Source organism: Phodopus roborovskii, unplaced genomic scaffold, assembly GCF_943737965.1.
Source record: "Phodopus roborovskii unplaced genomic scaffold, PHOROB, whole genome shotgun sequence".
In the NCBI taxonomy this organism is placed as follows: domain Eukaryota; kingdom Metazoa; phylum Chordata; class Mammalia; order Rodentia; family Cricetidae; genus Phodopus; species Phodopus roborovskii.
This window is the reverse complement of record NW_026126482.1, coordinates 29,705,752-29,777,840: the sequence shown is the minus strand read 5'-3', so window position 1 is coordinate 29,777,840 and position 72,089 is coordinate 29,705,752. Positions and strand designations below refer to the sequence as shown.

The following is a 72,089-nucleotide window of genomic DNA, read 5'->3' as shown; positions in this document are numbered from 1 at the left end:
AGTTTGGATGCACATGAGTCAGAGTGTAAGTTATTTTACTTTCTATAGTTGCCCTGGCATCATTTGTGAAAGAAAGTATTTTCTTCCCATTGAATGAGACTCACACTTATGTCAAAAGCAATTAGCCATAGATGGTGGATTTAATTGGGATCCTTAATTCTAATTTGCAAGTCCATATGTTTATTCCTATGTTAGTACAGCCTTGTTTTGCTTATTACATCTTTGTTGGAAGTTTTGAATAGGAAGTATGACTCCTCTGTTATGGCTTGAATGTGAAATGTTCCTCACAGGTTCATGTGTTGGAATACTTAATCCCCAGGTGGCAGTGCTGTTTTAGGAAGTCATGGGTCCTTTGAGATGGGAGACATTGGCAGGTGGGCCATGCTGATGAGCTTTGAAGGTGATACCCACTTCTGCTTTCCACCCAAGCTCTCTGTATCTTAGTTCTTGACATTAGTTTCTATGGCTCTGTGGGATGAGCCCATGACTTGGTAGACTTGAAGTTCCTCAAACCAAAAGATAAAATAAATGTTTTCCTTTTAAGGTAAAATAGTTTTTTTTTTCCAATATTATTTTGGATATGGTGGACCACTTGAAAATCACTTTAAGTTTCAGTATCAGCTTTCCTGTGCTCTCTGAAGAGGCTGTGATGGAATACTGAAAGGAATGGCATGAACTTGGGTGGGTATTAACATCTTAGCTAGACATCTTTGGTACAAAGATGTCTTTGTACTTTTTCCAAAAAAAAAGTTTGTCATTTTCATACAAGTCTTTTATTTCTTTTTATTTAAATTTATTGGCAGACAATTGCATTGCAATGATATGTCCGTAAATTGAATTGTTTTTAAAAAATGTGGTGGTTTTTGCTGTTTGCATATTGATCTTACAAACTCCAATTATGCCTCCACAAAGGACATGTGAAAGTTGATACTGAAAATTATAATTTTAAGTGGCCCACAGTTACCGAAATAATCTTGAAAAAGAAAAGTATTCTAGTAGATTACTCAGAACTTTAACTGTATGTGTCACCTTTTGATTTCTTTTTTTTTTTTTCCTTGTCTGATTTCTCTGGCTAGAGTCTATGATGCTTAATTGAAAGGTGAAAGCAGACATCCTTGTCTTGAAGGGAAACTGGTAAATCTAGAAAGGAAATGCTTTCAGCATTTTACTATTGAACTTGATGTCATCTTCATTTTCAACACATGGCGCTTAACATACTCAAGAAGGTCTACACAAACTCTAGCTTGCTGGGTTATTTTTAATCTTGAAACATGTTGAATTTTACCAAATTACCTTTTGCATCAAATTAGATGATCATGTATTCTTCTTCCTTTGTCTATTAATTTTAGTTTTTTAGTGAACATACATAGCAATGGTCTAATTGTGACATTTCCTTTTTAAATTAATTTTTATTTAAATGAAAGAAATATTATTTTACATAACCAATCCAAGTTCCCTTTCCCTCCCACCCTCCCATCCTCCCCACCATCTCCTCATCCCACTCGCCCATCCACTCCTCAGGGAGGGTGAGGCCTCCCTTGGAAGATCATCAAAGTCTGTCACATCATTTGGGGAAAGACCTAGGCTCTCCCCCATGTATTTAGGCTGAGAGAGTATCCCTCCATAGGGAATGGGCTCCGAAAGCCCATTCATGCACTAGGAGTAAATGCTGGTTCCACTGCCAGAGGCTCCATAGACTGCCCAGGCCTCACAATTGACACCCACATTTAGGGAGCCTGTCCATTCCGTCTTATGCTGGTTTCCCAGCTATCAGTCTGGAGTCCTTGAGCTCCCCCTCATTCAGGTCAGCTGTCCTTGGGTTTCTCCAGCCTTGTCTTGACCCCTTTGCTCATCACCCCTTTTTCTCTACCACTGGATTCCAGAAGTTCGGCTCAGTGCTTAGCTGTGATATTTTCATACATACATCTCATTAAGCTGTTCCTATTACCCCATACTCCCCTTCCCCTCCACTGCCTCCTTGATGCTCTACTAACTCAATAAATTTAATATAGTAATTACTTTAAATATTTTTTCAACCACCTTCACCCTTGTCAGATAATTTTGATATGTTGTATGATTTCATTTGTTAACATTAGGCTGAAGTTGTTGTAGCTGCATTTTTGAGAGCTATATGTGTTTTCTTAGCTTCACTATTCAGCTAATGCTGGATTCTTACAGACAATTAAGAATGGATTTCCTCCTCCTTCATTGTCTCCTCCTCTTCTCCCTCCTCCTTTCCCCTTCTTCCTTCTTTTGTAAGGGTCTGTAATGACTTGGTATTGAGTCTTCTTAAACATGTGATGGAATTCTCTAATGAAGCTGTGTGGTTTTGCATACTTTATTGAGAGGTTTTCACCATTGATTCAGTTTCTAGTGACAAATTTGTAGAGATTTTCTATTTGTTTGTATGTCAGTTTGGATAATTTGGATACGTCATTTAGTTAACTTACCTGATTTGTTGGCACACACTGTTTCTACTATTCATAGGTAATATTTCATTACTGTAAAACTGCTACTAGTTTTTCTACTCTCGTTTCTGACTTCATTCATTTGTGTCTTCGATTTTCCCTTTCTGTCTCAATAGACACTAATTTTGCTAAAAAGTCAACAAACTATAGTTTATTGACTCTGTTTTTCTGTTCTCAGTTTCACTTATTGCTACTCTAACCTTTGCTACTTCCTTCCTCCTTAGTCTAGCTTTGCAGACAAAAACAAAGTTCTCTCTCTCTCTCTCTCTCTATATATATATATATATATTAATATACATATTAATATATATATATATTTGGAACAAGCTTGTTTTACATGTCAATCCCAGTTCCTGTACCCTCCCATCCTCCCCTGTTCCCCCACCAACACATCTCCTTTCGGCTCCCTAGGGAGGGTGAGGTCTTCCATGGGGAGTCTTCAAAGTCTGTCATATCATCTGGAGCAAGACCTAGGCCCTCCCCCATGTGCCTAGGCTGAAGGAGTATCCCTCTATGTGGAATGGGCTCCCAAAGTCCATTCGTATACTAGAGATAAATACTGATCCACTACCAGAGGCCCCATAGACTGCCCAGTCCTGTAGTTTTCTCTTCTTGTGTTGTATATCCTCAAGATGTAAAGATGTTTTGTTCATTGATATTTTAACAGACACTTGGAGCTATGGAGTTGCCTGTAAGCTTTGCCTTTGCTGAATTCTTAAATTTGGTCTGTGGTTTCTGTTTTCAACTACTTTTGAGTATTTTCCCATTTCCCTTCTGATTTCTTCTTTGACTCTGTTGTAGTTTTTAAACAAATGGTTAATTTTCACATACTTGTGATTTTTCATTATTCCATCCTGCTCTGTGTTTCTAGCTTCATTCCACTGTGGTTGGAGTAGACATGGTCTATCTTGGAGAATGTTCCATGTGTACTTGAGAAGAAAGCATATTCTGTATTTGTTGGGTGCTTTGTATGACTGTTGCATTTAATGGGCTTATCATGTTATTGAAGTCCTCTATTTGCAAAGTCACCTTCTGTCTGTTTGGTACAGCCATCATTTTAATGATATTGAAGTCTATAACTCTTTCTTCCTTTGATTTATCAGTTTACTTTTTATATCTTTAATATATTTGTAATTGCTTTTTCATTAATTAACTCATATGTTTGAGCCAACACAAAGGTCACTATTGAATTTTCCATCTGTTCCAATGTTCTTGAAGATTGCTCATCGTGAAACTAAAAATTAAATGCTTTTCTTCTCCATAGCCTCTCTGATCATCTTCTTAGCTTATTTTTCTGCCGTTTTAAAATTCCTACTTTGCATGACCTCTCAGTAGTCACCCAAGGATGTGAATTGGACAGGGTGCAGCAAGAAGGGAGGGATTTAAGGTTTGGAAAACTGGACTGGAGAAATGGCTCATCAGTTAAGAGCACTTGCCACTCTTTGAGAGGACTCAGGGTTTAGTTCCCAGCACCCACATGGCAGTTTGCAATCATCTATAACTCCAGTTCCAGAAGATCAAATGCCCTCTTCTGATCTTCATTGGCACCAGGAACACACACAGTAGCATAGATGCAGGCAAAATACTCATACACATAAAATAAATACATTAATAAAATAAAATGTAGCATGATGAAGCTGTTTTAAAAAAATGGCTCAGTGGTTAAGCGCGCATACTGTTCTTGCAGAAGATCTGTGTTTTGTTCCCAACAGCCATGTCATGCAGTTCACATGTAAGTTCAGCTTGGTGGGATTCAACGACCTCTCCTGGACTCTGTGGGCATATGTACTTATATGGGCAAATACAAACTCCCACATAGATATACACATATTAAGAAGAAACCTTTAAAGGTAAATGTCATGAGAAAAGTTGATAAATATACATATATTTCACTTTCAGGGGTGTAGAGATGGCTTCAGGAGTATACACATACACCCATAGGTACAAACATATGTCAAAATGGAAAATTATACCTTTTAGGTATTTGTAGGTTATTGTGAACCAGTTATACCTATATCCAAGAAGTGGATAATAATAGACTGAGGAATAGCCTTTTAAAATAGACTCACAAGTTAACGTTCTGCAGTGGGGGAAGTTGTGGAAACCTCTGGCAGAAAAGTTGATGCTCGTGGTGCTATTTTGACAGCACCACAAGTAAATATCAGAGAAACCCAAATTGAGGAACTATCTGAAATACCTGATAAGCATGTCTTTTAATTATCAAGGTTGCCACAAATGAAGCCTGAAGATCTCTCATTGATGCTTTGCCTTCTGGGATATGCAATTCTTCCTTCCTTTCTACTCCTTCTCCTCTGCAGACTGTGGGCTTTTATTCATGGCTGGCCTCCATTAAATAGTGTTTAGGAAAGAAGAGGGACAATATCACTGTGGGGAAACTGGAAAACACTGGTCTGTCCAGTTGTCAAGTTCAACATCATCAGTGATGAGTCATGTTTAAAAAAGTACTCCCAGCATGATACAATGAGAATGACACTTCATCCCCATGTCCTCCTCAAATTCTATAAACCCAATATAACCACAAGTAAATATCAGAGAAACCCAAATTGAGGAACAGTGTACAAAATACCTGACCAATAGATCTCCCAATTGTCAAGGTTATCAAAACAAAGTCTGAAATTTTCTCACAGACCAGAAGAGGCTAAAAGTGATGGTAGTATTGTTCATATGATCATGGAACCAGAAAAAAAAGACATCCATGAAAAACCTGATAAAACCTAAATAAAGTATGACATTCATTTAGTAGTGATAGACCAATGGTAGGCTTTAAGTTTTGGAAGCATATCATTGTATTAGTTATTTGTATTGTTTCTAAATTCAGATGTCTGATAAGCAACTTAACAGAATGTAGACTTACTTTGGGTTTGAGCGTGAATTCCATCATGATGATAAAGGCAGGAGTGGTTCTAAGCTATTATGCTAGTGTTTGAGGCTCATATCTGGGTGAATCAGCAAGCAGAAATCAGACAATAAATAGGGCAGATGTGTAGACTCCAAGCCCCCATCCCCATCCCTGTAACCCAGTTCCTCCAACCTAAAGGTCAGCACTACAACCGAAAGGTTCCAAAACTCAAAACATCTCTAGCTGGACACCACAGTTCTCATGATGGGAAAGGTGTAACAGCAGGAAAGTGAAGTACCCAGTCACCTTGGGCCTGCAGTCAGGATGTGGAGAAGCTTGAATGCTGGTGTCCAACTTGCTTTCCCCTTTGCATTCAGTCTTGCACCATAGCCCACAGAATGGTGCCACCCACATGTAGGGTGGGTCTTCCCAATTAACCCAACTGCAAAACTTCCTCATAGACATGCCCAGATGTTTGTCTCCTGGATCCTTTCACGTTGACAAACAATATTAGCAACATTCTAATTTCTTTACCTTCTGAGAGATTTTTATCTCAAATCTCCCTGCTGTATGTACTCTATGTCCTTGTTGTTTCATTTGCTTGTTTGTTTGTTTTATTGATGACTTGATAAAAGCTAGAGTTATCTAGGGTGACCCTCAATTAAAAAAAAAAAAAAAAAACAAAAATGCCTCCTTAGACTGCCTGTGGACAAGTCTGAGGGTAATTTTCTTGACTGATGACTGATGGGGGAGGGCCCAGCCAACTAGGAGTGGTACCACCCCTGGGCAGATGGTCCTGGGTTGTATAAGAAAGTAGGCTGAGCAATCCAGTAAGCAGAATTTTCCCACGGCTTCTGCTCCAGTTCCTGCCACCAGGATTCTGCCTTGAGTTCCTTCTATGACTTCCCTCGGTGATGAACTGTTACCTACTAAGTGTGAGATGAAATAAAATGTTTCCTCCTCAAGTTCCTTTTGGTCATTTTTTATTATAGCATTAGAAACTCTAACTTATACATTCTATTTTTATGAAATTAGGGAACAGTAGACCTATTATTCATTTCTTTTTCAAGATCTTTAAGCTCTCTTGGGACTCTGATAATGTCACATGAATTTTAGGAAGTAGCTTTGTATTTCTGAAAAAAAATATTATAATTTCGTAGGGTTAGCATTCACTCTGTGGATCACTTTTGGGTAATACTGATATGTGTATTAGCCAGTCTTTTGTCTCTCTAACAAAATACCTGAAGCTAACAATAACAAGAAAAACATAAAGGAGTGAAGATTTGTTTTGGTTCATGGTTTTAGAAATTTTAACCCATGGTCACATGGTCCAATTGTTATAGGCTTGTCATGAGATTGAACATCATTGTGAAGAGAGCATGGCAGAACAAAGTTGTTCACCTTATGTGTCCAGAAAGCAGAGAGAAACAGAAAGAAGGAGTTGGTAACAAGGAGTTTGTAACAAGAGAAACATTCAAAGGCAGGGCCCAGTGATCTCCCCAAAGTCTATGTCCTAACAATGAATTCATCAACAGATTAACTCATTGATGGATGAAGTTAGCACCTTCAATGTACAAACAATTCTCAGCAGCACCACCAGTTGGTGCTTAAGTCTTTAACACAGGCCTCTTGGAAGGGCACAAAAATCTCTTAACAATATTAAGTCATGGTCCATAAGCATGGGGTGTTTTACATTTATTTAGTGTTTTATTTTTTTTTTACAAGTCTCATCTTCTTGGTTAAGTTATTATTTTCTGCCTTTCAATATTATCATTAATGAAATTATTCACTTGATTTCTATTTTAAATCACTAATTTTAGTGTAAAAATCTTTGTTATGTGTACTTAAAAAGATTTATGTATGAGTGCACCCTATTCATGCCTGCTGTCTAAGGAGGAGAGAAGAAGGAGCTGAATCCACAGAAGCAGGAGTTATAGGTGGTTGTGAGCTACTATGTGAGAGTTGGGAACAAAACCCTGGCTCTCTGTAAGAGCAGCAAGTACTCTTAACCACTGAGCAATCTCTCCAGCCTGTGTATGTTGACTTTCATATTGCAGTTTATATGGTAGCTCTAACTCTGTTAGATCCTACTTAGTCATGGTGTGTAATCCTTTAGCAGTGCTATTTAATTTGTTTGGATAGAACTTTGTTGAGGCTATCTGTATCTGTCTTTACAATAGATATTATATAGTTTTCTTATAGTGTTGTAGTCTGGCTTTGAAATTCATATAATAGTGGCATCCTGAAATGAATTCCAATATTCTAGATGGGTTAGAGGACAATTGGTGCTGTTTCTTTAAATATTTGGTAAAATATGTCAATGAAGCCACCTTATGTTTTTTTCTTCCATGGGAGATATTTGAATGCTGGTTCAATCTTATTGAAAGTTATAGAGTTTCATCATGATTCATTCTTGGAAGACTTTGTGTCTGTGGCTGTTTGTCCATTCATCTAGGTTATCCAACTTGGTGTCTTGTTCACAGTTCCCTTTTATAATCTTTAATCTTTCTGCAGAATTGGCACTAATGACCCTTTTATCATATCTGATTTTAGTAATCTGAGTCTACTTTCTTTTGTTCTTAGTCAATCTAGTTAAAGTCTTATTGTTTTTTGTTGATCTTTTTGAAGAGCCAACTTTTGGCTTCCTTGATTTTCTCTATTGTTTTTTCTATTCTCTATTTTGTTTATCTCTACTGTAATCTTTATTATTTCCTTCCTTTTGCTGGCTTTGGGATTAGTTTGTTCTTCTTTTTCTAGTTCCTTAAAGTATAAATTTAGGTTGTTGATTTAAGATCTTCTTAATGTAAGCATTTATACCTATAAATTTCCTATTCAGCAGTATTTTCACTGCATCCAGTAAACTTAAATGCTATATTTTAATTGCTCTTGTCATTTCTTCCCTGATTCATTGTTTTGGTTTTTTTCAGAGTGTGCAGTTTAATTTGCACATATTTGTGAAGTTTTCGGTTTTTCTTTTGTTTCTGATGAAATGGGGAACAGGGCTTGAGGTCAAACCAGGGCCTCTCATAAGCTAGGCAAAAATGGTGCCATTGAGCTATACCCTCCGCACTCCTTTTACTGATTTATAACCTCTAGTGTGTCCAGAGGAGACATTTTGTCTGATACAAATATTTTTAAATATACAGAAATTATTTTGGTAACATAACATACAACCTATCTTAGAAAATACCATGCATGCCTTTGAGAGATATATGTACTTTATTGTTGTGAGGTAAAGTAGTTTATATGTCAGCTGTTGGATCTAGTAGATTCACCGTGATCCTTGAACCTTCAGTATGGATTTACTATCTTTGTTAGTGAAGTGTATTATTACTTATTATATTTTTCTCTTTCAGAGGCTCATGTTTGCATCACATATTTGGAGATCCTGGAAAACTTTAAGATTGTTGCCCTATAAAAACTTCTATTAATATGGAATTCTCCATTTGTCTCATATACTTCATTTTGTTTTTCGAGACAGGGCTGTCTGTAGCTTTGGAGCCTATCCTGGAACTTGCTGTGTAGACCAGGATGACCTCATAATTCACCTTTCTCTCTGCCTCCTGAATGCTAGGATTAATGGTGTGCACCACCACTGCTTGGCCATCTCATGAACTTCTAAAAGTCTGTTTTGTATGCTGTCAGTATACTTTCATTGGATATCTTTGGTTATTACTTACATGGAACATATATTTCATTATCAGTAATTTTGTTTCTTTAATCTAAAGTGTAGATAGGATATAATTGGATCCTATTTAAAATTGTATTACTATCTGTCTTGGCATTCTAAGCAAAGATTTAATTTAGCCTTTTATTTTCTATGGGGCTTATAATTTGGGTTTATTCCATGCCTTCTTTTTGGTTATTTGGTATTTCTGCTCTTATTTTGTATGTAAATGCTATTATATTTTGGAGCTACCATGGATCTTACATTCAGTGGCTTAGATTTCTAACTACTGGATTTGGATTAACACCTGTGAAAGCACAAAACTGTACACAATTTCTGTTTCTGGCTCCACCTTTAAGTTACTGATGTTACAAACTAAACATACTCAGGAACAAGTCTATGTAGTTTTTTCTGTGTGCTTGTCTACTGAGTTGAAAAGAAAATTGAAAAGGGAGTTTAAAAAGCAAATTAACTTATTCTTGCTTCTACAATTTTCCATGTAAATACATTATAGCAGAGATATAGCTTGGCTCTCTCATCCTCACTGACAAACTCCTAAAGCTGAGTTTAGAGTCTGAAGACTCTGGTGTGTCAGACATTGCCCCTTTAGTTGCTATAAACCCAGAAGAGGATTTCTCGAGGAGAGGCCAGGGATGGAGTGAGAACCTGGGACAGCAAACATTTCTATTTCTCCTTAATTTGTGTGGCCTGAAAAAAGCATCACTTCATTCTTCAATAGCCAAGTGGTTTAGACTAGAATGTGCTGATCTGTAAAGGTCTTCTATCTCTATAATTTGATTTCTGTTAGTGTCTGCAAAGGCAGATTTGGTAATTTAGCCCATTATTTCTAATCCCTAACCCCTAGAGCTGGGGTTTCCTCCATAAATGTAGGATAAAAAGTTTCCCTTCAAAAGGTTGAGTACTTCCAACTTACACCTGCATACTAAGCTGCTTTTACTGTCTAAGTCTGTGGTCTCTCTCTAAAATACAAATGTTTTTTATTATCATTATTAATGTACTTCTGAAAATCCCATGAAAGGGAAGGCAAATGGGTAAGAATGGGAACCCACAAATTCAGCTTTGACTTCTAAGCAAGAGCACATTCTATACAGCTCTTACTCTTCCTGGTGAAAGACACCTGCCTCACTCCCTTCTTTATAGTCCCCTTTGGAAAACATCATTTCTGGACCAAGATCTCCAGAAGACAACATGAGAATGTGTCAATCTCATATCTTTGGCTATAGTCACTCACCAAAGTTGTTGAACATGAAATACATATGACAGTGTATGTTTGAAAATTTCCTGCATAGAAAAAAAAGCTGTGAAAACAGTTTTAAAGCTTGTCAAACTCAAATAAACTAGACTATATAGAAATTAATTGTGTACATGTCCTTCTTTCCAGTAGACTTATCAATGGACGTGTACTAAGCGTGGGAGAAGTTTTGCTTTTATTTTTGTATATCCAGATTCTGACACAATGCCCAGAACATAGCAGGTTCTTGTTAAATATTGATTGAATGACTATAAAAGACCCCCCAGGTGCTTGAGATGGGAACTGTGCTTAGGACATCTGACACCAAGTCATGAGTGAGCTGTGGGCGGAAGACAGCAATGAAGTTTCAGTAAAGATGATTAATTGAGGCATTTATGTGCTAACCCACCACATGGTGGCTTCTTAAAGTCTATGAGGGGCTGTTAATATCCTTCTCAAGCTGTCCTTTTAAGCACCGTAATCTCAATTTGACTCCTGGGCTCTCTCGTGCTCTCTTGTGATGGTTCCTACAAAAAGCACTCACATAGACACAGACATGTTGACTTACGTTTATAGAGATCAAGATGTACTTCTCTCCATCAACAAACACTAGTACCCACTTTTCTAAGGCAGTCAGTATTTCCTTTCCTGAAAGCAGAAAGGTTCTCGGCACCTGCTCCAGGCCAGAATTGCCTGTGTTATGCAGTGATTGAAGGCAGCCATTCTCTTCCCACATTTTACAGGCGAGATTTTATGTGAATGAAAAAGAAAGTGCTGAAATGAAAATTTTCTTTCTCATTTAAAATACCAAAACACACCAGGGATATAAGGGGACCAGCTGTCCTGTATTGCTCAGGACCAAAGTGGTTCCTGGGACATTTGGTTTTCAGTTTGAAAAACCAGGAAAATATTTGTCAAGACAGAACAAATAATCCATCTCTCATGTCAGAGATCCTATAACAAATCAAAGAGTCAAATTATTTCTTCTTTGTAAACATCAAGAAATGTTACTAAAAGAATAGAGAGAAATCTTGCAAACAAAAACCACATTTATGTACACATAAATATGATCTATAACACATGTATTTTATATCTTTAAAGAAATAAAAAAAGAGTGATAAGGGATCTATTTATATGCCCACCACTTCATTAGACATTTGCTTCTGTTTCTCTATGGTTCTCAGACACACCGTTGCAGACTTGGAAATCAGCATCCCTACTGGCCTCCAAATGCTAGAATTGCTGTCAATCAAGGGAAAGCTAAACTTCCTTTTGTAGCAAGAAGCAGCTGCCTGCCACGGTATGAGGAAAATAACAGCAATGCCAAGAGCTTGCAGCTGCTTGCTTAGTAGTTACGAACACAACAAAACAGCAAGTGTTCATCTCACATTATGCTTATTTGTAAAAACACTGTGATGGGGCAAGATGCAGCAAATTACATTATATACCAGGCCATCTTCCTGCCACCCCCTTTATACATGTATACCTGCCATCGGACTGCCCTTCGACCCCTTGAAATGCAGAAAGGGGAACGGGTACTTCAAAGTCACAGGTTTGTGTTTGAGAGGCAGATACCACCTTGGAGACAGAATGTACCTTCATTTCATTTAAGAAAAATCACCACCAGAGACCCTTTCATAACATACAGGAGGAAAGGAATAGTCTCATGTATTTTTGAGTGAAGTAGAAGAGGAGTTTATGCTACTACTAAGCCAAATATAAATGTCCCAGTCTGTCCAGTGACACAACATGTGAAAGCCAAATCAGGCACTCTTTGCCATAGTCTTCTAGGGTCCTCATGGAGGTATAAGAAAAATTAATAAGAATCTTGTGTGCCTCAGACATTTCTCAGGCCTCACTTATTAATTCTCTGTGCGATAGCTTTTGTTGTGCTGGTTGGTATTTGGAGAAAGGTTATGAATGTGTGACAAATCTATGAAAAACCCAGGGCAACTAGTATTTTAGAGATGGGAGGAAACAAGAATTACTGGTACTGAGTGGTCGCTCCGGGTGAGATTTTGTCTTTTGAGCCCCATCCTTGAGTCAGGCAGTGCTTTGTTTAGAAATAAAAAGAATCGATAGCATAGTGGATAATGGATTGTTGGTGCACAATCAACCTGAGACCTGACATATGTTCACTACATGATGAGTTTCTCAAACTTATAGGACTTCAATGATGACTGACTAGTCAAAACAGCGATAACTATTAACAAAGGTAAAACCCAAGATAGAATGTTCAATAACAACAGTGTTATTTCATGCTAATTGGATTTCCCCATCACAGTGAGTGAAATTTCTCTTGGGACATTCCGTTCTCTCAGGAAAGCCCCTCCTCCCTCAAGCACCATCCAGGCTGTGTGTGTGCCTTCATTTCCAAATCAATTTTGGTTTTGATAGGGCAAATAGTTTTATTTTTAGTGAGCAAAACAAAGCCCAAACCCTTCTTTTGGGAGGAGTTCCAAAATTACACCCAGTAGACAAGGGCAAGATGGCTAAGGCAAGCCAGAACCACTCTGAGCTAAGGCATCCCTCACTGTTTGCACTTCTGAGCTAGCCTCTCGCCTATTTGGGCACGTGAAGAGGCAGAAGTGAATCTCAGAGAGGTGGCTGCCTGTGCAGGTGCAGTAAGGACCAATGGATGGAGTCCTCTGACCAAGAACACTTATGGGACGTCCCATCCTGTCCCACATCGCAGCTTCTATGATCAGTTTGAACAGGGTCTAGAATGAAGGTCTAGAGACTGTGCCTAGTATACTGAAGAAGCCAGAGCTGGTGAGCCTCCTGGGCGTGTCTTAAGCCCAAGTGGTTGGAGTGGTGGTGATGGGTGGGTAGTAAAGCAAGGCTCAATTTGGATCTTACATCCGTTCTGTCCTGTCAAATACCAAGATAAAGTCAAACATGCTGCAGGGGCTAAGAAGATATCAGTGGTTCAGATATTGCTAGTTGTTTGGGCACAGAGTTACCAGCCTTAAATATCTTTTGTTTATGCATTACACATTTTAAAGGAACAAGTGCATTGTTGCAGAAGCTTTCTTGGCAGGCATAGAGAAGGGCTTAGGTCAAGCCATTCCTTGCAGGGAAAACAAGCACAAACAATATCTGAGATGGGAGTGACTAGGCCAGGCAAAGTTTCTTACCCAAAGCTCAGACAACAGATTCTGAAGGAGTGAAGCTCCGGAAATCCCTGGGTTCTGAAGCAGTGCATGAAGAGTGGAGCCCAGCAGTGCAGAAAGTACCCTTGCAAGTTCATCACTCTTTTCCCCAAACGGTCTGTCTCCCTCCTCTACTCTCTTCCCTGCCTTCCCACCCCCTCTCCCCGCTCTTCCTCTCCTTACTACTCCTCTCCTTTCCTCTATTAGAGTCACACGGTATCTGTTTTTAAAATGGAAGCCAATAGGAGTTTGATCACTACTGGATCCCACAGCCACCACTCTAAGGCTCTAGGGAAGTTGATACTGCTTCAGGAGAAAAAGAAAAGACAGACTTGAGTGTGTACACATATGAATCTGAAGAGGGCCTTGGCCATATAGAAATGTGCAGGTTAGCTTGGGCTACACAGCAAAACCACATCTCAGACAAAAAGGAAGAAAAAAGGAAGAGGAAAGGGAGGGCAGGGAGCAGGAGGAGGAAGGCAGGTAGGGTCCGTGTTGCATATAAATGCATGAACAATTAGTGAAGCCCGTATCTGGGACAATATAACAGCATCGTGGCTACAATTCTTTCCTTATCTAATAGACATTTCCCCAGACAGGAGGTTTGAGCAAGAAAGACTCCCATAGGCTCTTATGCTTGAATACTTGGTCCCCAATTGGTGGAACTGTTCAGAAAGGAGGTGTGGCCTTGTTAAGGGCAGTGTAGGCTTTGGGGTTTAAACAGACCATGCCATTCCAGTTAGGCTGCTCTGTCTTCAGAAGGCTGACTGAAGGCTGGGGACAGGTGAACTTCTGAATGATGAGGTCATCCTCTACAGAGGCTAACCCTGTGGCTTGGCTATCCTGCTGTAGGCTCAAAGGCCTCATCTGAGTATCGTTCCTCTGGATGGAGCTTCAGAAAGAGAGAAAACTATCTGTGCTTTGGCTTTTGAAGTTCTGGGCTCTGCCTCATTTCTCCTTTCCACACTAACTAGTGTCCGTCTTTTCTTTTTGGTGCTTTGCCAAAGGCATATTGCACAACCACTCACTTGAGTAGAGGTTTCTCTGAATTCTCTGAAATTAGCATTAACATACATAATGATCTGACTGGCTCTCTTGAATCCCTGCTTGTGGACTTTTATGTCATGACAAATAATTGTATTGTGATCCCCATGCCAGTATGAGCTGGTCACAAGACATTTATTGCATCATAAATGCATCTGTGATGTTGGCCATACTGAGGGTGGGGGCAATGGTGGGAAGAAATGTTATGAATGGAATCCTTTTATGGAGTGGAAATCAACTTGGCTTCTGGCCTTTAAAACTTTTAAGAATGTGTGAAAACACAAGCGAACAAACACATTCTACAATGGGTATGAAATACACTGGGTTTGTTTAGATTTTTCCTCCTTTTTATAATCAGAAGCTATGGAGAGGAAAACTCACAGAACTGCAGGAATTGAAAACCAGATATTAATCATGTCACCATGGGAGTAGTTGGGATTAGATTCTAGACTGAGGGCAGGAGATGAGGAGAGATAGAAACTCATTATGGATCTCTCTCTCTCTCTCTCTCTCTCTCTCTCTCTCTCTCACCCTTTGACTTCTGATGTTAATGACCTTTTCCACCTCTTCTCAAAAAATGAAATGTATGAATTTGAGGTAAGTTCTGGGCATGTGAGAATTCTGGAAAGAGCCAAGGCAAATGCAGACAAGAGTGTTAACTCTACTGTTAGGACACAGGTATGAGGAACTGTGAGCTCATGAGCTGAACTATAAGCATGGTAACATCAATAACAATAATGGGACACACAAAGCAGTATTCCAAATAGCTGACAAAATTTAAAAAAACACATTTTGCATTTGCCATTTATGTGTATGTACCAACTTATGAACTAATTGTGCTTTGAGAAGCTGGCCTTTGTACTGGAAAAAAAATGACCTAAGGAGAGCGAAGGAGAATAAGCAATTGGCTGGTTGCCTTCATACACTCATAGTCTAATGAACCCATTTTAAAGGGGAAAATGCTAAGAGCATCATCTTGGCCGAGATATTCCTAAGGGCTGGGGATAGACGCTGATCATGTGATTCCCTTAGTAGAGTCCACTAATTATCCTGACCCTAAACAGCAGGAGTGATGGCATAATGGCGAGATGCTGCAGAGGGAAGAGGGCAGGCTGCCCCATGGACCAGGAGGAAGAAGATATGAGGGTGATTGGGTAGGAACATTCCCATAACAAGGAGCAGAATCAGGCCAGTCTCATCCTGCAGGCAGAGGCAATGCAAGTGCATATGGAGGGAGGGAATGCCTTTTCCTGCGCAGGGCAAGAGTGTACCAGGAGGAAAAAATGGCACTAGATGGAGTCTAGCAGGTGTGGTCAGAAGATAACTTACAGAACTCAGTCCTGTCTTTCCACCATGTGGTTTCCAGGGATTGAATTCATGTAGCTTGGTAGCCAGAAGCTTTACCAGCTGAGCCAACTCAACAACAACATTTCTTTATAGGGGGCATTGTTTATTTGTTTTTACAGCCTCCCCATAGTTTCTCAGCCAAGAATCTATTAATTGATTTAACACGTTTAGTCTATTTTGTGCTAGTTGCTATCCCAGGCCATACGGCTAAGTAGTGAATATGACAGAAGGACCCTTTTCGGGAGGTTGCTATCTTTCGAGACAAGTCAATAGTAAGCAATTAAGTATAATTTCTGACCCTAAGTGCCGTGAAAAAACTAAGGTGCTACCTGGAGTATTCCTTATAAATTGGTTTAGTCAAAAGAAGATTCTATAAGATGACCTTTGTTCTGAGACGTCCAAAGAAGCTATGCAAAGACTTGGGGATTGAGATGTCAGTTACACAGGACCCTGAACAAGAGCAAGCCTAGGAAGCCTAGGAAACAGCAGAGCAGCCTCTGAGGATGAGCCCAAGAGGGCAGAGTGGCAAATGATACATGGCCAGCAGAATCGGACCTGCCACATCAGTTTGAAGCATGGTGCATCTTCATTCAACAAGTATTTTCTAAGTATCTACTGAGTGCAGGACATTGTCAAGAATACAGAATGAAAACGAGAAACCTGTAGCACAGTGGTTCTCAACCTTCCTAATGCCACAACACTTTAAAACAGTTCCTCATGTTGTACTGACTCCCCCCATCATAAGGTGATTTTCCTTGGTAGTTCATAACTGTAATTTTGCTAGTTATGAATTGTAATGTGAATATCTGTGTTTTCTCATGGTCCCAGGCCACTCCTGTGAAAGCGTTCCCCAGGTGAAAGTGTCCCCCAGGTTGAGAACCGCTGCTCTAGCTGAAGGCTTTTTGTGCCTGGAAAAGGAAATGTAAAATTTAGGATGGATTATAGATGGCCCTCGAATAATTTTATTACATGATAGAATTTATGTCATAAAACATGATACAGGGCCAGCAGAATCGGACCTGCCATATCAGCTAGATAAAGCCGCAATACAGTATGTGGGGACAGGGGCCTTTCTGGGAGCAGTCATCTCGACACACTTGCCCTGAAGGAAACCCTCGACCATTTAGGGCCTCCAGCTGCCTTCCTCTCCCTGACCAGGGTAGAATCTCCGCAGAGGTGAGTCACCTAGCCCACCTTTCCCAGAGCGTGCTCCATCTCGGTCTGGGTTGGGTGGGGCAGGGCCACAGGAATCCCCCCGCCTAAAACTGTTGGCTCAGAAAACCCAGACAGGGGAGCCCCGAGCCCAGGCCGTGCTTAGCACCTGATTCACAAAGGCAGTCAAGGCCTGACACTGCCGGTAACTTGGCATCAGGGAGCCCCAGGGGAAAACGCCTTTGGGGACCTGGGGACCCCCTACCGCAGCCACCGCCTCCACCCCCGGCGCGCTTGCGCGAACTGCAGGCCTAGGCGCGCGTGCGCGTGCGCGCAGGGCGGCCGGCCGCGGGGGCGAGGGCCAGCTGTCCCCGACGTGCGCGCGGAGCCGGGCCACCATGCCGGGTCTCCGGCGCAACGCGCTGCGAGCGCCGCCCTGGCGCCGCCTCCCGCCGCCCCGCCCGCCCGCCCGTCCGCGCGCCGTCTCCTCCCGCGAGCGCGGAGCGGCGAGCGCGGCACGGCCATGGGGAGTGGGATGAGCCAGGTAACGTCCCGGCCCGGCCGCCCCTTCCCTCTGCGGCTTCCGCCGTCAGGCCCGGCCCGCACCGTCTGCCCTTTGAGAGAGGGGAGCCGTGCTGGATGTGGTCTCTCCCCCTCCCTGGGGACCGGGCCCCTTGACGCCTGCCACCCACAGCATTGGTGAACTGGGCCAGATGGGCGGCGGCTTCTGTAATTTCCTCTTCTCTTCCCCAGATTTGTGCGCGCGCGCACACAGATAAGCTGCCCTGGTGGGGAAGTTGACGGAAACCCTAGAACTGACCTGGCTTTCTGGTGTCTGGAGCTGGTTGACCCTAGGTTGTGGGGTTTCGGTAGGGCAACCTGTTGGCTGGCCTGTTTAGAAAATCTTTCCTTGACCCTGTTGTGGTCCAGCCCCGCTGAGCCAGTTTCTTCAGTCCCACCCTCTAGGCTGAGGATGGTCTGGTGGTGACAGTCCTCAGGGGTCTACTTGTGTCAGCCTCAAGATTAAGGAACTCGCTGGAAAATCTTAGCGAGTTTTACATGCCCGGGACTAAGACGAGTGCTCCTGTATATGTATTTTAAATGATTTAATGAGCTTCTGGCCTCGAGTCCCACACCCGACCCTCATCTCATCTCCACATACATTCCCTGTCATGTTTATGGGCGCTAATGGTGTGGCTTGCTTCCTCCCTTCTCTTCCTTCCTCCTCTTCCCCCTTTCACATTTGTCTCTGCTTTGGGGTGAAGGGCACTGCAGTGCTTTAGTTATGACCATGAGGCAGGGGTCCAAGATAGGTGACAACATCTCCCGTGCTCCTTGATTCCCTCACGGTGCCCATGCTTTTGCATGTTGTGAACCAGTATCTCACTGAGGTGGTTTGGTGACTAGGATGGAATTCACTTAAAATCTCTTTTTGCCAGTGATCAAATTCGAAACAAACAAACTCCCTCTCTTGGATATATGCTTGCACTATGTTCCCATCGGCACAGGGATTGGTCAGCACTATGAACTTTCTGCTTTTAAAATTAGACCAGTGGAGACGTCCATCTGTGCCTGGAGACTGTTTGCTTTCCCACTGACCGTGGATGTCCCTCAGCTTTCCTTTGGTATTTCTAGTTTGTTCCACCATCCACTGCCCCTTTCTGCATTTGGTTTCTTGCATTTTATATTATAATTGAAAGAATTGATTTAGGTATGTAAATGATTGCCTATGGAATATTATCTTTACACTTAGCAAAAGTGGTAGTATTCATATCCACATTGTACTATTTGAAAGTAATAGATTTCTTGACTATATTACTATCCTATCTTGTGCAGCAGCAATTTCCAGTGTAGATACGGAAAACTATATGTACAGAGAAATTTAGACGCTTCAGTGGTTCAACACATACTGGCTGTATATTGAATATGGGGCAGGTGTAGTGTTTTTGAGGACTAAGGGAGGAAGCCAGTGCAAATGACAGAAGTCCTTCACAGGCCTTCTCAGTGTAGGCCACAGATTGTCCAGTAGAAATATAACATGAACCAGATAAACCATTTAAATTTTTCTAGTAAAATTTCTTTGAAATTCAGAACAGATGATCATCTTAAGAATATTATTAAGCTGAGTATATTTAAAGCATTTTAGCACATAACCAATAAGTAAAATTATTCATGCAATACTTATTTTGCGCAGAGTCTTATTAGAGTCTCATTAGGTACTTGCTACATTGTAAATGCTGGTGCCCAACATGGGGCTTGAACCCACACCCCTGAGATTAAGAGTCCCATGCTCTGCCGACTGAACTAGTTCTTAATTGGTCTAGATAATAAAAAGCCGGACTCAGACATAGAGGGAAATGCTGGGAGATCAGAGAGAAGGAGCAGACAAGAGAGAGATGTCTTGTTTCTCCCTGCTTATATCCTGTTTCCACCCAGCTCTCTCACTTCCTGTCTGTCTGTGCAGACCTCCAGACCTCTACCGGTAGCTAGTAGCAAGCTCCATTCACTGACCTTCAGAAAGGCTTTATTTGTACAAGCAAGATATCACTGCAAGTGGACTTAACCTTACAGGAAGGGGAGCACTGTTTCAGTGTGGGAAGGGGCTGGAAGTCTCACACCTTTGTCCTGCTAAACACTGTTGCCATTGTCAGCAGGTACCCTAGCTGTGGTAATTATTCATGCATCCATCCATTCACCATTTAAGTTGTACTACTCAATGCTGCCTGGTGCTACACTCAGTGCTGGTCCCTGTAGTGGGGTAAAAAATACACTGAAGCAGGAACTCTCCCCTAGGCATGGTTCTAGCCATGAAGGGCACCAGTTTAGAAAATAAACCTGTTTAGGGCTGGTGGGTGGATATAGCACCATAGCAATGATTCCTTCCCTCTACCCCCTGAATCTCATCTTCACTCGTTCTTTTAAAATCTCTTGTACTGAGGATTGAACTTAGGTCCTCACATATACTAGGCAAGTGCTCTACCACTGAGTTGCATCTCCAGTCTTTTTTGATTTATTTTGACTCAGGACCTTGCTGTTAGGACCCAGACTGGCCTTGAACTTGTTACCCTCCTGTCCTAGCCTCCCAGGTAGCTGGGATCATAGTCATGTACAGCCAGAAAGCTTCCAGGGAACCTCAGCTTGGTCCATCTCCAAAGTGAAATGCATTATTGTATTGTTTTACAACAGGAATGCTATGGCACCTGTTCTACTCTGCTTCATAAAAATGGGGACCTTGAGAGGCTGGCAGGGCACAGGAGGACTGTGTGGCTACAGCATCTGGGAATGTGTAGAGCAAGCAAGCCAAAGACAACTGGAAATTGTGGCAAGAAGGATTTGCTTTTAGTTTCAAGAAAATGTTTGTGATTGGATTTCACTGTCTTGCAAAAGACAGACAGGAATTTGCTTGAAAATCATCAGGTGCTTGTGAAACATACCTTCTCTGTATAGCATCTTACTCCTTTGAAGTCTTCCGTGGGAGCATGAGGAATTTTCTAGTCCAGCAGAATAGCTGGCCTGCCATAGCATCACTGAATGGGGTCACAGAACACTGTGGTGCTGTTAGTGACACTTGGCAGTGGACACTATACAAAGATCTTGAGCATTGAGGGCATATTTGCCAAGGACATGGGGGGGGTACAGTGGGGAGGAGGGTGGCGCTCTCCTCTCTGATTGCCCAGAGCACATGCTGTCCTGGCCCAAACTCAGGGAGCTAAAGGGGGTTGAGGTTAGAGTCTCACCCTTTGAGTAAATTTCCTTAGTAGCTGTGCCCAGGGAGATGCTGGGAATTGGGTATGGTAGATGTGGGCCCCTAGACTTGGCTGGGAAACCTTGTGAGAGCCTCATATCTTTAGGCAGTAACACTGCCCACTTGGCATCCTGTGACAGTCATGCCTGTGTCTCTCTTCCAGATCCTGCCTGGCCTCTACATTGGCAACTTTAAAGGTGAGTGATAGCTCTCTCCGCGCCCCCCCTCTGATTGTAAATACATGTATATCACATGGTGGCCATCTCTGTGTACAGATAAAAGCTGTAAGGTTTTTTTCCTCCCATGGTTATATATCTATCACTATCATCCATTTCCAGAAATCTGAGCTCCTCGCCCTCCAAGCTCAGTGGGTTGGGCATATGTGACTCTGGTTTGAGACATGTCTGACACTACCCAGGTGATCCCTTTTTGAAGGAGCCCAGGAAGATCTGATTTCTGACTTGAAACTTACAGGCTTGTATGGCTAGTGAGCTACTGTGCATGCATGCACAGCTCACTGCCACAGTGGCCGTGGTTGTACCTTTCCAGTGCTGTAAGGTCAGTAAATAACAAAAGTCCACTGTCATCATCCAACAAAACTGATGAAGGATTTCATGGATCCTCGAGTCCATGCTGAGTTTGGTGGGAGAGAGTGGTCCCGGAGTAGTGTGGCCATGCAGACACACTCTGAGGCAGCAGAGAGAAGGCAGGTGTGGCAGCAGCACTGGCCAAGCCCTGCTTACCTGTCTTCAGGGACCCAGCAGCCCATTCATTGGTCATGTGTGGTCTTTATGCACACATTTACAGTGTTATCACCAAAGCACAATTTAAAATGGCAAGCTGTTGTATAATGTATTTTGTGGGTAATGAAAAGTTTTAAGTCAATTGTGGTCATAGTTGCACAACTCTCAATGGACTACAAACCACTGACATGCATGTATCCTCTTAAAAGGGTGAGTCTTATGGTGTGTGAGTCATACTTTTGTTTGACCATAGCCAAAAGGCTGAGACACCCATTGTGTCTTACAGCCCAATAAAGCTAAATAACAGTCTGAAATAGTCCATTAAGCATATTGTCCCTCAGTATCTGCTAGGGGCTAGCTCCAGGACCTCTCACAGAAACCTAAACCCAAATCAAGCCTTTTATTGAAAGTGATGCGACACCCTCATAAAACCCCAGTTGTTGAGATGGGGACCAGTCAGCCACAGGCCAACCAGGTTCCTCAAGGGCCATGCTTTGTGTGCTGGAATTTGAGGCTCTGGTGAGGAAAATCTTCAAATTAAAAACAAACGTTTTAATATTATACTTAAAGACCTTTTCCCTGACATTGCCAAATATTTAGAAGATTGTTTCTTAGTGTTTGTTCTATCCCAGGGTTTCCTGGGAGTGTAAATGACCTAGTTTGACTTTAGACCTGGAACTGGACTGGAACCCTGAACTAGTCTATCTGATGTGCCACCTAGAGAGATTGTGCATGATAAACCCTTAGGTGCGCACACACGTGCACAATAGAGAAGAGACATTCTCTCATTATTCCACATCTTGATAAGGGTGTTTACTGTTTGCCCCACCAGGTGGATTTCTGGCTGTACATGTTTGTTCACATCAAGTTGCTAGTGTACTTAAATTTGGTGCCTCCATTTCCCCCTTTCCCAACAGGCACTGGGCATTTTCCATGTCACACAATATTCTTGAGGAACATCATTGTGGGATACTTGCTTTTTGTTTCTCTTGTATCCCTTTGAAGAGCTAGGTCAAGGCCAAGGACTTAGAAGAGTAGGACTTTTTTATTCTTGCTGGACTATTTTGTAGATTAGCCAAGATTTCTAACTCAGAATATCCTCCTACAACTGGAAGCACAGGAAAGTGTCCAAATTTCTTATGAAGATGACTTAATATCCAGTTGGTAATTCTGTGTGGAATTTCTGGGAAACAATCTGGATTTCTGTTTGCTTGTTTTTGCTGTGATGTGGCTATAGATATTATAAACCATAGTCTATCTCAAGCTTTATCACTATTAGGGCAAGAACTGTCCAATATGCTCTTCTGTCTCCTACAGCAAGTAGGTCCTTGGGTTTTGCTCTGAACTTGAATAATAATTAAAGGTATCTTTTTTTATTTTTCCTAAACATGCTTGTTGTATGTGTCTAATGTAAAAAACATATCAGTGTACTATAACATCTTTCATATCTTTCAACAGCCTCCCAATTACAGTGCCTTTTAATCTGTGTATTGTACTTGAGCTCAAAAGTTGCATCAGTCAGAAATAAATTAAGACAAAATACATAAAAGTAATAGTCCTAAATCTGCCAATTTGATGTGTTCTAAATATGGTCAGTTATGAAGTATCAAGAAAAAAACTGCAAGTCATGTGCTGTTTTCTGCCTAGACTTTAAGAATAATAAACTCACAGAGACTATTAAAATGCCCATCTCTTATCTTTGATGGTAGATGCAAGAGATGCAGAACAATTGAGCAGGAACAAGGTGACTCACATTCTTTCTGTGCACGACAGTGCCAGGCCCATGATGGAGGTAAGTTTTGTGTGTGTGTGTGTGTGTGTGTGTGTGTGTGTGTGTGTCCATGTATGTTTATACTCTGTAGAAGTATACATGACAGTATTGAAAACACCCATATTCTGACACCAATATGTTCCTGTGTTCACTGGCTGGATTACTTTTGTATTCAAATCAAATTTACTCCTGTGCCCACTTGAAGACATCCAGTGCCCTGACAGAGGCGGCGTCCTTATTGTACTCCTGCTACATTGCTTGCGTGGCTTTTTCCTAAATGCCAGAAACTAAACCAATTCTCCATTTCCCTTTGAATATGAAGGATATTTTAAACATAATTTATGGTGGTGTTTCATACCTCTCTGCTCCTAGCACTCAGCAAAGAAGATGACTTTGGGTTCAAGGTCAACCTGGACTACACAGTGAATTCCAGCCTGGATTAGGGTATAGAGTGAGACCCTGTGTCAAAAATAAAGTTCAGGCTGAGATCACAAAGATCTAAGTTCTATCCCTTGAACCACAAGAAGAACAGCTAAATAAGTAAGACAAATTATATCTGTCTTAGTTGGATGCTAATGAATTCAAGTTGTTCATTTCCTCATGTTTTCCACAGAAGTTCCAATGCCATTTGTGTTAAGGAGTAAAGGGGAAAGGAAAGCAAACTATCCCTGTGATTTTCCCAGACCTGTCCGGATCTGAGTGGACACTGTCAGTAGGGAACTATTGTTTTAAGTTTAGGGGTAAACAGGGTGTGTCTGTTTGCACACTAATTCCAAAAACCATCTTCAATTTTACCCCGATGGACGGTTTGAACTGTTGCTCAGGACAAAATCTATTTCTGTTTCTGCTGTGACATAACCCAGATTAACTTCTTTTAGAAAACAATGCCGGTGTGGTTGTGTTGCATGTTTTTTTTCTATTTCAGGGTGGGGTGTTAGGAAGGGAGGGTGCTTGTTCTGAAAGAAAGAACCATGGTTCAAGATGTTTTCATTGACAGTCATATCATGCAAGAATAGGTAGTATTTATATATTTCTTTTCCTAGCCTTTGGAGCTTCCCAGTTTTAGCCAGAACAGACCAATCTAAAGTAGAGAGACAAGAATAGAGGCTGAAAAGTAGTTCTTAGGCATGCCTGTAGCCTCTGATCACTGCTGCCCAGATCCCTCCCACTCCATCTTCCCAGTTGGAAGCTCACACTTCCTCCTGCTGTTTCCATGGGTGTTTGCTGGCCTGTTCCCTGAGATTCGATGAGAATGACAGAACATTTTTTTTTTCCAAGTCCCGCAGTTACTCTGAAATAGTTATTCCATTTTTTAATCTGTTAATGATAGTTTGTGTTTAAAATATAGGCAAGCTGAACTGAAAAGTGGTTATGGCTGACTTCCTCTTAAATCACAAGATGAAGCTTGAGGTTTCCTTTATTTTAATAAATTGCATAGCCGTCCTTCCCACCCTGACCCAGGTCTGCCATGCCACTGTCTCCTCATTTAAATGGAACACATTGTCATATGTACACTGCTCTTAATCTTTTGACTTGCATCTACATACAAGGTCTTGAAATGTTAGAAGTGAGGCCACTCCAGTCTTTCTGTCAAAACCCACTCCCTTCCACACACACAAACTCGGGCTGGACTAGGAAGTAAAATCGATGGGAGATGGGATTATAATCCAGCTATAGAGAAGGCGTGAAACTTCAGAGTTCTGGGCAGACTGTGGGCCTCCGTTCTTAACACACTGCATGTCTGTTGTATCCTGTGTCTTTTGTCTCTAAGGACGAATTTTTGCTTTACAAGGAGAAGAGGGAAATGAAGGGAGAGGGAATCATTACACCCACAATTTAACCAGCCTGTGCATTCAGGAATCCTCAGAATATTGTGTCATAGCCATTGGATACTGTTATTACCTCAACTTGATAAAAGTTGCTCCTGTGGGATTTCATATTCACTGAAGGTTACACTACAATTTTGTAGCATAATGTAGTTTAACATTGCCCATCTTATTGCGTTTATTGTTTATGTCATGGGTGATCCCTTAATACGTTTCTATAAGGGTGGTCAGTAGCCTCTGCAGCTAGAATTCCAGAGATTTAGGGACTTTGCTTAGCCATCTTCTGAAATTCCAATTCGGCTCCAGAATCCATAGCCTACCAATCTGGAGAGGAGACTGGGAAGTTGTTGGTGTGTGGTCTTCCACAGCTCTGTGTTCCTCTGGCCCTGACTATTGAAGGGGAATGGGGCAGGAATGAAGGTAAGGGGTGGGATTGTGGACCGGGTTACATTACATAAGTGGGCTAAGCAGATCTCTGCTTAGGGGGGAGCCCTACAGGAGGGTAGAGGAAGGGGCGAAGAAGAAAAGAACCGAGACTCCGCATTTTCTGAGAACTTCAAAACCAGGCATGTCCAGTTATGCCCCTCAGGAGAGTTTCTGAGTACATCTTCCAGAATGAAGGTACTTTGCTGCTTGCTTATTGGAACGCAAGAAGAATCCCGGTGCGGACAACTACAAATCTGAGGAACTGCCTGGAGGAGGAGAATAGAAGAAGGAAGGAAAAAAAGCCATGCTATCACGTTGGAATGGAAGTCTGACACAAGGTAGACAGGCTTCCCAGCTTTAGAGAAGGAGTAAGGGAGGCCAGTGTCAGGAAAAGCAGCTTTGAACACACAGACGATAAGGAGGACTTCACCTTCGGTGCATAGAGTTGTATGGCCCTGACCCTGTAAACTACTGTGATATGGACAGGAATTCTGGGAAGAAAAAGTACCTCATTAGAGGACTGATTCTTCTGCCTGTTTCTGTGGTGAGCCTGTTCTTTGGCCAGGGAATTGGACAGGATCAACTGGACTATTAGGTCTCATCCAAGCCGGAGATTGTTCTCTTTACCAAAAGTTTTCCCTTAATGGGTCTTCATTGCTACTTTAGCCCCCACCCTAAGCCTCTGTCTCTGAAGAGGTAACCATAAAATCATTTAGGAACTGGGTAAGATTCACAGCAGAATGCAGACCCTCAAAAATATCATAAAAGGGGCTGAGGAGATGGCTTGGTCAGCAACATGCTTGCTTTGCAAGAATGAAGACATGAATTTGGATCCTCCAGTATCCGCCTACAAAATACCAGGTCCCATAGTGCATGCACTGGGAAGGTAGAGTCAGGATGATACCTGGAGCTTGTTACCAGCCAGTTTAGCTGAACCCATGAGCTCTGAAAACCCTGCTCAAAAAAAAAAAAAAAAAAAAAAAAAAAAAAGGTAACATTGATCTGGGCTCTACTTGCATACATGTATACATGCATAGACATGGGAACATTTTACACATAAAAATAAAGGGGCATATAAACTTAGGAACCTTACTCACTAGGGTAACCCCAAATCCCTCTGGGATTCTAAAGAGCTATAGTTCAATTCCATTTCTGTCTCTCTGCCTTCTCCCCACTGTGTGTGTGTGTGTGTGTGTGTGTGTGTGTGTGTGTGTGTGTGTGTGTGTGTGTGTATGTGTGTGTGTGTGTTGCTTGAAATCAAGTGTTTGCTAGGCACATGCTATAACATGAGGCCACACCCCCAGCCCAGCTACTACCTGTTGTCTGACAAATCCCAGCAGGTTGGGTTTCTACAGACATTCTCTCCTGGTTTAGGTAGTTTGATGAGAAGCTAGTTCTTCTGTCCTAGGCCAGAGACTTTTTTCCCAGCATGCTCCCTGCCTCAGTGCTTTTCTGCCAGGGCTGATGCTTCTAATGGAGTGTTTAGAGCTATTTCCACTTTAGGGGAGGGGTGTATCTATTGAGCTCTCACTAACAGTGTGCAAATGTGCCTGTTTCCAAGTACCAGCACAGTTTTGTTTTTTAAACATGTATTAATTATACAAACTAATGGTTTTCATTGTTGTATTTCCATACCTGATTGTAATATACTTTTATTGCGGTGGCGGGACAAGCCCAGGCAGTGGGCGGAAAAACCTTACTCCTTACATACTTTGATAATATTCACTACCCTCTTGTGTTCTTTTATCTTTTTCATTTAGCAAAGTTTCTGTTTTGTTTTATTTTTGGAACAAAGTCTTACTCCTTTCCAAGGCAGCTCTTCCCCATGGAAGCAGGGAGTCAGTGGCATATTTGCTCCTTGAGCATCTAGTATGTGCCAGGCCAGAGACAGGCACTGAAGATACCGAAAGTATGTTTACTCTCCCCCCATCTGCTTTGGCAGAACCTTTAATGAATAGACAAGATTATATTCTTACTATTTTGTAAGTATTCACAGTAATTACAGCCTAGTGAAAGAAGAGCTGTGGCTCAAAGTAGGTGACAAGTCAAATAGGAACAGTAGGTCTGAAGACCCATCATAGATATGGAGTTGTACTGAGCATGCTTTTGAATGGCCTTAAGCAATGACTAGGAATTCATATAATATGCTTATGGTGTTGTGGCCAAGACACTTCAAAGACCTCTAGGCCTAGCATGCAGGCTGCCCTATCCATTCTTTTCCTGACTCCTGGGTGAGTCTACCTGTCAGAAAATGGACCCTGACCAGGGTTTGACTCTGAGGTCTTCCCACTATAAATGCAAAGGTCTTTCTTCTGGACACAGTCTTTTAGGAATTTGCTCTGGTATCAGTCAGTGAAGTACATGTGACTAATGCATTTATAGGCAGAAACCATCAACATACAGATTCGTTTCAAATAAAAACCCCCTCTGGATCTGTAGTTACAGCCTTTAGGGTATGAAAATTATTCATCTGATTCTGCTCGGGCTATGGTTGGGAATTGCTTGTTTATTAAGTATTTCCTTATTGGGTTGCAGGGATGGTAAGTGCATGCTGTAAATAAAATGCTTGCATAAGGACTTGAGTTTTACCCCCTGAACTGATGTTAAAACTAGGCATGGTGTTATCTATGTGTAATCCTAGCACGGTGGAGGCTGAATGATCCCTGAAGCACACTGGCCAGCTAGCTAGCCTTGTTGGCAAGCCTCAGACTGGAGAGACCTTGCCTCAAGAAATGGTGAATGTCACCTGAGGATAAATACCTGAGGTTGTCATACCAACTCCATTTCCATGCTCAGACATGTGTACTAGCACATGCAGAAGTACACACACACACACACACACACACACACACACACACACATACACACACACACACACACACACACACACACACACACACACACACACACACACACACACACACACTCTGCTTGGTCTTAAGAACTTAAAGATTGCTTCAGCATTGAGGAGAGGTGAAAATGGTAATTGTTTTCAATCAGAAACTCGATATTGTTTGTAGGTGCTGAGGAAGTAATATTGAGCAATGAAAGGTTTCTCCCTTCCCCTGAGAAAAGAAACAGAACCCTGTCTTTCTGATGTAAAAATTTCAGAGTTTGTTTCATTTTTCGTTCTATGTATTTGACAGAGCACCTGCAGGAAGCAACTACTTTTAACTATTAATAGAAATGCTTTAAAAGTGTGCTCATTCCCTCACACAGCTTCTTCACATCAAAGATTTTAATTTTGTATTGATGAACTCAATAAACAAAATCTATATACATGTGTGTTATACGTTTAGCAGGTAGATTGAATGAACTGGAGTTTAGTTTGAATGCTTTTTAGTTTTAAGCTTGAGTTTTGCATTTTGAGCCCTTTAATATATATGAGTTAAATAATAACCATCATGTTTTCATTGGCAGGCATTTGCACATTCATTCATTCATTCATTCATTCATTGTGTGATAGAATCTCACTATGAATCTAGGCCTCAGTCTCCTAAGTGCAGGAATTACAGGCATGTGCCACCATTCCTACCAAAGTTTATTCATAGTGATTCTGTTTTTATTTCCTTTAACACTAAAGGTACTTTTGAGCTATCTTTGTCCAGCATTTCCTTTTGTGGTTTTGATTTACTTGGCTACTTCTGTTTATTCTGATACATGCTGTTATCTATATGTCTCCACGGCTGTTTGCATGCACATTCCTTTTTATGATGACATACTCACCAGGATGAGGTGCTATATTCACATGGCCAGTCTTGTGCTTTGACCATGGGGTTAGACTCCTGCAGGAACTTTGGACCTCTGGCCCTTTGTCCCTCTGGATTTCTCTTAAGTTTTGTTGGCTTCTGAAATGTGAAACAAGCCAGAACCAGAGTTAACTGGTGTCTAAAGTTTAAGGGAAAATGTTTCTGTTGCCCCTCTTCTCCCAAGTGTGGTTCAGAATGATAATGCATGAATGTAGTGAATACTGATACGGTCTAGCCTCTTTTCCCAGCCTTCAGTAATCACTGCTGTATGTTCACTTTCTGTGCAAGAGAAAGAGATCATATGGTACTTGTCTGTCTTCATCTATTCTCCTTTCCCTCAAAATGCCTATCTTAGACTTCTTTCCATTTCTGTAGTGTCTATACTGTGTGTTCTTGGCTGGGACATGAAATTTGTTCATCCATGACAGCGTTTGTTTGATGTTCAAAGTGTTTTTGGTCCTTGAACAGTCTTGAACCGGTGGGTAGGCAGCTACCTTTGTGGCAGCTTTCTTTGGTTCCAATGGTGTGCAACTTAGTCTGGAACACAGGGATGTAGATGCTGTACATTTTAAGCCCCATCCCAAAGTGAGAACCATGCCTTTGGTCACATGTGGCTCATTGGTATAGGAAAGTAGAACTGTGACAACAATGATTTCCTCATATCCAGAGTTTGTGGTGCCAGAGGCTCTTGCTAGTGTTACAGTCTCCCTCACATGGGCTGCTGTCACAGTTCCTCACTTGCCAGAAAATAATGATGCTGCTGAGGTCTCTATTGTAGAATCACTAACCTGTAATCACCTCAGAAGGATCAGTAAATTTCTCATTGACCCCTAAATGGCCCTTTAGCTGCCTTTGCTTGGCAGTGGAAGAATGAACCTATAGAAAGATCATGCATCTTCTTAATAGTTTAGTCCACAGAAGCTTTGCTATATTCAGAGTGGGTACATGGGGTTGAGGGAGAAGGTCACAGACTTCTTAGAGCCTACAGCAAAGTCATAGAAACTGAAGTTACATTCAGGGCAGAAATTCATGTTGTGAATAAGAAGAGGTAGCTATCCAGGTGTACATTCAGCCATTACCACCTCCTCTCTTGTTTGGTAACTACTGCACTCCTCTGCTGAGAACACAGAGACCTAACAGGCAGTGTATGTGGGCATTCAGGCTTAGCCCAAGCTGTGGAAACTGTAAGTCACATTTCTCCTAGCACAAGAATAGACTCCCCAACCCATTCATTTTAAATACACAGAGGTGTATAGATGTTTGGGTGCTCTGAAGTTCATGTTAGTAATGCCATAGCAGTGGGCCCAGCCTCAGTCCATGCATATGCAAAAATACTTGAAGCAATTCCAAAAGAGGGATTGCCTGTATTTGTAAAGAAATCTCATAAAGAAACAGAAACAAATGGTAGCAAATATCTATAATATTATCTCGCTTGTATAAAATTCAAAATTAGCATTATATGTCTAATCTAACACACACACACACACACACACACACACACACACACATATATATATATATGTCAATACACAGGTAAGGGTCTGAAAAGATCATACCACACTCCCAAGAATGGAAAATTGTTTTCTTTATGTTCTCTTGGCTTTCTCATTTACTTGTCCCTGTAAGAGCAGTGGTTCTCAATCTTCCTAATGCTGTGACTTTTTAATACAGTGCTTCATGTTGTGGTGACCTCCAATCATAAAATTATTTCATTGCTACTTCATACTTGAAGTTTTGCTACTGTTATGAATCATATTGTAAATATGTAATATGCAGGTGGTCTTAAGGTGACCTGTGATGGGAAGGAAAGGTTGATGATCCATGCTCTTAGTGCCTGTGATAACAACAGGTAGATTTTGTGTGCATATTGAGGCTTAACTTGAAAAGATTCTGTATTATCACTGTGTGTCGTGGACTCTTGTGTAACATGTGGCATCAAACATCCTTTGTGGTCTATGGCCAGCAGACACAAATAAAGTACATCATCTACTTCATGTTGTCTTAATCTTCAAAGGTAGAAGCTAGCTGTCTGTAATGATGGAGTGTGTTTCTACTAGAGTAACTGCATACAAGGTTGTGTTTATGTTCTTCTTTCAGGATTCACAGATTGACCAGTTGCTACAGCTTAAAACACTGGGCCAGAGCTCCTGTTTAGATGGCCACTATCTCCACCAACCTGGGTGATTTTATTTCTAATAGCATTACACAAGCACCAAACTACCTAACTCATAGTGAAGCCCAGTACCTTCAGAAATAAGCCACTGTTCACCCTGGGATTATTTTCTGGTTGATGATTGTTTCTAGCAGTCTTAGCTGGTTCTCACTTCTCTAGGAGAATTTCGAGATGTCATCTAAAAATCAGTGGCACCTATTATGTTCAGAGATTGCACGTCTTTCGTGTGTTAAAACACATTTGTTTGAAGTCAACCCCAGACTTAAATAGATATGACTCAAATAGAAATAATTACTGTAAGGATCGAAAACTGTCTAGTAATTGCTCTTGAATCCAGCTGTCTGAGTTTCTTGTGTGGGGGCAGCCAAGTACAGAAGAGATTGACTCCTATCTGCCTGCTGATCTCCTGCCAGCAGCTTATTTGCAGATGGAGCACTAGTATGATAAAACTGCATGGAGCAGAAGAAAGGTTGAAGACCCCTAATACCAGACTGATTCTTGTGGGGAGGAGATGATGTTTTTTAAGCCTCCAGAATGAAGGAGCTCCATGGCTGCCTCCTGGCAGTGTAGCCAGGCTTCCTGCAAACACCTTGCCCCTCTTCTTCAGACTTCTTCAGACTGTAATATTCCTGCTCACTAACCTGCCTTGTCTTGGGAGTGCAGATACAAAGAGAAATAAGAAGAGGTCCCACATTGATACAGGCACATAAATCTTCACAGTGATGCAGAGTTGCAAGTGTGTACCAGACACCCAGGAGGGTATGGTGGTTGGGAAGGAAGATTGTACCAACCAAATGGTGACAATTTTGTTTGGTCATAAAGGATTATCAGTTTTCTAGGTGGTAATGGTGAGGATGGTTGAGTTGGGGTGTGACTCCTAGTAAAAGAACAGTGCATGTAGTGACATGGGCATGCAAAGGCAGGGTGTGTCCTGGCCTGCATGAAAGACTCAGCAAAGCAGATTTTAAGGGTGGCAAGGCTGGAAAAGCAAACTCAGAGACAATCATTTGTTCATCAGGCCTAAGAGTCATGTGGGAATTAAAGACTTGCCCAAGATGTATGCACCACATCAAGTGATTCAGGCAGACTGCTTTTCCAGGTGTGTCAATAGAAATAGAATGGAAGGAAGGAAATACATGTCCTGGAGACCCTTGGGAGCTCTTGCCTTATTCCTAGATAGAAATAAGGGTTTGACTTGGAACACTAGGGAGTCATATTTGTTTTTTAGAAATAACAGATGAGATTGGATCTGGGACTCCCACAAAATGATACAGCAATGTTGAAATGAAAGGATGGGGAAAGATTCTGAAGGAAAATGATCCAAAAGAAGGAGGGACTAATGGTAGTTTCATTGGACAGACACATGATACCTATAAAAGCAAAGAGGTCACCAGGCGTTGGTGGCTCATGCCTTTAATCCCATCACTTGGGAGGCAGAGGCAGGTGGAACTCTATGAGTTCAAGGCAAGCCTGGCATGGTCTACAGAGCTAGTTTCAGGACAGGCTCCAAAGCAATACAGAGAAATCCTGTCTCAAACAACAACAACAACCCCCCCAAAAACAAAAAACAAAAAGCAAAGAGGTCAACTACATAAAGAACAAAAGGAATAATCCATCAGAAAGCTGTAACAACTATTAACCTATAGACACCTCATAAGCAACTTCAAAATTAGAAAGCCATTTCTCAGGTAGAGTGAGAACAAATTATTTAGTGTTTAGTTATGGGGTGGGACCAGGGAGGTGTCAGGTAGTTTACATAATAGCTTCATGGGGCAGACACTTGATGGATGTACACACCCTAGAGCTGTAGGTGACATTCTCCTGCTATATTCCAAAGTTGGTTAGAAATTCAGGTCCATTCATTGCTTCAGAGAGTGTGCAGGTTGAACACAAAAATTTGAACATCTTCTCTGTAAAATATGTAGCCACTTCATTGGTTCTGAATAAAACCATGCAAGAAAATACTAAGACAGTTTGACTGGGAAATCATGTTTGTTATATTATGGTGTTAGAAGCATCTCCGAGGATGTCATCAGTCACCAGATTGGCACTGTGAGTTAGTTGTATGTGTGTCATTCCTGTTAATCTCTTGTACATTCTAGTTTACCTCCATTCTTCTGGCTACAGTCTTTGGGTTCATTACAGGTGCACCACAAAACGTACTTTGACCCTGGTCCAGGTGTGGGGTTTACATTATTTTTAACGTTAGGCTGAGAGTCTCTAGTTCCTTTGTAGACCCTTATCCATGTGGCTATCACAGGCAACCAAAAGAGGAGGGGTTATGATACTTATAGAGCAACTGGGACAGGATTTAATGGCCATGTGATGTCTATGAAGGCGTTTAAAGGGGAAAACTGGCTCCATTTGGTAGAAGTAACCAGATAGCATCTACAGAGGGGAAGTGAGTCTCTGGCACAGCACAGTGTGTGGCTGGCACCCTGAGCACTGTGATCTGCAAGCCAGTGTCTATCCCACGGGGCTTCATGTGTTGCAAGCTCTTTAGGAGGAGACCTCGGAGTCTACAAGCACTTGAATGGCAAGTGGAAACTATTCAGTGGTAAAGAGCTAAGTCAGAGCTCAAGGTTACTTTGAACACCGTTAGTCTTCACCATAGGAAAGATGATTGTTTAAATGGTTCCAGGTTGGTTTAAGCAAATCTGCTGTTTTCAGGTTCTCTTAATATTTCATTGCTAGGTCGTGACACAGGTGGATCAGTGTCTGCCCACACCTGCAAGGGAAGTGATGCAATCTACTTAAAATTCTGAGTGTGAAGCAATAGTGCCTAACTGGTTCCTCAGTGTGGGCCAGACAAACAAGCTGTGTGCAGAGGGCTTTTGAAATGTTCTCCCCTCCCTGGAGCTCAACTACCTGGGATGTTCTGGGGACTTGTGAGTGTTGGGGAGGATGCCATCTACCTTTGGATATACATTGGGGCATTGCTTGTCTCCATTCAGATATTACCAGAACCACAGCAGATACATCCATTCTTGATCATAGACTAGGTGAATTGTTGATCACCTCTTAACCTCTTTGGTGAGAAAGAAAATAATGCAGGGTCAAAGTTATAAAGCCAAACTGTAGAAGGTTCATAGTGCTGGGCTCGCAGTGTTCCCAGTATCTTAAAACCTCTCTCTTTTAAAAAAAAAAAATTCCCTTTATTTTACATAGTGACCACAGTTTCCCCTCCCTCTTCTCCTGTTCCCTCCCCAGACTCCCATCTTTCCCCCTCCCCATCCACTTACTCCTCCTCCATCTCCATTCAGAAAGGGGCAGGCCTCCCATTGGCTTGAACATGGCATGGTACATCAAATTGAGGATAGACCCAAGGTCCTGCCCCTGTATAAAGGCTGGGCAAGGTAATCTAGAGTGGGAACAGGTTTCCAAAAGTCAGCTAAGTGCCAGAGATAGTTCCTGATCTCATTGCTAGGAGCCTTACAAACAAACCAAGCTATACAACTGTCACACACATGCAGAGGGCCTAGGTCAGTACCATGCAGGCTCCCTAACTGGGTGTCAGCTCTCCTAGTAACCTCTCTTTCTGTATTTCTTTTCCTCCTTCTCTCCTTCCTTTCATTCCTTCCTTCCATTTTTTTCTTTTGTCTTACTAAGGATTTAACACAGGACTTCTGCAAACTAGGCAAACACTCCACCACTAAATTATATCTTCAAAGCCTTTTCAGGCAGGGACTCATTAAATAGCCCAGGCTAGCCTTGGATTCGTTCTTGCCCAGTCAGGCCCTGAACTGGTTCCTGCCTCAGTCTTGCAAGTAGCTGCTGTTACTGACCTGCACCACCAGGTCTGGTTTGGAACTTCTTTTTCTTCCCCCAGACTTCCTTGCAGTTAAAGTGAGATGAGCCACAGCACCCTTGGTTCTTTTGACAAGAACCAGGACCAGCGCCAGAATAAGGAGGGCGTAGGTAAAACTAGCTGTCTTCCTTGTCTCTTAGTCATTCTGGGGTGAGGTAGCTTGAACAGAACCAAGCCCAGACATTGAGACTCCCACACTTTCATTGCTGGCATCATGTGGCAAATACAACTTAATTTCCCTAAATCAGAGTTCATTTCCAAGGAGACATCTTTGTGGTCCCAGGGGAAGGCAGTTACTTACTAAGGATGGTGAACTTCAACTGCATTGTGGGTGTGAATTCTACCCTCAAAAAAAGGTCTCATGGGTAACCCAGTATATGTGGATTTCCTGAGCATGTCTCTTTGTTTTGTTGTTCTATTAAACTGAGCTTCCCTGACTCTTCTGATGAAAATTGCTCTTCTAGCTTCTGCACAAACAATCATGTTAGAACCAGTGTCTCTGACTGGTCATTCTGAGACCCTGGTGATCCTCTGCCTCCTCTGGGGCCTCGGTGTTCTCTGACCTGGACTTCCCCAATGTGAACTCTGACCAAGGTGGCCCAGGGCTTCCATCTGTCCAGTGCTAGAGTATACAGCTGTTGAAATAAAAATAGCCCATCAAATTGCCCACAGTGGAAAGGGGTGTGGCAAAGCACTGCCCATCAAAGGGAGGTCCTAGGACACTGGTACCTGAGCTAAGAGATGAGATACCCTTCTAGCTGCTCCTATCATGTTGTAAACCTCAGGCAGTACCGTGACAGCCATGGCAGCATTGACATTTTCCACAGTGCAGAAAGATGCTGCTCCTTGTGTGGAGGAGCAATGACAGAATGCCATCCTCATCTTACTTCTCTAACTGCACCAATCCTGAATCCTTTCTACCTTGAAAGCTCCTTGCCCTGCTCATGTGATTCAGATACTTGCTAAATTTGGCCTCTACTTTTGGGAGCTTAAACCCCATCTTCAAGGAATTGCTTAGCCCTTAAGAGTACTTCCCAGTTTTGAGTCTGTTTACCTCCTTCTGAAACATGTCCAGAGTGTAACCCTCTGGAACACATGGGCTTAAGGGGGAAGCTATGTCCCATTGAGAGAGTTGAGGCTGGATGGGCAGATAATTCTCTTAGTGACACAGTTGCTGGTTCACTTCTTAGTCTGTGTGGTGCTGTTTGCTGATAGCTGAGCACATAGGTAGGACTACTATCAAGTGAGAGCCCCTAATCACATACCTTGTCTCAGCCATTTCTTGAGCACCTATTGTATACTGGCTTTGTACTTGTGGTCTTTCCTGTTTTGATCTCATTTCCTCATCCCCCCCCCCCCGGACTCAGTAGCAGAGTAAGGAAGAAAATGGAGTGCATCTATTGTTTAAGAAGGGTGCGGTTCTAAAACAGCACTATACTGAGTCAGATTCCATGGAATTGGAAAAGACAGTGAGCCTGGGAAATGAGCTTCATGTCATCTGAATAGGTGTACAAAAAGGGTCTGCCAGGACCAGGGCTCAGTGCACTTTTGTCTGTCAAGGCTTGGAGAGTAAGGGTTTGGTTTGAAGGTTCTCTCAAAGCTTCTCCACTGTGCTATGGGCGTGGAACAGAAATTGTATATAAGGAACAGGTTTGACTATGCTAGGCAAACACAGGCCTCTGTTTGCCCTCCTTGCCTTTACTGGTAGTGCCTAGGAGAAGTCCCTGTTACATTGGGCATGGCATGATTCCAGAGGCCAGCTGGCATGAAGTTTGAGCTCTGTTAACCCAGATTAATGGCTTCTGAGAATGTATGAATGGCTTTGCCTTATTCTTACCTTATACCTGTTTTAATTTTCCATTCTTTTTGAAATTAAAATGTAATCACATCATTTTCTCCTTCCCTTTTCTCCCTCCAATCCTTCTATAATCCTCCCTTTAAAATTCATGGACTCTATTTCTTTAGTTGTGATATATATATATATATATATGTGTGTGTGTGTGTGTGTGTGTGTGTGTGTGTGTGTGTGTGTGTATCTATATGTGTGTATTGATATTCCTTAATATAATTAAGTACATGCAACCTGTTCTCTCTCTCTCCCTTTAAAATTCATGGACTCTATTTCTTTAGTTGTGATATATATATATGTGTGTGTGTGTGTGTGTGTGTGTGTGTGTGTGTATTGATATTCCTTAATATAATTAAGTACATGCAACCTGTTCTCTCTCTCTCTCTCGGGCTGTTCCCTGGAGAAACCTATTTTTCCTGCTCTCAGCATTCTTTAGTTGCCTGTAATTCTTTGTCTGGAATTGATGCTCCATGAGATTTCCCTCTTCCATGTTATCATGACTATTGGTATCATCCTTGTATGTTCTCTAGGCAGCTATTGCAACAAATGGAAACCATTAATAGAGAAGCACAGCCCATCAAATGTAGAGAATGAGTGACCATGTGGTACCCAACATATCTGCAACACATCTGCACCTGAAGCTCAGGGTGGAAAGGTTATAAGAACCGTAGAAACAGGACATTTCTGTGAGATTCGGAGAAGCTAGGCCCATGAAGTCTCATTATATGTCTGCCTAAACTTTTAATGAGCATGTTCATCATATGCCCTGCTGAGACCATTGATTAGCATCTCCAGTAAAAGTTGAGGTCCAGGCCTTCTAAGATGAAGACATCAATCTAGCTGCATTGATTCTAGAGCCAGCTCCAAGTTTCATAGCCAGCTTAGGGACTATGTCTTTATGATGCATAAGTTTTAAATTCTGAAGATGTATCTACCTTTTGAAGCATCCTTTACTTCACATAAAGGTTTTTGCTGCTGATTTTCAAGGAGCAAGAGCTGAGAGACTAAGAAAATGACCACCATAAACACTGAGCCGAACTCCTGGAGTCCAGTTGTAGAGAGGGAGTAGTGATAAGAAAAGGGGTCAAGACCAGGCTACAGAAACCCACAGAGACAGCTGACCTGAACAAGGAGGAGCTCATGGACCCCCAGACTGATAGCTGGGAAACCCGCATTGGACCAACTCAGACCCCCTGAACATGAGTCTCAGTTAGAAGGCCTGGCCAGTCTATGGAACCTCTGACAGTGGAACCAGGTTGTATCCCTGGTGAACAAAAGGACTTTGGGAGCACATTCCCCATGGAGGGGTACTCCCTTAGCCTAGAGACAGGAAAGAGGGCCTAGACCTTATTCCCAATGACTTGACAGATTTTGATGATCGCTCCTGGAAGGCATCACCCTCCCTGTGCAGTGGGTGGGGAATGGGATGGGAGGGTGGTTGGGGGACATGGGAGGGAGGGAGAGGGAACTGGGATCGATATGTAAAATAAGAAAAAATAATATATATACATTTATATACACATACATACATACATACATACACACACACACACACACACACACACACACATACATACATACATACATACATACATTATGAATGAATAAAGTTTGGAACAAAGCAACCCAAGCCTGGCTTGCTGGGCTAAGGTGTCTGCATTCTGGGGTCTTGGAGACACAGTGCTGGAGTCTTTGTAAGCTGACTTGAGAGAAGCTTGCAAAAAGGTGCAGCAGTTGAAGTTCTGCTGAGGAAAGGCCATTGGGCGGATCCTACAGAGAAGGAATCATAGGGACTGTAAACCACTGAGTTCAGGGAAGGACTACAGGGACTTGGGAAATCCAGTGGCCCTGCGCAGACCAAGCTGGGGGTGGAGAGAGCATATTGTGATAGGATGGAGCTATGGACACACTACAGGACTTGAAGTTGGATCTTCTTCATTTTTCATATTCAGAGATGCTACTGAGTATTTTTTAAGGCAGGTTTGGACAGATTATAATGTATCTCTCAGAGAAATGATGTTTCCCTTAATTGTGTTCTCCTATTGATTGTTTTTTAAGCCACAATTTCATTCCCAACCACATGATTGGATGGCACTACTCTACTCTTCATGAAGGTACACTGCAGGATGCCTTGGATAGGAGCACATGTTACACTGGCCCCAGCTTTTCTGAGTCACAGCTGGTACATCAACTAACCCTCAGAGTGAAGCAAACCCAGAAGAGGTGGGCAGGTGGGGCGGCCCGGGTCTCCTTCATTGCCTTCCTATAATCCATTCTGCGTGAGCCAGAGGAAACCCCTTGTACTGAGGCCACTTTGCTCTTTCTTTGAAATACTTTGAACAAAAATAAACATCAGGATCCTCGTCTTGTCACTCTGACAAGTCAAATGTATGTCGCTTTTTGACTAACCTGAAAGCAGCAGCAGGTGTAGAGGCTTCTTATTTGCATCTTGGCTCACAAAATCAAGCCCAAGGCTAAATCTTACCACTCCACTCTGACCTTCCCACTTGCCCCAAGCCCCACCAAGGACCACAGTGTTCTTGGAAGTTGTTATTTCTAGTATATTGCCTAAATTTAGCATGCAGGAAGAATCAGTGGCAAATGTGTACTTTCAGAAAATATCTTTTCAGTTCATAATCTAGACTTAATACATGGGTTATAGAGTATCACTACAGGGCCGTGTTTGTCTGCATTGGTGATTTTCTTTAGTAGTTCCATTGACATATTTTTGCCATGATACTAGAAAATTTAAAAGGTAGTGACCAAAAATCTAGACCTTAACTATTCCTGACTTTCTATACTGACTTCTAATCCCTTGTCAATTGACACATGGAGTATTTCTAGATCATTCTTCCTGGGGATGTATCCTTGACTTGTACTTTTCACTTTAATACAACATAGTGTTTTCAACTGTTGTGGGTATGCAAATTCCCAGATTGAAGAAAGACATCAGTCAAAACTCATGGACCAGGCATTGAGTTTGGCTTTCACACACATGATAGAGGAACCAGTCTAGAGTGCCTCTTTGGAATAGACACCCTTGCAAAGAGAGACCTTATGAAGGAGTCTAAAGTGGTCTCACCTGGAATGTATATCTCATGGAAGTTTTAAGTCAGCATTTGTCATCTCTTGGATCTGTGGCCTCCAAGAATCCAGTTTTTCAAAGTTTTTCTTAACTTTCAGTTTAGATGAACTGCAGAAATACTCAGATCCACAGAGACAGAGGAGAGAATGGTTGTCTACAGGGGGTCACAATAGATAGGGAAGGAAAAGGAATTGGTGTATAATGGGATGCAAATCTGATTGGGGAAGAAGAGAACACTCCAGATAAGGATGGTGATGATTTAAAGCCATGAAGATGTTCACCTGGGAAAATAAATATGGTACCTTGTATAGTGGCTACATCTGTAGTCAGGGGCATTTAAAAGATGAGTTGGGGAATTCCCTTAAGTTCACAAGTTCAAGGCCAGCTCAGGTAGTATAGAGAGTCTCCACTTCAAACAAACTAAACCTGGTGGCACAGGCTTGTAACTATAGCTACTCCAGAGGCTAATCTTGGCAACTCAGTAGGACTCTGTCTCAAAAGAGGAAATAAAAGGAGGGCTAGGAATAATGATTTGGTAATGGGACATTTGTCAAACACATGCAAGGCCTTACCTTAATCTCTAGTTCTGCAAAGAAAGTAAAATAATTTTAAGGTAGTAAATTTGCATTATATGTGCTTATTTTACCATAATAGAAAAGAGTGTGGTGCCGATACTGGTGGTCAGGATGGGTTCCAGGTTCTTGGTTGCTAATCCAAAGGACTGAAAGTGAATGCTTACACAAGATTTGCAAAAAAGTAGAAGGAAATTATTTAGAGCTGAACACCAGAAAAGTTCATAATACACTGCAGGAGAGCAGGGCTGCATGGGTACAGATACTCAAGGGCTCCCTTTTGTGGAGTCAGAAAAACAACCTTGGTTACAACTTTGATTTGTAGTTTGGGTGGTTCTCCATTGAGTGATAATCTGTTTTTCAACTTGCATGTCCCCATATGCATCTGATTTTAATATATGATGCCCAATCCAATTTTGCATAGGCATAAGATGGTAAGTAGAGAATGCTCCCTGAAATTTTACTTAAGCGTACAAAGTTTTGCTTTACTATGTATATTCTTCATACTAGATACATTGGGAATGTACTTAACTAGAAACAGTCTAAATTTGATTGTATAAGAAGTAGAGTAATTTATATTACTGTTCAGAAGGAGTATGTACATGTAGCCCTTTGTAGGTAGGGTTCCAATGTTGCTAGGTACATTATTCAGAGAAGGCTGTGTGTATATAATACATACAGATAAGAAATCTAGGCTGCCCAGTGCAATACTAGAGAGTGGAGGTGTATATAAACCAAACCAAGTAGTGCCCCAGATTACTAAACTTTTTCCTTGCCTGCCAGTTCTGTGGATTGTTTTTACCAGTGGAACACACCTTTGCTATATGCTTTTGGTGTTTTGAGACAGAGTCTCATGTAGCTTAGGCTAGCCTCATACCAGCTAGATAGCTGAAAAATGGCTTTGAACTCTTATCCTTCTGCTTCTGTCCCCCAAGTGCTAAGATCAAAAGCATGCACCAGGGCACCCATCTGGTTTTGTGGGTTTCCTAGCAGTACATAAAGTCGTGATGTGGCTTCTGATCTAGTGAGGTCAGTCCAAATTTTAATTTTGCTTTTAATTTTATTTTTTCTTCCTGGGAGTGAAGAATTGGTAATTAGGCCTATGGTAAAATTAGTTCTTGGTAGGGATACAGGCTTATTCTATCCTTGTTTCATTAGGACTTGTATGTTTGGACCTGGAAATCTGAATGGATTGTTCATCAAAGAAAAGATGCAGTCTTTGTAGGAGGAAACCCATTGGTTCACCCATCCTGTCTCTAGTACTAATCTCTAATAGTGACCCTTTTCTGGCAGCTAAAATAACTTTTCCATTGTGTGGATTTCTAGCTCCTTCCAGAACTTACTCTCTTCCATTTGTTTTTAATACTTCTACAAGGTTCAGTTGTGTTCTTTTTTTTTTTTAAACACAGGTACATAGTATTTGTACATATTTTTGCCATGTGTATATAAAGTACAGTAATCAAGTCAGCAGCTTGTGTCACCTTCTCTCTCTGCTGTTGCCACCTCTGCTTCCCTGCCTTATTCTGAGATAGTTGTCACCAACATCCCTTTTGCCATTGCCAGTCATCTCCACATCCCTCCCTCCCCATGACGGTCCCTGTTCTAACATCTGCTAGGCCACCCATGTGAGTACAGCTTTAGGTCCTGTATGTAAGGAAGATTCTATGTACAGTCTGTAATGTCCTCAGGCCTGGCCATGCTGCTGTGAATGTGAGACACAGTTCTGTTCATAAGTACTCTACCTTAGCTTCCATTCGAGAAAAAGAATGACTGTGCACAGCTGGATTCTCAGCAGACTTCCTATGTCTGGGCATGTGGGGGTAGTTTTAGAAATTACACTTGAAACAAGCAAGTTTGACCTCTTTCCTGGTTTTGTGATCAGAAGCTTGGTCCCCTCTTCTCAGATATGTGCCTGTCTGTGATTGTAAGTGTAATTTTTAGTTTCAGTCCAAAGAAAGGCAAAAACCTACCTTCAGTGGTTATTATACTTGCTGAAACAGAAAACTGAAAAATTGTGGAACTTTTGAGAATGTGACAGTCTGCCTTATTCAGATCAAGCCTCTAGTGTGCTTTCTGAACTTTCTTCTTCCCCAGTGATATCTGTTGATGTCATTTCTCTCTGAACTTTCTTCTTGACCCAGTGTTGTCTATTGACGTAATTTCAAAACCCAAATACAAGAATTTCAGCAGGAAGCTCCTCTGGGCAGATCCCTCATGACTTTTGTACTCCTGTCCTGTGTTTTCTGGCTTTTGCTCCATGTGGTTCCTGGAGTGGTGAACACCTAGCATGTGCAGTCGCCTGCTGTGGGCACTGAGAGTCTGCACCTGCCCTCATCTCCATTATGGTGCCACCCCATCGGTTCACCTGGTTATGTTGGGCCTCTCAGAAGGCCACACAGGACAAAGACATGAGCTCTCCCTATGTTCCTATAGCAACTGGGACTCCTAAAGCATAGGCAAGTCACTAACAATTTGTGTGTTTCAAGGCAACATGAAACTGACTGCTCTGTGATTTGAAAAGTTGTGACTTGATATTTAATAGCTCCATAAATGTTAACTGGCTTCCCACCAGCCCACTATTCTGAAACACTATAGGAAGTGCTCAATTTTTATTTTCCTTTATTTTGTGGGAATTTTATTTCAAGGAACAGAAAATCAAGTTTATTTTTATATGTTTCAAAATATTAGAGGGAATATGAGGCAGAAAATATATATAGCAAACGCTATACTCCTGGAAACACTGTTGCTAATTTTACTACTGATACATTTTTCAGATATGGAAGTTTTTACGTCCTTTTTTTAACTCCTTTTTTGCTATGCTTTCCATAATGCAAGTAAACATACCCTACTCCTCATATGTCCCTCTGCAAAGCTTTCCAGAGCACAGTTCTCTGTATAGATCAGAGAGAGGAAACGTCTATTCTACACATTAGTGCAAGGGTGATTTTAAGTCAGCCCAGTGTTCTGGTGGCACAGGGGTCTTAGTGCTGCTTTCTGAATTAGTAACTAACTGTTAAAAGCTGTGCACATGTGCAGGCATCTGACACCTTTTTTAGGTAGCTGTAGTTCTGCCTTCTGTGGCCTCAAAGATATCGGTGCTTTGTTAATGACTAAGTCATGATAAATAGATGGTCTTGGGGGCGAGCAGCTAAGCCTTTTTGACAGTTTTGACTCCTTCCATGACTGGATTTGCATATTTCTTATTGTAGGTCATAGTGAAGTGGTTTGTGTTCTGTTTGAGTGTCACTAGAGCATATGTAGAAAATGTGCCCTTTGCATGGCCCAAAACCCAGCTCTCCCCCTTCCCTGATGGCACTTAAAAGCACATACACACACCCGGTACTCTTCTCATGCCACCATCTTTATGGAGCTGATTAGCACTTTTCCTCAGCACTCAGACTTTGAGTGAATGCCAGGCATCATTCCAGGAAGTTAACTGTTCTTGTGGTTATGCACACAGTCTTTGATGTTGCATTGTCTTGTCTTTTTCTGTTGTGCTTTAATAGCACAGGGTACTCAAATGCAGTTCAGAGCCACATGTTCATCTTTACAAGATGCCTGAGATGGAAGCTGAAGCTGCCACCTGTCCATCTGAGCGTGAGGGCAAGAAGTCTGGACCGGCAGCATGTTACTTCCTTATTCTTGTGGCTCACACACAGAGAATGCCTTCCACCTGCTTCCTATGGCTGATAGGTTTTCCTGAGTGCTGGGCAGGTTCTACTCTGTGGGCCCAAGCTTATTCCTTCTGTGCATCGGGTAGCACAGAGGTGAGTGTGGCCCTGTGTGGCATAGCCTAAAGGAAGCACAGTGGTTCCCATTCCTGCCATAACAGGTGTTCAGGGCATGTGCTCTTAGTAAGCAATGCGCTATTTTGCCTAACCTCTTCCCATTCTCTTCATTCTCTATTTTTATTTATCTTCCCAGTACATAGGCTAGACTGACTTTAGCTTCTACTGGAATGTGGTGGCTGCCCGTCACATAAGGGAGATGTAGGTGTTTCTGTGCTGTCCTGAGTGTCCACTTAGCGTTTTGTCTGTTTGGAGTTGCCAGGTTGAGGTGGTGGTAGCACACTTGAGAATCCTGACCTCTGGAAGCATGCCCTGCCATGAGGACAGAGGGAGTATGTGGGAAGGATTTCACAAGCTTTGGGCCTAACCACCTAACTGTCAGATCTCACTCAAGAGTCCCTCCCCCCCAAAAAAGAGGCACTCCCATGGCAGCTATAGGAAGCAATGGTCCTGTGGATTTAACAACAGGCTTGTTCATCTTAGTGAAGAGAGGAGGGAAAGGACTGTTTGGCAGAAGTTCTTCCTTTTCTAGTGTCTTACCCTTCAAATTGAACTCTCATATGCCACCAGATTTGGATTTAAAATAACTAGTTCACGTTCCCAGCATAGCACAGCTTCCAGAGCTCAGGAACCCTGAAGGGAAGCAGAAGGAGCTGGCTGGCAAGTGTAATCATACAAGAGAGAGCCCACGTCCTCCCTTCCCTTTCCTGCCAGCAGATAGATCCTCTACTCTTTGCAAAGTCCATTTGCTCTTGGGAGAAATGTTCCTATTTAGATAAACAGAGGTAAAACTCGTCTTCCCAAAGACTCAGAAACCTATATAGAAAGATACAATACTGCCATATGTAATTATTTTCTGTCAAATCTTGGTTAAATAATTTGGCTCTTTTTTTCAGTTTGAAAAGCTGCACAGAAATGATAAGGGAAATATGATTTTTACTTTTGAGTTCTTTTCTCATGATGTTGTCCCCCAATAATGGCAAATGGCAAGGAAGAGTGTTGTACTATTCAGATATTTATTTGCTGACCACATATCACATTCTGAGCCAGCTTCAGCAGAAAGGGGAAGATTAAGAGGCAGTTGGAGGCTTAGAGTTTGCTCATAGGAGCTGAAGAAATGGGTTCTGTGCTCAAGTCCCAGGACCAGCTCATCTTTCTCATTATACAACTGTCCATTGTGTTCTGCCTCCACCTGCACCAGCAAAGCATGAGCTGTCATGCTGTTCCTTCCACTAGTTCAGAACTTGCCTTCTGTAAGCTTACCAGAACTAGAAGGTCCTGAGCCTGCACCCAAGCATTGGAGTGGGTAGGCAAGATCCATGTACTGTAGCTGTCTAGTTACAGCTTCAGTGACCCTCCAGGGTGACCAGATCAACACTGAAAGTTACAGAAAGACTTCAAGTAAATCTAAAATGCAGGTTGCTTTGTAATTTCCTCTCCCAGGGAACTTGGCTACATCTGTATCATCATTGTGAATCAAGCTGACCTCTCACACTAATTAGTACTCTCTGGCTGTCCAAGGCATAGTGACAAGATTCTATGATGTTTGGCAGATATAAGAAAGTTCACGAATGGTTCGTCTATCCTTTACCACATTCCATTGCCAAGATCTGTGTGCGGTGTGTTGGTTGACATGGAAGACTTTAGAACTACAATGACCATCTTTGTAGAGAAGTGAACCAATTTTGTTTCTTTCTATGAAACTCCAGTTTAGCATGATTTAAAATCATTACTTTGGGGAGTTTTCCCCCCTCGAATCAGTTTATTGTGTAAACTTATAGTGTTCTGCAAAGCAAGCAGCATCGTTTCCAGGTTCCAAAGGCCTAGCAGAGGAAATGTTATTCTTATAGCATTAAAATTGATATAAAAGTCTATGGAATGACATCAAAGTTTTCAGCCCTTTTTAAGGTGCTGACTAATGGTGCTTCCTTTGGGGATATTCAGGATTCAGAAGAAACATAGAAAGTGTGAGAACAAGTGCTAAGATGGGCTGTGAGCTTTAACACTGAAGTGCTCAAATGTATGCTGCTTGTAGATTGAAGCTTGAATATTGACATGTCCATGTAGGAGAATCAGGAACCTGAATTAAAGAGTTTTTCCTCGGTTCCTTGGCAACAAAAGATGAATAAAAACTTCTCCTTTTTATTTTCTTGTTTTTTGACCTGAGAAAATGCTTCCCTTAAATATTTTACTTCACTGTGTATCATATTTTTAGTTTTATTTATATACATTTTTTTTATCTTTCTACAGGGAGTTAAATACCTGTGTATTCCAGCAGCAGACTCACCATCTCAAAACCTGTAAGTTTTTTTTTTCTGCATTATTTGGAGAAATTAAAAACAAATGCAGTGTGTGTTACAGCAGTGGTTGGGCCAGCTGAAATGCAAACACAGGATTCTGAAGCAAAAATGTAAACACTTGTGAGCTTCTCTGGAGTTGCTGGTATCCCCAGGAAGAGCATGTGAGTCTGCAGTAATCAAAACTGGCTAAGCCAATGGCTGAAGGTACCTTGTTATTTTCCAGTCCTACTGTGAAACATGAAGGCTGGGTGTCCACAGGAAAGCTCTTTTTAAGACCTAAAGTCTAGGGAGATGGCTCAGTCAGTAAAGTGCCTGCTGGGCAAGGACCAGAATTCAGGAGCCCAGCATCCATGCAAAAACTAGAACAGGCACATATCTATAATCTCAGTACTAGGGACCTACAGATAAATTGATCCTCAGAGTTCATTGCTCAGAGAGTCTAGCAAAATTATTGAGCCCCAGATTCAGGGAGAGATACAGAAAACACTGGTTACAACCTTTGGCCTTCACATACATGTACTCATGTACATGTACAGGCACACACATACACACACAATGTCAAGTGTGGAGAAGGTGACTTCATAAAGTGTTTCCTTTGCAAGCTGGAGATCTGATCTCCAGAGGTATTGGCAGTTCCCAGAAGGGAACTCTTCGGTGAGATTATCCAGCCTGTGAGTTGAAACCCTAGGCCAGTGGAAACTATCTTAAACAAGGAGTGGAAGACCAACCAATACCCAATACCCAAGTAAAGAGACATGAATTCTAGTATTTTCTTAACCCAGTATATCTAAAATGTGCTTATTCTATGTAAAAAATATACATGTTAAATATAAAAATTCCCAAGACAGTTCATAACCATGTCCTCATACTGTCTCAGCAGTCTAGTGTGCATTTTCTACCCTGAGATCTCTCTTCTGTTTGGACCAGCTGCATTGCAAGTGGTCTATGTTCACATTCAGTTTATGTACTTTTCCCCCATCGGACAGTACAGACCTAAAGCCTCACTGAACAGAGCGACTTTGTCTTTCTTGTTTACCGAGGCCAGTTTGTTGTGATTTTATAACTGAATACATCTTTGACATCATTTTATCCTATTTATCTTTTTCCCTCTAAAATATATGCCTACAATTTATTTTCTCTCTCTCTCTACCTCCCTCCCTCCCTTCCCTTCTTCCTTTCCTTCGTGTGTGTGTGTGTGTGCATGTGTGTGTGTGTGTGTGCATGTGTGTGTGTGTGTGTGTGTGTGTGTGTGTGTGATGTCTGTGCATGGGTGTGGGCATGTGCTTGTACACTTAAGTCAAAGGACATCTTCCAGGAGTCAGGTTTCTTTTTTCATTCTGCGTTCCAGTGATCTCACTCAGGTTTCAGACTTCTGCAGAAGCATCTTTATCCACCAACCTGCATCACAGGGTTTCTTTTTAACCCTTTAAGAGAGATAAACAATTATAGCTCACCTCAATGGCAGCATCCACATTGAGCAATGGTGTAGCCTTGAGAAGCTGGAATGGAGCATTGGAGACAGTGCTAAGTACAACAAGCACCCTTGATCCCAAATTCATTAGCATGAATAGGTGATAGTTTCCTGGGCCTGCATTTGACCCTTGCAGGCTGAGATGCTAGGAACTCCATCACTTTACGAATCCTACTGAACCTGGCCTCTGATTCTTTGTCCATCTTGGCCTGGATGTTGGGGGCCAGCATGACAGCTCTACTTACTCTACTGGAACTATGTGTTACTGTTTCATTAAAAGCACCCCAGATTCAATTAGTATTTTTGAGTCTAGAAGACGACAGAGTTCATCTTCCATTGTGCATAAGTGCTGGTGCATGCAAATCTGTGTCAGTGAGGAAGACTACATGCTTGTGTGTCCTCAACTGAGAACAGAGAAATCATGGATCAAGCTGTAACTTTTAAAGACCTTCCTATTGGAGGAGTGATAGGGTAGGTCTGCAGTTCAATGGGTAGCCAGGCAGGGGACACAGGGAATATATAGAATTAGACCAAGAAAGTACTGAGTACATGGGAAGTTGGTACAAACATGTTCTGCCTGGGCTGGGGATTGTTTCTACCCTGACTCTTGATGTTTCAAAGAGAGGTGAGAGTTTAAGACTCAGAAAGGGAGAGGCAAGATTTTACTAGGAAAACAAAGTAGTAGCCTACCCTGGAAGGAGAAGCAGCAACTTTAGAGAACTTCCTTCGTGTCAAGAAACAGAAGTGGTTGGAAGGGCATGGTCCCTGCGGAAGGAAGTGAGGCGCTGCCTTTCTCCGAAGACCACAGCAATCTTCTGCCCTTGTTTTGATGACTATTTTTATAATGATTGCTTTGCTCACAACTCTAACCATGATTCGACCATGTTGTTGAATGTGTCAATACCTGATTAGCAGGAATCAAACTGTAACCTATCCTAGGCATGGGATGTCAGGACACACAGCCCCTGGTCTTTGAGCAGCTGTAAGATTTTAGATTTTCTAGGAGCTAAGTTCTTGCACATCAGTGATCTAATACAAGCACTGACAGTCCTGCATTTTAGACAAATGGACAAGACAGCTGTCAGAAAGTCCCACATTTAGAACCAGACCCACCTACCATAAGCAAGTCATTTTAACTAGTCTACACTTATATTCTCTCACCTGAAAACATCAATCTCTAGGATTTGGGGAGGCAAAACCATATGTACATGAGCATATATCTGTGAACTCTAGGCATTTTGAAAAGTATAGATCTATGTCTGCTGCAGTAAGTATCTTCAGAGTTACAGGAATGATTTGTGGAAATAAGTTTTGGTGACAGCTAAAGTTTTGTTTGCCTATTACCAGTGAAGGTGATTGAGTGTCTTCATCTCTTTTCTGTTGCTACAACAGAACATCTGAGATTGGGTAATTAATACAGAAAACAAATAAGTTTTATCTCATAGTTCAGGAAGTTTGAAGTCCAAGATTGAGACCTGTACTGCTTATAATACTACAGTGGACAGATAAAAAGAGTGAGCGTGTGTATAAGAGATGAAAGCAGGGCCAGGTGCTTGAGACATGTATGAAGGCTCTTTGCCTATGACCCACCCACTTTATACCCAGCCTCTCTCCCAATAAACACATTAGGGGAAGAGGCATTCAGACTGTAACAGTGATTGTGATTCCATGATAGAATCAAATGCTTTACCTGAAGTTGGCAGTTGGAATCTTACCTCTGTGTGATCTAACTCATTTAGGGTTTCTTGTCTTTACTACTCACTAAATATGAGGTCAGAATGAACCTTCACTTTCTATATCACCAACTAATGTGGATGGCCAGGAGATCAGTATGCTTTTCAATTTTACTTATTTTAACAAAGATTATGTTTGGAAAATATTTATTTATTTTAATTTTATGAATATGTGTATTTTGCTTGTTTGTACCTGGTACATGCAGCACCCACAGAGGCTAGAAGATGGTTTTGAATTCCCTGGAAGTAGAATACAGAGTTGTTAGATGCCATGTGGGCACTGGGAATTGAAGTCAGGTCTTTTAGAAGATCAGGCAGGATTCTAACCCCTGAGCAATCTTTGCAACCCAAAGATAAATATTCTTAATGTTTTGAGTTAAAAAAAAAAAAAAAGCGAGATAAAGCTTAAGTATTTTGTAAAACTTGCTATTGGTAACCCAGACGCTTATCCACAGGCAATCTTCCGTCTGACCACATTAGCTTCTGATGCTTGTCCCCTCCCTCGGTGATAGAACAAATCCTGAAAGTCCATAATGCTCACTGTTTTCAACTTAGATATCGATTTTTAAAATGATTTTCAACTTTGAACAAGATGCATTATTTCCTACATCTTGGACTGGGGACATACTTAGTGGTAGAATGCTTTCCCCCTCTGATAAGATAAAAATTAAATATTTCTTTCTCTGCAAAGCCCTGAACATCAGGAATTCGGGCTGATTTTGCTTAGAAAGAAATATGTGACCTTTGACACGTCAGTTACCTGGTTTTCAGTTGCTGTGAACTGCAGGAAAGTTGGTTTTCTTTTTTGGCCTTAATCCTAGAGAATCTCCCCCATCTGACCTTCCATGAACTTAAAATGCAGAAACCTGGTTAGAGATAACATTAGTAGAAAATTTTAGCTCAGTTCCCCCAGCCACCTAGCCTGCCCAAGTCAGGAAATATAAAAGTTCAAGTTCTCCGTGTCCCAATAACCTCACAACCCTAGTGTGGTATGTTTTGCATGATGTTGTCTCAATGAGAGATATGCCAGAGTGGGTGTTAAGTACACGCTGTGCATGTGTGTCAAGTGGCCAATGCTGGCTTAGTACACGAGGGTTTGGGAACCCATTTGTGTTGGTTTTCTCTAAAGCAAGCCATTTTAACCTCCTCACTTAATAATCTGCCTGTCTCCTTGGAGATTTAGAGTATTGCGATGATTAGGAAATTGGGTATTTTGTTAATTCTTTAGTATTTGTAAAATAAGGTTGTAGTCTCTCTGTATTCAAGTAAGGAATGCTAATGTGCTAATGCATTTTCAAAGTAGATGCTTAGATATATATTCATCTGCATTTGCTTATTCTGTTTTTTTAACTATGCATTTAGTTGGTGTTTATAGCCAGACAGTGCTAAATTGTTAATTCTTTCCTTTTCTGTGAAGTCTATGGAGTTGGGTCATAGGCTCTAGAGCTTGTAGCATCCCATGGTTACAGCAGAATCTATGGTGTTCCGAGGCTTCAGAACCAAATGATGTCTGTATGGGGAAGTGAGCATGAGCACTACACAGAGCTCTGTGAGGACATCAGGGAATATCCTGCTCTTAGTTCTCCACCCAGTCATTTTGCTATGTTGTCTGTGTATAGAGGGTGTTTGTATTCCCATTTGCCTTTTTTCTAGTTGTATTGTTAAAGAACAGTTTCAGTTTTTCAAGGTCAGAGGCGGGTGAGCCCTTGCACCACTGTGGCTGTATTTCCAGGTAGTTGTAGAAGTCTTTGCATCCCTCAGTGGTGCTCTCCTGCTCATGGGATAAATGAAGAACCCTGGAAATGGTATAATGTTTGCTCCAGCAGCCATCAGTCTGCTCCAGCAACTCACACTGTCCTTGTTACTCTTGAGTTAAACTAATCTTTTGTGAAATGAAATGATGCTGTGTGGAAGGGTAAAGAGATACTTTTGTTTTCCTGTTTGTTCTCAAACATCTTTTTAAATGAATACATCTAGCAAAATGAGAATTATGGTATACACATCCTCCAATTCTTGTTAAATGGTGACAGTTCCTGCAACATAAGGTTTGGGAGTCACTGTTCCAAATGTGAGTTGTCTCTATTTAATGCTGGGGGTAGGGGTGGGTGCCTTCAGCAATCTAGCTGAAAGATGGGCAGAGGAGCCTGAGGTATCTGGACCATTTCATCCCAGGAAGACTATCCCATCATAGAGTGTTCAACACCTTTGCTTTAAAGGATGGCAGATGGCAGGGGGTCAGGGTGGGGGTTAAGTTGCTTGCCTTTGCTGGGATTTTTCTCTACATACACTTGGATTCAGTTGGAGAAGAGAAACATCATGTATGTCTGTGGCCTTTGCTGTCAGCACAAACTCATTTGATCCACTGGCCTTGAAGTAAGACCCACCACCATTCCAGGTGGCCAGGTCCCTGGGCTCCAACCCCAGTAAGCAAAGTGCTGAACCTAAGGACACTTACTGCATCACACTTGGGATCATGGCATCTAAAATCATGGGTCTTAGAGCAGCAAGAATCTCCACATGAGAATATTATGTGGTGTGTCTTACAAGCTTCATCTGCCATTTTTTATTGAGTTCTCAGAAGATGAGCAAGGTCCACCTGATTACTCTTAGCCTCTGAAATGGAGAGGGAGAGGTCAATGAGAAGAGGTCGGTTTGCACTTTCTGGGCTCCCTGCTAACCCACGTGAAAACCCTCTCTCCACCAGAGCTCCCCACCACCCCTGAGGTGGTCTCTTAGGACCGTTGGCACTGTTGGGTGAGTATAATACACCTGTAGACATGCTTCCTTCTGCAGACAGGCCTGTGACACGTCTCTGTGTGGAAGCAAAGGTTAACTACCACCCAAATGAAGAGCACAAGAAGGAACTGGTGTCCATGCAAGCAGCATGTGGTGGGGCACTGCTGCAGATTTGTGCTTCTGCTTCAAACTGCAGTTGAAAATAAAAGAACCCAGACTCTGGGTATTTCCCACTGTGGAGGAGGGAGTTCAATGACCAGAGCTTGGATCTATGTCATTCTTCCCTGGAAATAACCCCCCACACACACACACACACTCTGTCTGCATCACCCAGTTTTAAACCAGAACAGCAGTGGGCCAGCCCACCTCCTGGTCTTTCTTGTAAAAGGCATTTCTAGGAATGTCTGCCTGGCTTGGCCTTATGCCTGATTTTGTGTCTGAGTCAAGTCTAATGGTGGAGCTCTACATCATCTCCCTTGGCATCACTGTGCTCTTAGACTGAGACAGTTGGTGTCCCCATTACAGATATCTGCCCTGGGTCTCCATAGACCTTACTCCCAGCACATTGGTGGCCATTAATAACATCCCATGTGCCACCTTGGTTTAGCACCCATCACATGCAGACATGCAAACCAGAGGGGGGAAAGACTTTTCAGGGGGAATAGGTGGGGCCACATTCCCAGGCTTTTCAAGGCCTCTTTACATACTACTGTGGGATTTTTACAGGTCTGGGTAGTGCTCAGCACAGGTGTGGCAAGGCTGACTCTTGAATCCAAGTTCTACCTTACAGTACATTGGAAGCCTGGTTTCATAATGCATGAATTGGTGACATGCCAGGTATGAGAAACAAATTTAAGAAGGGAGGCCTCAGTGAGGAATTGGCCTGCCCTCTTAGCAAGCTCTTAATGAGCCTGTAAAGTAACTGCTTCCTGAAGCCTCTGAGTCCTGTGTGCACTCAGAGAAACTTCTGGCTTTGCACTACAGTGCTCACTTCAGAACAGCGAGGTGGTCTGTGGCTTCTTCCTTCATCTGAGTGGCACTCACTCATTGCTTTCTGGTCTTGCTTTTATGGCGCTGGTACTCTTTTCCTTTTCCCTGCTTATAGACCAGTGATCCCCAGCCAGAAAGGAACCCACCAAAAGGTAGGACCTGGAGCTGGGAGATGGACCCCTGCACACTCTTGACAACTATCCTGTGAACAGCCTAAGGAACAAAAGAATATGCCATCTGGCCATCCCCTGATGTTCAGCTGTTCTGAAGGGACTTTAGAGTCTGGAGAGCCTGACATGTCTGAGGGCTAGAGTCCAGGCCCTGTCTACTTCAAGGAGGATGGGCATCTCTGTATAAGCCATGAGGCAGATTGAAGCCTAGTATCTTGTGTCTGTGCCTTGGTTAGCATTTTATTGCTGCGATGAAACACCATGACCAAAAGCAACTTGGGAAGGAAAGGGTTTATGCCATCTTACAGCGTGCACATCATCCTAGGAAGTAAGGGCAGGAACCAATGCAGAGGTCATGGAGGAACAGCTTACTGGCTTGCTCCTCACGGCTTGCTCAGCCTGCTTTTGTATAACGCACAAGAACACCTGCCCAGGGGTGGCACTGCCCAGTGAGCTGGGTCTTCCCACATCAAACATTAGTCAAGAAAATGCACTACAGGTTTGCCCACAGGCCAATCAGGTGAAGACATTTTCTCAATTTGAGTTCCCTTTTCCAAAAATAACTCAAGCTGTGTCAAGTTGACATAAAACTAGCCATCATGGGACACTTCTTGCCTAGGTGAGGTGTCTTGGGCTTCCTGAGTTAATTTCTGGTATGAGAGCGTGCATTTGGCTGTAAGTAGACTGTCTCTGGTGGTGTCTCAGTGAGTGTGAATGTAGAGAAGCCCGAGTGTGGACTCCCAGGGCTGCCAGAAAACCTCTGGTGTCTGTGAGAGCCTGGCTTCCCATTCTGCACCTTACCCTGGAATTCTGTGCTTCTACTACAGCTCTTAACATGACTTTCATAGCTCTCTGGTTAGGGGCTAGACATAGCACATTTCTTTCCTCAGAAAGAGAGACCTTTGCAGAAATTCTCTTCCACAGCCTTCTTTTTCTTTCTCTGTGGCCACAGCTGGCAGAAACAGAAGATTCTCAGAACCTGAGAACTCTGCTGCCCCAATCTGAATCAGTGTACCTAGCCTGCTTCGCTGTGGTGTCAGAGCTGTGTCCGGGATATCCTGGTCAACTCCAGGTCCCTAGTTTGCTTTGTAGCTTGGAGGCTCTGCTCTCCTGCTACAGCCCTGCAACACATGTACTGAAGACATTCTCTCCACCAGCTGTTAGGTTGCTCCTGCACCTACCCTTCTCACCTAATCATTCACTGGACTTCTGAGTACTAGTGTTGCCAGGTGTATGGTTTTAGCAAGGATATATTTGTGCCTGCTTTTGACCATTTGGGAACAAAGCTGCAGTTCTCTGAGCACTATGTTTACGTCTAGGAGTCTTTTCTCTGGAAAATTATCAGAAACTGGTCTGCTGTGCTATGCAGTGCTGTGCCAGAGACTTCTATACAAGTTTGGTGTCTTTAGGTTGGTATACTTGGAATTTCCACTTGCAGTGACTCTTCTAGTTGTTGACAGGCATGGTGTGCATGTTGTATATATATTCATCTCAATAAAAATGTTTCCTGCCTGTCTTAGTTATGATTTCTGTTGCTGTGAAGAGACACCATGACCACAGCAACTCTTATAAAAGAAAGCATTTAATTGGGGATGGCTTATAGTTTTAAAGGTTTAGTTCATTATCATCATGGTATGAAGCGTGGGGGCATGTAGGCAGACTTGGAACTGGGGATCTGCAGCCAACAGAAAGTGAACTCTCACAGTGGGCATGGTTTGAGCATATATGAATCCTCAAAGCCTGCCTCCACACTGACATACTTCCTCCAACAAGGCCATACTACTCCAACAAGGGTACACCTCCTAATAGTGCCATTCCCTATTGGTCATGCATTCAAACACATGAGTCTATGGGGACCATACTACAAAACACCACATTCCACTCCCTGACACCCATAGACTTGTAGTGAGAACATAATGCAAAATGCATTTAGTACAGCTTCAAAAATCACCATTGTTTGTAACAGTCTCAAACTTGTTTAAAGTTCAAAGTCTCTTCTGACACTCATGCAGTGTCTAAAATATAATCCCCTGTAAAATCAAAATTTAAAAAATCACATATTTCCAACATATAAATGGTACAAGATATACATTACTGTTCCAAAGTGGAGGAAGGAGAGGATAGTGTAGAAATATTGGACCAAAGCAAGATATAAAACCAGCTGGGCAAATTCCAAATTCTGCATCTCCATGTCTAATGTCAAAGAGCTCTTCATATCTCCAACTCCTTTCACCTTTGTTGACTGCAATGCACTTCTTTATTTTGGGCTCATTCCACTCCCTGTTAGAATCAGGATCCCATGACTCTGGCATATCCAGCATTTTGGGGTCTCCAAGGTAATCCAAGCTTCACCTTCACAGCTTTATATAGTGGCCTCTCTGGGCCTCCGTATGGAGACACTCCTGCCACATGCCTGGCCTCAGAGGCTTGCCTTAGTTTGGGAGGGAGATTCCATAACCCCTTTTTCCTGTTCTTGACTCTAAAGCCAGAACCACAGAGCCAAAGCTGCCAAGTGCTGCTGCTTCCTGGGGCTGTAACATGGTCTCCTTGTTCAATTACATCTTCATCGGATTTCTATTTTTGATGGTTTCCTTCACTGTCTAAGATTGGCTGTTTTGGAACGTGCTCTGTATGGAACTTGCTCTGTAGTCCAGACTGGCCTTAAACTTCAGATCTGAATGCCCCCATCTGCTGAGTACTGGAGTTAAAGACGCATCACTATGCCTGAACCTAAGCTGTTCTTTAATTCCTTTTCACAAGTTGAAATCTTAGCTGGGTGGGATTTTGTCCTGAGGTCATCACTCCCCTTATTCCATTTAACATCAGGCATTTCTTTAATCTATCTATATAGGGTTTATCTCCATTGCACTTTCTGGTGCCCCCTTTTCCTCAAATTGTACATTTTGTGCTTTTCCTTTCTCATCTTGCTCCCTTTTCATTATAGATCTTCGTAAGAGTGAATCCGAATAACTGTACAAGGGAGGTAATACTTGGCTGTTTTAAGATTTCATCTGCTATTGGAATCAATCCAAAACTCTTCACTTAGCCTCAAGCAGACTTTTCAGACAAAGGCAAAAATCAGCCATATCCTTAGCCAAAAATATCACAAGAACAAGTCTCTAGACCACATACTAAAATTCTATTCCTCTCAAACCTCTTGAACCAGGCCCCCACAAATTCAAATCACCATCAGCCCACTGTCTTCCATGCCATTTCTAATATGGCCCATTAAGCCCCACTTAATGTATTTAACTGTTCTTCTAATCCAAACTCCCAAAGTCCACATTTCTCCAAACAAAAACACACCCTGGCTTATCACAGCAACACCTCAGTCCCTGGTACTAACATCTGTCTTAGTTTGGGTTTCTATTGCTATGAAGAGACACTATGACCACAATAACTCCTATAAAGGAAAACATCTAATTGTGTCTGGCTTACAGTTTCAGAGGTTTGGTCCATTATCATTATCGGGAGAAGCATGGCAGTGTGCAGGCAGACTTGGTGCTGGAGAAGGAGCTGAAAGTTCCATATCTTGATCTGTAGGCAACAGGAAATAATCTCTTACACTGAGTGTGGCTTGAGTATAGAAGAGCCCTCAAGGCTCAGTTTTACAGTGATATACTTCCTCCAACAAAGGCACACCTAATAGTGCCACTCCCTAAGGGTCAAGCATTCAACACATGAATCTACAGAGGCCATTTCTATTCAAAATACCATACTACCTCTTGCCAGCATAACACCACTTTGTTTTTCGTAGCAGTAGCTGGATTTAACTTGTCCTGCAATTCTATAGGGAGAATTATTTCTCACCAGTTGTCTCTCAGCCTGTCATAAAGCCTGGTAAATGGCCAGTACTCAGTGTTTATAGAGTGTAAGCAGCTTTGGTGTTTCTGTGCTTTAGAAGACACCTAAAGGTTTAATACACCCGGTAAAATGTCTGGGACTACCCCTAGAAACCTTTACTTGACCTATGCTCCAGAGTAGATTCCGTCCATATGTGCAAGGCATACACTGCCAGGAAACTTGACCACAGATCTCCTGAGTAGTTGTGTGCTGAACAATTACCCAGAAAAGAAGTGACCCAAAAGGATAAGGGTCAGAAGAAAGAACGGTGACAGTCACCATCATTGCAAACTGCAGAGTTCGCAAAGCTTACTGATACTCTACCCATGTCTCCTCTGTGAGCCATCATCCTTGCTTTCTGAGTCATGCTTGTAAGGCCACAGAGAGTGGCAGAATGAATTGAAATTAAACTTTGCTTTCCCCACAGCTCCAGTGATGAGAGCAACCAGGGAAGTCTCTAGGGATATCATTACAGCCAGCACCTCAAAGTTCTCCAGGGTGTCAGAAATAAGCCAGCTTCTAAGACTTTGGAATTCCACATAACAAGGATACCTTCCTCATCCAAACTCTGAGGCTGCACAATGTTCATAGCCAATGTAGGGGCAGAATGAACATAAGAGGTTAAGCAACCATGTGTCAGTCACATGGTTTGAATTGAAGATAAATTCTGGAAAATTCTGATGATTGGGGGCCTTCTACGCCTCGTTGCGCCTGTGACCAACTAAGGCTGAAGCAGCTCTGGTCCCAGTATGGTCTGGCTCTAGATGGGGCAGACTAAGACAGTGACTCTCAATCTGTGGGTCATGACACCTTTGGGGTCAAAGGACCCTTATAAGGGTCACCTAAGACTATCAGAAAACACAGATATTTATATAACAATTCTTAACAAAGGTAGCAAAATTGTAGTTATGAAGTAACAATGAAAACAAGTTTCTGATTGGGGGTCGCCACAACATAAGGAACTCAGTTACAAGAGTCTGCATTAGGAAGGTTGAGAACCACTGCTGTAGGACATCTTAGGAAATCCCAGAAGATGTTTCTTTTCATCAGATGTTAAATAGTAAATGTCACTTTTGTTTTGTTTTTTGTTTGTTTGTTTGTTTGTTTGTTTGTTTTGTATAGGACAAGACATTTTAAAGAAAGTATTAAATTCATTCATGAGTGCCGACTCCAGGGTGAGGGCTGTCTTGTGCACTGGTAAGTATGACTATTGATAATGTTGTCATGGTGTGATTTCTAATTGGTGTCTTTTTTATCGTAGCTGTTTTTCTAATGCTGAAGTAATTTACATGACCTTATAAAATAAAGCATTTAACTGGGAGCTCATGGTCCCAGAAAGTTAGAGTTATAACCATCGTGGTGAGGATGGCAGCAGTCAGGCAGGGAAGCTGCTGCTGGAACAGTAGATGGAGACAGGTCTTGATCTACAAGCATGAGCCAGAGAGCTAACTGGAATGGCCTGGGCTTTTGAAACTTGAGAGCCCAACGTCACTGTCCTCCCCAGTGACACCTCCAGTAAGGCCACACTTCCTAATCCTTCTCAAACTATTCCACTAACGGGAACCAATAATTTAAGTATATGAACCAGTGAGGGCCTTTCTCATTCAAGCTAGCACACTCTGTCTATGTGGTTAGTCGGAATCTACAGCACTCTGTAGATTCTGAATCTCACATGCATACTGTTCTGCAGTAGTCCTTGTTTCCTCTTGATGTAAGAAAATTGGTTTTGCTTTTGTTTTTGCTTCTGTCACTGCTAGAATTTCTAGACATTGTTGTCAAGGATTATAAGCACAAAACACTGTCATTCCTAGCTTGATATTTTATTAGAACATCATCTTATATGTCAGTTGGTCCTGTTGGGCTCACACCAGGCCCCATGGTGGCCATTCCAAAGCCCTGCCTTCTCCTCCCTACTCTGGTAGCAACTGTAGCTGTGTAGAGATACATTTCTGTAACAACAACAACAACAACAAAAAATTCCTTTCCAATTTTAGGTTGGGGCTTTTGTTGTGTGTGTTTGCCTCTAGTACTTTAAAGTGATCCAAGCAGACTTAGAATTAAATATTTTATCGACAGACACCCACCCACCTTTAGTCTGCTGTACTTTGTATTATAAATGGAAAGTCAACACTCCGTATCCATTGATTGCAAATCCATGATTTCAACCATAAATCAAAAATATCCATCATGTACACGTTTTTCTTGTCCTTACTTCCTAAACAATATAGGATGACAGCAACAGATGTTGAGCTGGCACTTGCATCATCATGTGCTGCAGTGTCACCTAGAGATACATGAGATGCATGAAAATGTTTGGGAGAGTATACACAGATGGCACCAAGTACTGTGCCTTTATGAGACCTTGAACACCATGGATTCTGGTAACCACAACAAGTCCTGAGACCAGTGACCCATGGTCAGAAAGGTCACCTGTGCCTGTACATAAACACACACACACTGACAAGAAAGGCAAGCCAGCATACTTAGTAGGGGTGGTGTTTGTGCTTTAATTTTCACCTGGTGAGTTCTAAGTGAGTATTATCATTGGTGATGATAATAATAGCTTGCACCATTCTGGAGCCATGGCTCTGTCTTAGTTAAAGTGGAGATTGATCATATCCTCTCTGTCTTGAATGATGTAGGATATTAATTTACTGAAAGTATAAGTCTTGTGACTGAGTGAAAGCAGCAGCAACCCTCCCCCTGCCCCACCCCACAGCACAAGAGAATGTGAAGTGGTAACCCTTGGTGTCTATGCTCATGGTAGTCCTGCCAGGATAGAATAGATAGAGAAGCCACATCCAAAAGCTGTGAGCCAGTAGTCCACAAAAGCAGAAGAGGACATGAGATAGTTCAATAGCTTTAAGAATGGTGTTTTGCATATTTATACAGATTTATGTTTATATATTATATAATGTACAATATTTTTGCTATACTGCTTCAAAAGCAGGTAATATAATCAATATAAGTGATTATAGTTTCAACCTTCCATTGCATTTAGATTCAAATACCTAGGGAGTGCAATTGGGAGCAGTTAATAGAGATTCTAAAACTCCAATCCTGGACTCTCTCCAGGCTTCTGGTGGATTCATATCAAAATTGTAGCCTAAGAGCAGTTCCTAATAAAAAGCTCTGGTGATGAGCTAGTGCTTAAGAGGGGGTTTATGATTGTTGTCATTAGAATGTTTTAGGGTTGTAGTCTAAGAATTCTTGTTAAATGTATTTATGTATTCGGAAATTTTTCAGAAAACAAGAACACTCTCTAAGCTTCCCTATGTTCCGTGATTGATAGAGCACTCTGCAGAAGCACAGCCTTCTGTGTCTTAACTTGCATATGCATTTAAAATTAACCCCTTGATGGTGTGAACCAATCAACGAACCAACCACTGTTGCTTGCAAGCACCCTGATGACTGCTTTAGAGCATGGAGTGTTCAGTCGGCCCACCATGGTGCTCTGCTTGGTTAGATCAAAACAAATCCAGAAGCTAAGGTTTGGAAACGGCTTCTCTAGTCCATGAGCTTTTTTTCTGTGTTGAAGATGGGTAGTCAGACCTTGAGCATGCTAGGCAAGTGATCTACCATTGAGCTGTATTCCCAGCCCTTTCGTGACCTTTAAAAGTCATTGACTTGTCCTTTATATATGGTAGCTAAGAAAGGCATGAAGCCTTTAGGATTTGAGTGGAATTATTGCAAAGGGTTGGAAGGCATAAGCACCTCACTGTGTTGCAATTACATTATTGCCCAAGGAAATAGAGACTATTCAGGCTGTTATCCTATAGAAACGATATGGACATTTAGGCTGAAATGCCTATAAGATGGTTAAGCTCCAGCAGAGCTGGAGTAGAGCAAAGTTCTTGGTATATTCCTGAGTAATTCTCTGGTAAGCTCTTGCCTGCTTCCATGAAAGCCTCAAGGTAGACAGACTTTCTATAATGAGGTCCTTTGGATGGGTGGAGTGGTGGATCTGTTCTCAAACTGTTATTGCAACATGTAAGCTGTCTTGGTTCCGCAGCCTGGCTGGGGTCTCCAGGAGTGTGACACTGGTGATTGCATACATCATGACTGTCACCGACTTTGGTTGGGAAGATGCCTTGCACACTGTTCGAGCAGGGAGGTCTTGTGCTAACCCCAACCTGGGCTTTCAAAGACAGCTGCAAGAGTTTGAGAAACATGAAGTGCAGCAGGTGAGTAGTTCTTGGAGATTTTTCAGAGGTAGACAGCCACCCTGGGCCATGCCTTACACTTTGAGAATTGTGGCACTTGAAACTGAAAGGCCCACAGAAGTTATAGGGTCCAAGGTCTTCCCCTGCATCCCTGAGGATGTCTTCCCAAGTCCCTGGGAGAGTCCTCCCACATCCCTGAGGGAGTCTTCCCGCATCCCCCCAGGGTGTCTTTCCGCATCCCCAGGGTGTCTTTCCACATCCCCAGGGAGTCTTCCCGCATCCCCAGGGAGTCTTCCCACATGCTCCTATGCTGCAGCTGTGCTATGTGGCTGTGTCTGGTTCTTCCTGTCAGCTTGTTTCCCTCTGGGTATGGTTACCATTTTCTGGTTTGGCCTACTTTCTTCTTATTTTTCTTTTTCATATCTCAGCCTTTAAGCTATTACAGTCAACCAGATGACAGTGGAAGGGGTTATTTCCTATATTAATTATGGCAACTCAAGTATCCAACTCAAAAATTCTCCCTGAATTCTTTTCATCAGTCCTGGCTGTCACAGGCAGATGGCACGAGAACACATTTTTCTTGCATCCATTTTAGACCCCTTTTCTACAGACAGTAACTGTTTCAGGTTTACAAAGTAGATGGATAGTTCAGCAGATGTTCAAGTCTTGAACCCATATTGTTGAAGGAACACCTCTTTCTTTTGCTTGTCATTGGCTGTCAACCACAAAGCTGTGATAGCCTGATGCCCTTTTATTTCCATGCTGATACATGGAAACTTTACCATTTCTTACGTGAAAGCTACTGTGAGTGAGTGTGTGTGTGTGTGTGTGAGAGAGAGAGAGAGAGAGAGAGAGAGAGAGAGAGAGAGAGAGAGAGAGAGAGAGAGAGAGAGAGACATTTGGGATTTGTTTACAACTTTTCCAGTATCGACAGTGGCTGAAAGAAGAATATGGAGACAACCCATTGCGGGATGCAGAAGAAGCCAAAAGTATTCTGGGTAAATATAAAGAGCAAGGGCGCATGGAGCCCCAGCCTAGCACCAGGCGGTGGAGCAGCTTTTCAGCCCTGTCTCCTCTGACCTACAATAACTACACGACAGAGACCTAACAGAGAAATCTGATGTTTCCTTGCTGCTACGGGTCTTCTGGGTTGCCTGATGTGCTGGCTACTGCCTCTGAGGACTACAGAAGGAGGTCACAGCAAGGTGGACCACTCAGGGCTCCTTCCCCAGCATCCCTAACCTGCCCTGCTCAAGGCCTTTTCACTCTACCCATCTTCACCCAATCTTGGCCTCTCCGAGCTTGCTGTGCCTGGGATGCTGCTAGACTGCTGTGTATTTATTGTATGTGTGCAAGAGTGTGTATGTGCATGCATGTGTGCCTATATGCCTACAGATGTATGCATTGTGAAAGAGTATACATGTAAATGTGTCTTGGCATGTGAGAACTGAGTGTTTGTGGTGCTGAAAGTTATAAATCCCCTGCTGCCAGGATTGGAATGGCCACGTTGAAGTCATTTGGAGTTGGCCTCTGAAAAGCTACTCACCAAGTAATAGCCTGTACCTGTGAGCAGTGAGAACTCAGGGCATGAGCATCTGGAAACTGTAGTGTACTAGAACCTGAGATGATGCTGAGGAGGAAGGGACTGGCCCTTCCAGCAGAAGGGTGACATAATCCCAACAAAAATTTTGTGTGTAGAAACAGGACGGGACTTCTGAGAATTACATTGGGCTTGCTAATCTATCAGACCATAGCGCTCCTGCTGCCTCAAATCATACTCCACTTGCCATCCAGTCATAGCTCTGAGTCCCACTTGGTGCCTGCTCTGTGCAGGACCAGCATCATTTGAACTCCATGGAAACAAGGAGGACCTGAACTGTGTAGCCATGCACCAGAGGTCTGGCCTGCTTCCTGTTTGCTCTTACACACTCCAGCCTCTAGCTGGCCTCATGCTGCAGGGACCCAGTCTCAGGTTTGCATGTACCTGCAGGAGTTGGAAAGAAATCACAGTTATCAGACACCATAGCAGTTTGTGTTTTAAAATGCCTGAGTATTTACTGAGCTCATTGGTGTAGGCTGTGGACTTAATCTTTGACCTCAGCTACCTCGTTAGATTTATTTCTCTCCCTTCCATAAGGCTAGGATTTCTTTGATATCCCTGTCAATTCTGCTTCATAGATGAAAACGTTAGTCATACTGCTTTTGCTTTTGAAACCAAAGAGAAAGACATTTATGTGATTGAGCCATTAAAATTTTTCAATTTGGGCTTCCATGAGGTTTTCTGGGTCAAACCCCAGATTCTGGCCATGAGAATCCTCAACTTGAAGTTTGTGGCAGCAGGCACCCCAGAAAGCTTTGCACAGTCCACTCCTTTATGCCAACTCACATTTCTTAAGCATGCAGAGCCATATGAATGAAACAATACACTTATTTCCCCCTAAAAAGATGCTGCCACCAGCTTTCTCTGAATCCCATCACTAAAGAAGGCTCTGAACAAGAAGTGCCGCCCTCCTGTGTGTTTGAGTATGTCAGATTTAAGCTTTTGGAGGCCTAGGGAAAGTGAGATTGCCAACTCTGTGTGTGCAGGCCCTGTGGCTGTAGTGAGAAAGGTGTCCATGAACTCACCGTCTCCAACTAAAACAATCTGCTTTTTAAAAGAAGCCAGGAAAGCTGGTAGGAGAGCTACAGAGTAGACGCGAGGCCCTGGCACTGGAGAGAGAAAGTCGGGTGCAGAGCAGTAGGGCAGTAAAGTGAAACCTAATTGTATGTACACGTGTGTGAGCAACTGCTTGTGTGTACAAGTGTGTGGGCAGCTGCTTGTGTGTATACGTGTGTGAGCAGCTGCTTGTGTGTACACGTGTGTGAGCAGCTGCTTGTGTGTACATGTGTGTGGGCAGCTGCTTGTGTGTATACGTGTGTGAGCAGCTGCTTGTGTGTACACGTGTGTGAGCAGCTGCTTGTGTGTACATGTGTGTGGGCAGCTGCTTGTGTGTACACGTGTGTGAGCAGCTGCTTGTGTGTACACGTGTGTGAGCAGCTGCTTGTGTGTACATGTGTGTGGGCAGCTGCTTGTGTGTATACGTGTGTGAGCAGCTGCATATATTTCCGTAGGTTCTCAGCTGTCTTAACCTTGTTGCCAGTAACGTTCTTTCTCCACAGCCGCCCCGGGAATTCTGAAGTACTGGGCCTTTCTCAGAAGACTGTAATGTACCTGACGTTTCTGAAATATTGCAAAGTTCAGGCTGGTGCTGCCAAAACGAAAAGTGACGTAGAGTTTATTTTTAAGTGTCCAGTAGGAATTTGTAAACATGTTTGTTTTTCACTTTAAATTGAATGCATGTATAATCATGTTGGAATACATTCAGAACTATGGAGATTTTGTAACAAGAGAAAATATCTTTGCCTTAACTCCACTGCTGTGGTAACCCTTCCACCTGACGGATGCTCGTAGAAGAATCTCAAGAGCTCCTTCACACCACTGTGTTCTGTTTCATAATAGTAACTGCTTCTCTTGAACACTACCCAGCATGGAAAGCTGGCACCTGGAGAAAGTGTAGTGCAAACTCTGCCCTCCTGTTAGGTTCTCCAGCTCAAGACATGTCTCTCAGTCTGTGTTTTATCCACGGTTGTTGAATTACCAAACACTACTCACTTTCATTAATAAAGGGCAAGTCAACCAAGTCTAACATCATGTGCAGTGTATTCTTATGTGACATGTGAAGATCACGTGTGCTTCTCTGTGCAGGATCACAATGCACCTGGTCTTGGCTCAGAAGACATGTTTCCTTCCAGAAGGCAGACAGCACGTGTTAGTAAGGACATATAACATACTGTCAGATGACTGAAAGAGAAATAAGAATGTCTTGGGATTGCTGGGGCTGGAGGTGTAGCTCAGAGTAAAACCCATACCTTCTATCTTATCCCTAGCAACAAAAAGAAAACTTCATTTGTGGGTGTAAAGAAATTCAGACACAGAAGTGAAACTTTCCCTGCAGAATGAAGATTGAGTATTTTGCTCTCTCTGGGGTTAGTTCATGTACCACAGGGATACACTGTCCAAGTAGGCCACAAACTCATTCCAAATCCACTTTCAGTTCTTAATATGAAAGAACTCAAAACCCTCTTACAGAGCAATTTAAGGCCAGCTACAAAATTTTCCTAGTCTAAATCTGGTGAGGATTAATGTAAAGGAGAGGCAGGTGATTTCAGGAGCCGTGGACATGTCTCCCAAACCCACTGTGAGACTGTAGGGAAAATGGTACAGCACAAGCCAGGTCCCCTCACAGTCTGAGGAGAACTGTCATGCATACATCAGGGTAAGAAAGCACAGCAGGAAACCAGGTTCTTTGGCCAGAAACCAAGTCCACCTGAGCCAATACCACTTGTAGCCTGATGTCCCTTCCTGCCTACATCTCACCATGTAACCACATCTGATGCTAACAATCACCATTCCTACACTTTCTAAACTTAGAAAAGGAAGTATTTCACTCTCTGAAGGCTCAAACTTGAAACTTGCACCTACTCCAGGTAAGTTCCTGAGTAGCAGCAGTCCTGTTGCTTTTGTTTGGAATCTCCCTGCCCAAGGATGGCATTGATGTGGTTAGACTAGAAGCCTGAGCACTTTGTCTTTATGACCAAACCTAGTCTAGTACTTGTACAAGATGCTGAAGATGAGACATGGGACTATACATATATGTGGGGACTTTGGCTTGTAAGATTAGGTGGGTCATGGACCAGTGAAGTTCTCTGGCTGGTTTTCTGCAAGTGCAGGTCCATTACAGCCTGTAACTTAGCATCACTATCCACAAAGGGAAACAATTCACCTCATTCCCTCATTGATATGATGGCATCTGTCTTCATCCCAGCTGGGCCCCAGGACAGTAAGCTGGAATAGAAATTGCCAAGCAGTGAGGTAGTACAACCATTTGTTGGGAACACCAGCTCCCCAATAATGACATGAATACTTATTATTAATTATAAAAGCCAAGCCAATAGCTTAGGCTTGTTACTAACTAGCTCTTACAACTTAAATTAGCCCATTTTTACCAATCTGCTTTTTTTTGTCTCGTGGCTTTATTACCTTTACTCCGTTCTGTCTATACTGCTTCCTCTGTCTAGCTGGCAGCTCCCTCTTTGTTCTTCCCAGCATACCATGTGCCAGGAAATCCTGACTAGCTATGTATGGGTCATTCAGCTTTTTATTAAACCGATCAGAATGACACATCTTTACAGTGTACAAAAAGATGATTCCACATCAGGATAGAACAGTGCAGCTGCCCCTCACTGCATGCAGTAGAAACACTGTTCCTGTTTAAGGGAGGGCATCTTGAAAACAGTGCAGCCTCCTTTGAGACCTGACATCTAAGTCACAGAGTCACTGTGATGGGAAGGAATGAGAACCGAGGCTGAGGCTGCACAGGTGAGTAAAACTGAGGGTGTGAGAACTCTGGAGCCACAAGCCAGCCCCAGTGACTAGAGAGTGACAGAGCACAGGCAGTGGCGAGCAACCGCAGACCAGGCTGTGAAAGGACTGGCCTGGCCAGTCCGGTGCTGGTGTAGGCTCTACTCCCTTACCTGAAATGCTAGGAACTAGAACTGGTTAGGATTTGGGCTGGATTACTGATTAGAACATTTTCATGAGCGTCATGAGTTATCTTAGGGACAGAGTCCTCCATAAATCTAAAATACATTTGCTTCATATGTGCCTTGAGCATGTAGACCTGACATGCTGACTTTTTTTTATACAGTGTCAGCACATCTGTATTTTTACTGTTGCTTTTTGCCTGATATATCAAGTGTGAGATTTTTCCATTTGTGGAAAAGATCAGTGTTCAATGTTGGATTTGGGAACATTGTGGGTTTCACTTTTTTTTTATTTTAAAAGCAATCAGCCTATAGTAGCAGTCATTGTCACTTGCAGAGGTCCCACTACCATCACTTTTCACTGGCCTTTCCTTACCACCTTCTGTGGCTTAACCCTGAGCCAAGAACATCACAAGGAGCTAAGGGCTATCGACTGACCCCCTGGACCTGGCAGGAACTCACTGAATGGTGCTGAAAAGGCAGGTGTGTGATCTGTGTGCACATGGAAGGCACTCTAGTGTCCACACAGATGAAATGTGAAATGGTGTGTTCTGAGCCACATTAGAGTGTCTGTGACTGGAGGACAGGTTCCGGTTGTCCTGAATTACATGTTCCATCATGAAGTCAGTTACATTCGTGATTTTTTTTTATAGTTAAAAAATGAAAGTCAAATTAGTGCATATAGCAGACCCATTAGCAGTGACACCAGATGTGCAGGTTTCAGTAAAGTGGGGAGGTCACTGCTGTAGGTCTCAGATGGTACCCAGTGATGCGCTTAGCTTTGAGTTTGATGGAAGCTACTGATGTACTAAGTCAAGTTAATCTAGATGTTTTGCCTGATAGAATGATGTCAGATATAGAGGTGGGTGATAAATGGCTACTGTGGGGACCAAAGAGCCCAAGATGATGTTAGCTCTGGATCTACAGCATTCTGCCTCTCTGCCATCTGTCACTCGGTCTAGAGAATTTCATTTCACACTCTGGTGTTGTCGAGAATGGATTGGAGGCCCATAGGAGGCAGCCATGACCACTATCCAGGTGAGAGAAGGCAGCACTCTAAGCCAGGTCATGCTAATGGTGATGAGAACCCAACACCAGCAGGCAGACTGGAGTTGGGGGGAGACTAGGAGAGACAAGAATTGAGTGACTGTGAGGGAAGTGAGGGCTTAGGGACCTGCCTGCTCTCTGGGAGCTTGCTGCCAACACTGGTACTTTAGTATTGTGTCTCCTGCACTACACAGTAGTGTGCCTCTGCCAAGTGAAGATTAGGTGTAGGGGAAATGCTAAGGAAGAAACTGACAGGTCTCTAAGGGGACTCATCCCTGTGTGCAAACACCCTTGCACAGTAAATACTCAAGCTTGTCCACCCACCCAGAACACAGTCCGAGGAACCAGACTCACTCACATTAATGTACAAATCAGCCTCCACTTTCCTAATTATCGAGGAGGAAACACTGGCTTTCTTAAAGATTGATTTTGTCTCCTGGCCAAGCTATCTCTCCCATTGTCAGAACTCCTGGGGGATCAACTTGGTCCTTGGGCTACTGTGCTAGTTACTTTTCGTCAGCTTCACACAAGATGAGGTCATCTGGGAAGAAAGAACCTCATTTAAGAAAATCCCTCCATCAGATTATGCTGGAAGCAATTCTGTGGGGCATTTTCCTGATGAATGTAGGAGGACCTAGCTCATTATGGCTGTACTTTCAAGCCCTGGACACATGGTTCTGAGTCTATAAGAAAATAAACTGAGCAAGTCATGGAGAGCAAGCAAGAAAGCAGACAACATTCCTCCACTGTTTTTGCTTCTGTTCCTGCCTCCTGATACCTACCTTGAGTTCCTGTCCAGACTTCCCAGGATGATGGACAGCCAGCTGTATGGCGATATAAACCCTTTCCTCCCAAGTTGCTTTTGGCCATGGTATTTATCACAGCAATAGAAAACAAATTAGGACAGGTCTGCACAGTAAGAATAGCTAGTCAGAATGTGAGCCTGAGAACTGGGGACCTTGCCCTGACCTAGCTGCACACCCGGGCAAGCGTGCTGTTGCTACAGCCAGTCCTGTGTACAGGGAAGACCTGCACGTTTCCCGAAGGCTCCTCCCCTTGCTAGGCAAGGCTGCTTCTCCAAGAAAGATACTCTGATGGGTTGCTGGCAGATCACCACGCTCCTATCACATACTCTGCCAAAGCTGCCGACAGTCTGGCATATTTCTGAGAGCCCCAACCTTAAACGTTGGTATTTGCACTTTTCCCTGAGGAAAAACTCCAGCTTGTGGCTTTTTAGTCTACTGAGCAATAACTCTCATTTCTGTCTTGGCAGAAAACCTATTATTTATTCACAGGTGAATTCGGTTGATGGAATTGGGCGCACACATGCACACACTCAAGGAGTCTGTTTTTATTGGTGCTTTTTTGTTTATTTGTTTCAAAGAAATCCTTAACCTCCAGGAGAGTAACATGTGCTATGTCTAGGACTTGCCAAGCTCAAATACCTGGACATTCACGTCCTCAACTGGTTGGTACCTGTCGGTGACCTAGGAAGCATATGAGTCCATCTCCTTCAGCCAGAGCTGGTTACTGTCACTTTGCATGCCAGCCTTTGGTCATAGAAATAGGGAACACACAGAGTCACACCCTTGCCATCCCACATCAGATGGCTCCTCCCATCCTGACCCTGAGTTATTAATAATTTTATTAAGAATGTGCTTTCAACACTCTGGTATTTATATATGTACTTAACAAGAAATCACCAAGACTGCAAAGGGTGGTTCCGCTTCCCTTATTGCCGGAGAAAGGGAGAAACAAGAAATGTGCCCGTGACTCCCTACTTGGAAACTTCTTTCCCTTCTTCCACTCAGTGGCATCTCCTGGTCTTCAGATGTACCAGCCTACAACCAAGGGCATGGGCACCATCTCATGTCCTGAGAGCTGTCCCCTGTGCTTTCTTGTCTCCCAGTCACAGCCCGAGACCTTGAGACCGGTGATGCCAAGTAACGGGGTGAGATTATTTTTTAGTGTCACTGCTGCCAGTGTCATAAATTAGCGCCCTTTCTTTTTGCAGCTCGGGTTCAGGGGGCTGCAGGAAACATCTGATGTGCTCTGAGTGCTGAGCCCACATCTTTCCATCATGGGAAAGACTTGCCAGCACATGTTTGAACATCTGCAAGTTGAGGTTTATTTTGGCTCCAGGTCTCTATGCAAACTATTGATGATAAGAGTTAGTAGCTCACAGTTAATTTTCCTGAAGCCTTTAGTTCGGTTATTAGAAACTGGTCGCCAAAAGAGCTATTTTAGTAGGTGTCTGAAAGTATGGGCAGTTCAATATTCTAATTGTGAGAGGTGTTAGCTGTTGACTTACAGGCTGGGTTACTGCAAGAGATGTTTGGAATGGACCGTATTGAACATACCGTTCATACAAAGGTCGGTTTTTAAAAATAGCGTCAAGGCCTGGGGAAGGATCTTACTGGAACATTTCCTTCGAGGAATAATGCCCTTTGGGACCATTCTGGGGGACAATGCTGACTGGCCCAAGGAACCAAAACAGTATATAAGGGGCCACTACTTGATAGTCAGCACAGTCTTAATTATAATCTCCATTGCAAGGAACAGGTCCGAAACAGGACAACTGACTATCTCAGCTCTTAGAATCCTCTTAGCATGGTGTGCCCTGCTCTCAACCTCAGCTCTTGTCCCCAGGAGCTGCTAAGGCAGTCTAAACAAGAATCAGATTTTCTGGTGAGATGCTTTGCCCTAGGGAAACCCAGAGCACCTCTGGGAAGCCATGTTGGAAAATGAAACTCAAAAGGTTATTATATGTGCATCAGAGAAATGCTACTTTCTGCTTTGCAAAAGGTGTGTTCTTCGTGGCCCTGAGCCCAAAGGGTACATGTTTCCTTCAGACCTCCAGTTTAGAAAGAACCCTGTCATGTGCCTGGGCCCCAAGTAGGATCCTCCTTGGTCTTGTGTGAAGCCATACTGAGGCGGTGGCAGAGGGAAGACAGAGGTGTGAGGAGAAGGAAACTCTGCTGAGCTGTGGGTGTTGGCTGCTTACAGATTCAGCTCTGCCTGACACTGTGGTAAGGGATGGCCTGAAATGGCCTCACAACCTTAGAGTCACTGCCCTCCCTCTCACAAAATGCCCTGTTGCGTTCAGGGCGTCCCCCAGTTGTCTTCTACCTGCCCAGGGGTGAGAGGCATGGGTCCAGGTGATACAGAAGAGTGAAGGTCCTAACTTAGTGGATGGCCCAGGGCTCCTGGTTTAACCATATAGGCCTGGGAATCACAGGCCAGGCAGGCTTGGCTGAGGCCCAGTTTGATCCAGTTCTCTGGAACACTTGGGGGAGTCCCAGAAGAGTTCACCCATCCATGTGAGGAATTTCTGCTGCAACAGAAATTCCCTATGAGAGAAGAGAGGGGTCGGATGATTCCCTGTCTACTGGAACAATGATGTGGCCAGCTTCCTAGGTAGCATTTGCATTTGTGAATTTTCTCATCCCTAGACACCTCCCCTCCAGAGAGCACGAAAGTCACTGAATAATGGCCAGCTGTCATTGAGCCTATACCCTCAGAGCAGGGACTGAGGCCTTTTCTCTTGAAATATCATCATGGAAGTCTTATCACAGA

At 42.7% G+C, this 72,089-nt stretch overlaps 1 protein-coding gene across 2 annotated transcripts; it reads left to right on the top strand.

Annotated features, from left to right (window-relative positions):
* The first annotated feature begins 17,344 nt into the window (after window positions 1-17,344).
* Window positions 17,345-65,574, top strand: Dusp22 (dual specificity phosphatase 22). Of its 2 annotated transcripts, XM_051194495.1 has the most exons (8): window positions 17,360-17,486; window positions 20,851-20,884; window positions 23,140-23,222; window positions 46,728-46,777; window positions 58,843-58,917; window positions 61,733-61,904; window positions 62,809-62,881; window positions 65,043-65,574. In XM_051194495.1, the coding sequence occupies exons 1-8, from the start codon at window positions 17,466-17,468 to the stop codon at window positions 65,087-65,089; spliced, it is 555 nt and encodes a 184-aa protein (XP_051050452.1). In that variant the 5' UTR covers window positions 17,360-17,465; the 3' UTR covers window positions 65,090-65,574. The 2 variants fall into 2 exon arrangements, with proteins under 2 accessions (XP_051050451.1, XP_051050452.1); XM_051194494.1 differs by lacking the exon at window positions 65,043-65,574 and having other exon boundaries at window positions 17,345-17,486; window positions 62,809-63,295.
* Window positions 65,575-72,089: the final 6,515 nt, after the last annotated feature.

Excerpts from the sequence above, each read along its gene's own strand:
- Dusp22 (XM_051194494.1), top strand. The coding sequence starts at position 17,466 with ATGGGGAGTGGGATGAGCCAG. Across the intron at positions 17,487-20,850 it reads TGGGGAGTGGGATGAGCCAG|ATCCTGCCTGGCCTCTACAT; the intron begins GTAACGTCCCGG and ends TCTCTCTTCCAG. Across the intron at positions 20,885-23,139 it reads CTACATTGGCAACTTTAAAG|ATGCAAGAGATGCAGAACAA; the intron begins GTGAGTGATAGC and ends CTTTGATGGTAG.